Raw genomic sequence first — 62,339 nt, 5'->3', positions numbered from 1 at the left:
AAGCCGTTCTTAACATGGGGTGGTTGGGGTGGGGTGTTTATACTACGCTGGAGCAGGTCGTAAAATAATACCAAATAAATAAATAAACCGAGGGTAACTGCGAATTTTGGATGATGTCAATGAAAAAATACATAATTAAAAAACAAAAAAAAATGAAATAAAATTATTATAACCAAACTTTTTATGGCAGAAACAAATGTAAAATAACTGACTTGTTCGGATTTTTGCGACCAAGATTAATTTTTATGTACAGTGTGTGTGTGTGTGTTTATCTTTCTTTGTGTGTGTTTTTTTAATACAATTCAATATTTATTTAAAGTGCGATGTATGTAGGTGGTCAGTGGAGGAGAAATCCTTCTAGACCGAGGCAATTTTCATGCATAATAAAATCACAAGTATAAACAATCGAGATTTTAAAATATATTTTATTCACAAATCTTTTATAACTTTTATTTTTATAAAGATGAAGTATAGTATTACAGGATACAAATCTTTTTATAATTTTTATTTTTATTAAAAAAAAAAAAAAAACTTGCTATTTGCTTACTTCTCTATAAAGGCAAATTAAGGTGCAAGTAAGTTTAGCATCCGAAAATTTCAGTTTCTAATGTTTTACAATTAATATAGGTCATTCATTTTATTTCTTTTATTTTTTTTTTTTTATTTTTTTTTTTTTATTTTTATTTTTTTTTTTTTTATTATTATTATTATTATTATTATTATTATTATTTTTATTATTATTATTATTATTATAATTATTATTATTATTATTATTATCATCATCATCATCATTATCATTATCATTATTATTATTAGTTTTATTGAAAGTTCTGTAAATATATAAAAAGAACGTATTCAGAAAGACACCCATTTATTTAAATATATTTTGATTAAATACGTTCGTTTTATTACTTATATTAAAAAGTTTTGTGTAAATAGAAAAAAGTTGGGGTTTTTTAATCCTTACACGTTTTGTAAATATTTAATATTAAAGAAAATGTTTTGTAAATATTTATTTTTACTTTTAAATCTTTAAAAGTTTTGTAAATATATTTTTAAAAAATCTTGTTCGCGAACATTCGAATATGTCTGCTATTTGACGTGTTTACAAGTTTAGAAACAACTAGCGACAATGTCAAGGTCTAACAAACGGTGCACCTTGAATTGTTCGCTTATTTTTGTCGTCTGCTATGGGGTATCTAATCTTTACTTGATCCAAATATTTTGAATATTTGGATTCTTCAATTCAAATTAGTGATGAATTTGGAAAAGACATTTGAGAAAAAAAATAAAAATAAAAACGAAAATTTCTAAGGTGCGTCGATTTAATTAGTGAATTTAAGCAATAAAAAGTATATTTTTTTCAATTTATTTCACAATAAAAACTAAAATATGTTTCATATTTCTGAATTTTTTAGATGAGGATTGATTATTTGTATTTTTTCGGTTATTTGTACTAATGTTCTCATCTTGAGTTTTATCTGTACAACGTTTCGATCGATGTATCTCCGATCTTCTTCAGATGTGTCTTATAAAATGAGGAATCTGCATGGAATTTCAAACAGAACTGTAGAATAAGAAGACAAAAAGTCTTATTCTAACATGTAAAAACAATTTTATTAATTATCTTCGTAGGTAGTATAGAGAAAGGGTTCATCATGGACAGTGTTTTGTGTGGAGATGTCAATTAAAAATTAGACAGACCTGTTGAAAGAGAGAGGAGTATGTGCAATAACGTGCAGAGAAATTTCTTAAGCGGGCGCGCAAGTAAAAAAAAAAGCGGTATCTCCTTGGGGAACAGGCCTATAATACACTCCTCTGAAAAGAGCACTTTTATATACCAGGAGTAAAAAGGGCAGATGCTTGGGTACCTCTAGCACTCCTCCCTCTGCACGTCCCTGTTCATATGTGTGTGTGTGTGTTGAAATTATGGTTCATAGCCATGATGTATTATTTTTCTCCTTGAAGTTAGTTGTAGAAACGTGCATCAATGTGTATGGACGGGCACAAAAGATTTGTCAGAAGATAAAAGTTCGTTTATGTACTGAATTAAAGTTCGGTTGCCTTGCTGAATTCATTGTTTCTCAGTTTTAATCGAATCCCATGTCCAAAGGCCGGATGAATCCCAAGAGAGAAGTTGGCGACAGGTCCATTCCATGTGGAGTTGTTGTCAGTCCAATATCCGTAAAAAAAGAAAGAGTGTGTGTTGCTGATTTAACCTCGATCACGTGATTGATAACTGGCTTCTGATTGGACAAGCCAGGAAGGAAGTATATTCAAAATCTCGAGTTGCAAGAATTTGCTTCTGCAATCATGTCTGTTACGGAACACTTTATTTAATCCATGGATAGCAGGCTCTCTTTCCATCAGTCGTGACTGAGTAGAAATCCTAAGTAAGTCATAGTGTAGTCGATAAAGTATTTGGTAAAATTCAGTTGTAAGTTACACTCTTCTGGATGATTGACAGTTTAATCCTCAAGGCGGAGCAATGCTAAAAATACAATTGCAAATTACTTAGGACTTCTACCCAATCATGGCTGATGGAACGAGAACATGCTACTCCCATAAATTAAATAAAGGTTTCTGTTTGAAATTCCATGCAGATTCTTGAGTTCGATAAAGATTTTTGATTTTGACAAGACACACCTGAATAAAATCAGAGGTTACATCGACCCAAACGTTATGTGAATAACAGTCAGGATGAAAACAGTCGTTCAAATAATAATACAAAGAATTTATAAGTTGTTGTCGCATTTAGCGATAAAAATATTATTTTTCAATTCAATTTATTCAAAACAAAAAATAAAACATGGTAGAAATGTACACAGAAGAGGTTATAATAACACCTGTTCAAATTCACCTGGAATTGTTGTGGGTGCATTAATTGCACTGGCCTGCATTTATTTTTTTTTTTTCAAACGTCGAATGTTTTTCAAATGATTTATAGGTTTTTTTGGTGTGCTGAATCCAAAAATGCCATCAGGTCTAGTTTTTGAGATATGAGACGTGCAACTTTTGAGCCTTGTATAATGAAAACGAGGCTGCAGGTGTAACCTATTCTTATTTTTTGCATAAAAGTTATACTGTAGCACCCCGAAACTGATACTGAAACCTAATGATGTTTTTGTTTATTTTCAGGAAGTTGAAACCGAAACTGAAACTGCATTGACTACATTGAAACTGAAAATGGTTTAGAAAAGTGTGATCTCCAATCAATTTGACTGATTTTATAAAAATTTGTGCTTCTTGTGTTTCTATTTTGGGCACGTATCTTAGATTGACAAGAAATAGAACGCAAATGCACAAATCATCCTGATAGGTTCTGCTACATATGTGGTAATGTGATTCTTCCTCGTCAACAAGCAAATATAACTGATTTTGTGAAGAAGACATTTCATGCTTACTTTGGAGTTAAGTTTGAAGACTAGGACAAGCCATTTGCACTCCATGTTAGCTGAAAAACGTGTTGAGAACTTGCGTGATTGGAGAAATAAAAAAAGGAAAAGTATGCCGTTCGCTGTTCCAATGGTATGGAGAGAAGGTAAAGATCATGTGTCAGACTACAATTTCTACATGACTAATCTTAAAGGAGTCAACCGCAAGAACAAGCATTGTATTCAGTATCCTAATGTTTTGTCTGGCATACGACCAGTCCCTCATAGTCCAGACCAGATGTTGCAATGGAATCTAGCTCTGAATCGGAATCTGATAACGCACTAGACAGGGCAGAAGGTGGAGAATACATGGCAGAAGAGAATGACTGGCCAGTGCCTCTAACACAAGCAGATCACAATGACCTGACACAGGATTTAAATCTATCAAAGAAATCAGCATAGCTTCTGGGTTCTTGTCTTCCTGAAAAACATTTGCTAGCATCTGAGAAAACATTCTTTTAGTACCGAGAGCATGAAAGAGAATTTAGACAGTTCTTCACAACCCAGAAGGACTCGTCATTAGTTTACTGCAACAACATTACTGCTTTGATTCAATCAATGGGGCTGGACTATGTTGCTACTGAATCGAGACTGTTCAATTCTTCCAGCAGAAGTCTTAAGGCAGTTCTCCTTCACAACGGAAATAAATATTCTTCAATTCGAATCGGTCATTCGGTGTAAATGAAACTCATGACAGCATGGATCAACTACTGTCTGCTCTGAACTACAATGATCATGGTTGGTTGATCTGTGGAGATCTGAAGGATTTAAATAGTTGGATTGGTTTTGGGACTACAGGGTGGGTACACAAAGTATCCATGCTTTTTGTGGGATAGTCGGGCTGATGATCAACATTTTGTCATGGCCACCACGACAACATTTGAAACCTGGTTCACACAATATTCAGGCTCGTTCTCTTGTTGAACCAAACAAGGTCTTACTCCCACCTTTACATATCAAAATGGGACTGATGAAGAACTTTGCGAATGCAATGGACGAGGAAGGCATGGGATTTAATTTTCTTTGGCAGAAGTTTCCTTGGATCAGTCTGGAAAAGCTTAAGGCTGGTATCTTTGATGGGCCTCAGATAAACGAAATTATGAAGGACTCAATGTTTGACGATACACTGAATGCAGCTGAGCTGTCCATTTGGTAGTCGCTTAAGTCAGTGATAAGAAACTTTCTAGGAAATAACCGAAGTGCAGAATACAAAAAAGAAGTCGATGAGCTCTTGAACAGCTATCAAAAATTAGGGGCTCACATGTCAGTCTAAGTGCACTTTCTACGGTCCCACTTAGACTATTTCCCTGAAAACTGTGGTGACTTCAGTGAGAAATAGGGAGAATGTTTGCACAAGGATATTCGTGTCATGGAAGAATGCTACCAAGGCCAGTGGGATGTGAACTTTCTTGCAGACTACTGTTGGTGTTTGAAACGAGACGTGGTGGCTGCCCAACACAGAAGCAAATTACTGAAAAGGTTTTTCATCCATGATTAGATATCCTCTTTATCTTCTGAACTATGCAAGAAAAAATTATTTCTTTTGTCAAGAATTTTTTTCCAAAATTAAAGGGAATAAATAGCACTAAATGGCATTTTTAATTTTATTTACCGCCTCGTATCTCAAAAACGCGACTTGATTGAATAAAATGAGTTTGATTTTTAGATTTTGCATCGCAAATTACCCTAGAATCACTTATCAGATGCTTTACTTTTGAAACTTCGCAGACCAGTGTAATCTCTCTTGGAAGTCTATTCCAAAATCCAGAAATAATGATTAAGAAAGTGACTCTCCTTTGGTTCAACCAAAATCAAAAGTGAAATAGTTTATTATACCGGGTTGTCTAAAAAGTCACTGAAGGATTTTTACCTTAAATAGATTTTTTATTTTTCAATTATATTTTTCTGTAATTTTAACAAAATCTGACTAAGACATTGGGAAATATTTAAAAAAAACTGCAAAATTCAAACAATCTTTATTTATGAAAATTAATGTCTTTTTAAATGTTGCTCATTTTCAGCATCGCATATTTGTACTATTTCCAAAACATTATTCATGACAAATTGCAGAATCTCTGGATTGCGATTTAACTCCCTTATTTCGTTCTTGATGTTTTCTTTCAATTCTTGGAAGGTTTGAGGTTTGTTAACATAGACTCTTTCTTTAAGATATTCTCACAAGAAAAAGTCGGGGGCTAATCAAGTCTGGGGAACGTGGTGGCCATTTAACATTGCTATAGCAAGAGATAATGATGTCGCCAAGGCATTGCCTGATTTTGGTAAAACAATTTCACAACTTGCGTATGTTGTTCAATGCTATAATTATCCATAATTAATTTTCAAAATCTTATCTGTAAAATATCTTAAATAGAGGAAAAAATATTCATTAATGGTAAATGACAAATATTTTTAACGCTTTAGTAGTGACTTTTTGGACACACTGTCATGTTCGCATAGACCTCTTTTTGGCACAGTGAATAATAGGTCCTATGGTATATCATAATGCGTTCAAGGAAGAAAAGGTTAAACTTTTGAGTTGGCTTTCATACGGTACATTCAATAGACCCTACACCATTTTTTGAACTCTCTCCACATGATTTTAAACTGAAACATGACAGGTCAAGAAAATGCAGTGATTTACCAAAATAGTAAAACAGAAAAAAGGGGTGTGGGTAAAAAAACAAATAAATGTTACTAGAGGCAATTTTTGGGGGTTCTTGCTCATAATTTTATTTTTTTGCATGCAATCACTGGGCAATTTTTCTGCTGTAAAAAATATTTGTTATTTGTGTGGATACCATTCATCTTTAAAAAAGGTTTAATTTATTGCTAATCGTCTACAGCAGCCCATCCTCAGTCTTTTTCTTCTCTCCTTTTTGAGAAGGGGTTAATTTATTGCTAATCGCCTGAGGCAGCTCTACTGAAGAATGCCGATGGGCCTGCCTAAACATTTTTTTGCTGACCAGAGTGCTCTTCCTCTAGGACAGTGATTTTTTAAATCCCACTTTGCTGACATCTGTGTCACATCATCTCCGGTGTGGGAGAAAGATAAACAAAAGAAGAATGACAACAACTGGCATTTTGTTTTGTTTTTAACATAAAAAATTATCTTGTGAGATTTTAAGAATTTAACTTAAACTGACATATCCAACTTTAAGGGTGTATTCTGCACCGGTTTTGGGGTTTTACTTTGAGGTATTTTGTAATGAAAAATACTTTTGTGGTCCGTTTATGAAGAGATGTTCCTTTTGTTTTTATATTAGTCAGATTTTTGATTGGATAAGGTTTATACAGATTGACAGACGATAATGTGATGAATTTTGTGTCTGTGTATTCATTAATGTTTGTGTGCATGAATAAAAAGAAATGTTGCAGAGATGAGCAACCGCAGCGGAGCGTCCAGCAACACCGATCTGTAGACTCGGGTCAACTGGGTTCTGTGCCAATCATGTGCAGAAGCGCACAAACGTATGAATCGGGCCTATCTGCAGTGAAAAGCGAACCCGGGGCCTTTCGATTACAAGTCAAGCCTACTAATGAACTACACCCATCTTAGCCCAAAGTGACGATTTACTTTCGCCCAATGGCTATAAAAAAACTAGCTGATAAGTCATTCAACAGTTGAAATGTGTCTCGCGTTATTGCATTTTGTATCGTGGCATGTCGATTCGGCAAGATTGTTCAGTGTTGCTTGGGAACATGTGTGTTGATTCAACGATATTGTTCATGTCGATTCGGCGGTGGTGTTCAAAATTGCGTGGACGAATTTAGTAAGGACCGTGCCGTCATTTGTAAATATATATCTGTAATATAAAGCTGAACGTCTGTGTATGTGTGTCTGGTCATGAATAGGCTCCTATATGATTGACTATTATAGAAAACTAATCACATATAATGATAGAAGATGTATCGAGACACAGGAATGGGTATGTTTGATCTGGCATAATGATGATTCATTAAAATTGTAGGGATCTGTGTACGCGCCTGGTCCACGAAGTATGGAAATAAAAAATAAAAAAATTAAAAAAAACGTTTATAAGTGTTTTTGATATAGATGTACATAATAATACTTTGATAAGTATGTTTTAACTTAAATAGGGAAGGTATAATAAAATTGTGGGGGTCTGCGTTCGCGCATAGTCTCCATAGAATGGAAATAGGCACAAACTTTAATAAAGACTTTTCATATGTTGCAATATTTTGGATGTATAATGGAGTAGTTATTTAAATGCTGCCCACCTCAGCATTATGTGGCACAAGGCCGGAAAGTGGGAACCCCGCAGGCTCCCCTAAAGGAGGGGCACTCCTGCAATTTTAAAAATTGCCTGAGTAACCCCGTCGGCATTCCCCGGTCAGGGTGCTTCAGGCAGCAAGTAATAAACTTGTCCCACCGGAAAGCCCGGTGGCAAGGCCTGGGAGGGTGGACCTCCTAGGTATTACCCAGGCGGTGTATCTCAGTCCAACAGGTGCTGGGCCAGTTCCCGGCCCCTCACCTGTTGGGCTGAGTGTCAAGTGACGAACCCTTGACTTTTACTACCCTGTCTCCTTGCAACCGAAGCCGCTAGGAGACACATCCCATCACAACAGTGTTATAATGGGGTATGATCCCACACAGTCGGACGATTCTATTTATAAACGATACTGCTAGGAACTGACGAATTGAATTAATTCACGTTCTGCTACCAACCAATCAGAAACCAGAATTGCTCCATAAATATTAAACCTTTTCTGTACTAATTTCACATGTTTTTTCCCGTCTCGACACTGTAAGAATATTTTGCTCTGTGGAACTGTATACTGCAAACAAGTCACCTCTCAGGACTTGTGTGTAACAACGAACCATCGGAAACTGTTCTGTCTACTGCAAACCAGTCACCTCTAAGACTTGTTTAAAACAACGAACCATCTAAAACTAAACATGGCTTACACTTCTATCTGCGTAAGTATACTTTGATAATTATGTTTCAGTTTGAAGAAATATGGTATAATAAAATTATGGGGTTTTCGTTTGCGCCTGACCTCCATAGAATGGAAATATGTCACAAAGTTTAACAAGGTTTTTTAATATAGATCCACAGAATATTGTGATAAGTGTTTCAGTGTAAACAGGTATGGTATAATAAATTATGGGGTTTATCTATTTTATTTTTACTTTCATCATATTTTGCTTTGGTTTTGATACCCCCAAATTCGAAGCTATCTCTTTACAACCCTTCCTTTTCATAGCCTATCATACTTTCATAAATTAGAGTCCATTTTCTGTAGGCTGTTTTTGAACCCAGTCAACGACGGGTACTTTTGCTAGTATATATATATATATATATATATATATATATATATATATATATATATATATATATATATATACTAGCAAAAGTAGCTTGCTTGGATTTATTACAATACACGTTGGATCTTTTTACCTGCCAAGAACTTCCATTACAGGATTTAGCATACACGTTCGATTTGAAGTTCAATATCCTTTTTCGGCTGCATCAATATTCAATTTCCCTTATTCTATGTAGCTAAAATGATTTAAAAACTTTAAAAACATTTAATTTAATTTTCTATGTTTATTACATTTAGCAAATTAGGTGAAAACCTTTTATAATATTTGATAATATTTTTCCTCCGAGAAGTTGTATAAACATCAAAAACTCATGGGTTAAGCAAATATGCTTTAATATACTGTATTCTTTGTCTTGCATACAATAAAATTTCTATATTTGAAATTTAACTTTCAAATCACAAATTTTAAATTCCTAAATTATGATATATATATATATATTTTTTTTTTTCTGGCGCTCTCTCTCTCTCTCTCTCTCTCTCTCTCTCTCTCTCTCTCTCTCTCTTTCTCTGTCTCTCTCATGTAGCAATAGGTTCCACTGGTTTATTGAAGAAAATTTGTCCCCTTTAAAGGGTTTAGGTGGATCCTAAAAAGACCAATTTCAATAAATTCAAAAAGTTTTCTGATTGGTTAAAATATATTTATTTGGTTTCATTCAGGATACTGCATGCGCAGACGATATGTGCAGACGATATGCGTACAAACACATTCACGCATTTTGATTTTGTACATTGATGTGTAAGCATCGACTACTACATATCCAACTTAGGAGGACATTGTACAAGGGGCATCCCAAAAGTAATGCCTCCTAATTTTTATTCCAGCGAAATGAATCAGAGCATATTGCAAATTGCATTGTATAATGACTTTCATGATCTGAAAATTTCACCTCTCTGTTGCAGATATTGACGGTGTGAGATTCTAAGAAAGCAAACCCTGTCATTGATGTGGCTCAGAAGCAGATATAGGTCATTGAATTCCTGGCAAAAGTGCATTGAAAATGGTGGGTCCTATGTAGAAAAATAAATTCTGGTCACCCGTTTTAATGGTACCACTCCCATTTTTGTAGCTCTTCAATACTGAGTTAAAAAGTAGGAGGATTTATTTTTAGAACGACCCTATTATAAAAATATGACTATTTAAAATCTGAGGTCATTGTTAAAGATCCGGCACGATGACACTGTTTCTCCAAAAAGAGTTGCAGTAGAAACATGTATGCACATATGTAGCTAATAAAGTTTGTATAAATAAACATACAATAATCACATTTCTGTTTCCTAGATGTACAGGATATATATATATATATATATATATATATATATATATATATATATATATATATATATGTCAAAACCTCGTTAATTCATTACCCACACAGCATCAGCTGTATAGCGTAATGGTGAGAAGCCTTGATTGTCATTTGGGCGGTGAGGTTTCAATCCTGGCTTGAGGTAGTTGACTGTCTAGCCGCACTGATGAGCTGTGAAACAGCGGAACAGTACTCTATGTGGATGACTATATATTAAATAATACAAGAATATGATGTTTTTGCTTGATTTCTATTCATGATGCTGTGAGGAGTGCTGAAAAAGAGACTTTTTGGAATCATCTAAAGTGTTCTGTAGAGAAATCCATCTAATAAGTATCGAAAATCGAAGAAACCCAATCCTAAATACACTCTTTCTCTCTCATAGATAAAAAAGAATAATTTTTACAGGGGAATATTTTATGTTACACTGGCAAAGGAGCTAATAAAATCTTAGCAAATCATTTCTTTATAAATAAAAACAAAACAGGTTTATTATAATCTGGAAATATAGTTCAGTGGCAGAGCATTCGACTACAGATCGAATGATTCCTTGTTCAAGCCTGGGTGTACCTTACCATTTTATTTTAATTTTTTCTTTTTAATGAGTTCAATTTATGATAAAAGAAGAGGTACCATTTAAAATCACTGCAAATCATTTCTTCACTTGCATATATTAAAATTAAATATTAATCAGTAGTGACTTTTCCAGAGCATTCATCGTCAAACGCAAATATCAGCTGACGTGATATTGTAGACAAACACGGACGAAATTTGATGAACGACATTATCATTATTATTTTTTTTTAATTATTCCTCATAATATATAATATTCAATAGAAGATTGATTCTATAATAATACATATGTAATCTGCATAAATTAAAATATCATGTTTAAGCGTATTGTACGATTGGGCAATGCTGAGCAGCCAGCTAGTAAAATAATAATTTTATTCATGCGTTTTACTTTATATTCTTTCTACTGATGTATTAAGATGAACAGTAAATTATGCCGATAAATAATGAAATGATGACTGATGCTAACTGACGACCCAGAGGAGCTAAGTTCGAATCCAGTCTGTTCCATAAAATCACTTTCATTTATGGATGTTAGCAACCTTCATCAGGTTCTTCTTGTAGGTGCTCCATTCTAATAAATGAATCGGGCGAACCAATTCAAACATCAAAATCAAGGCGGTCAACAAACTCGGTGCTGATCCATGCAGATTTATTTGTAAAGAGATGTAAAACTATGCATCACTGCCCTCGACAATCGGCGACATCAACGTTTGTCTGCTGTAGTCTTCTTCTCCTGTTATGTTTTCATTACTAAATAAAAGTTTATTTATTTTACAAGAAAGTCGCCACTTATCAAAGCCTGAAGGCCACTCGAGGATAAGGATTAATGAATGTAAAGTGATCACTTAGACAACAGCATAGTAATTGTTAATCGTAGAAATTAGGTAAAATTTGATTATTTAAGTGCACTGCTCAACAAGAACTTGTTTATATTGGACTTGAAGACGACCATGTTGTAGTCAGCTGGAAACCAGCCCACGAAACAGGGTTCCACAGGGAGCAGTTCTAGGAAAGTAACTTTTTTTCATGGAATTTGCATTTAGATTTAGGCACAGATAGAGAGTGCAGGAAATTGTTGATAGTAGTTGTAGCTAGACGAGTGCTTGTTGTGAAAGTTTGGCGGGGGGGGGGTAATAGATTGGAGCTTAGACGAGCACTTGCCATGAAAATAGTTTTTTATATGTGGGTACTTTTATTCTCCTTGTCTTTTCTATCAGACCTCAATTGTTTATTATGTATATGCATGTTCATGTGACGTACCTTGATTTGCTGTGTTTCCTTTTCTCTTTCAACGTCCACTAACAATGCCGTTTCTCTTTGTTTTACCGTTTCATCTAGCGGTTGCTTCAGTTCATGCAGAAAAATATACGGAGACGTTCCTGAGAGTTTCTTAAAGATACTATTTTTGAAGATAATTGACAGATGCAGAAGAGAGAGAGACTAACCTTCTCTTAGCTAATTAATTATTTAACTTATATTTGCATGACATGCAGACAAAGATCTTTGAGGTAACATTTCTCACTTAGCGATTATCCAAGCTTTCTTACTGCATTACCAGTGATATGTCTTGTATTTGCTTTCACAGACTGATTTGAAAACCTTTGTTTTTACTCATCTTGAAAAAAATGATGTCATTCATCATCTCAACTCATACCTCTGTTTTGTCTAACTGATCTGACCTCTCCCTTTGTTTTGACATCATGATTAGGAATGATTCTGTTTTGCAGATTTGGGTCATCATGACATGTACTCAGTGTGCCTATGTCAAACTTTATACTAGCTGAATTAATTGCTAAATTGCAAAATCAAGAGAAATGAAACCCTTCCTGTAATGAGCTGTTCCCTGTTGATTGCGGTGTAATGCTGGTTCAGTGCAGTTCTAAGAGGTCTATCCTCCCAGGTTTTGCCTTCTCTCTTTAGGAAGGGATTAGTTGAGAATGGCTGCTATGCCACTTTTTTCAGGTCAGAGTGCCCCTCCTCAAGGACGCTGACTTCCCAATCCCACTTTCCGACCTTAGTATCACTGTTCTTGCAGTGGAAGAGAACTAAATACCTTCCTCCCTGTAAGATTGCCTGCATGAGTAATTGTGAAGCAAGGGCTGCGTACACCTCATTTGAGTTAACATTGCCTGATTCCAGTGGCAAGGAGGAGTCCAAGAAGAAGTTTCCAGACTGGAAACAAGGCTCAGATAAGCAGATAAGACATACGGCACCTGGTATCCCAAATGGTCACCCATTTTAGTACTGATCAAGCTCACCGATGCTTAACTTTGGAGCTCTAATAGGAACCGGTATGTTAGCATGATTATGCAACTATTGACTATATTAGTGCCGAATACTTTTTCATCTCCTTGTGTCATCCCAATGAGTCACAATAGAAAACACAAACTCTAATACATTGTGTATAAGCCAGTTGTTCTGGGTGTGTGTAACACTGTTGTGAAAAAAGACTCCCAAATGATAGTATCCAAATCCTAATTAACTTTCTGTATATCAATTAAGACCTATCTGTGATAATTTGTCTGTCAAGAGCACTTTTGTTGTTACTCAAAGTCGTCAGCTTAGCTCACAATCTACTAAATCTCCACCAAACTCTTTCGGGTCTTCCAAATAACAAATTGTCTCAAATGCATCAATTAAAATGAATGACTCTCGTCTTGGGGAGGCTTGATGTTTTGACAAGCTTCTGGGCTTGACCTTTACTCCTGACCTGAAATGGAACACATATATTAAATCCATTGCCAAGGTCGCTGGAAAAATGGTGAGATCCTTCTACCGCTCTAGTAGATATCTCACTCCTAATGCAATTCTCTACCTATATAAAAGCCAGGTATGGCCAACGACAGAGTACTGTTGCCACATCTGGGCATGAGCTGCTAGAAGCAACTTATCCTGCCTTGACAGAATTCAAAATAGACTTCGTAGCTTAGTGGGGGATATCCTTTTCTCTTCCCTGCAACCTCTTTCCCACAGAAGAGACATTGCGAGCCTGTCTCTGCTTTATCATTATTTTCATAGCAAGTGCTCAGCTCAATCTATGGTCCCCATCGCCAAACTTTCACGAAAAACACTTGTGTAGCCAACCACTATCAATAACTTCCCACACTCTTTATCTGTGCCTAAACCTAAATGCAGATTCCATGAACAAAGCTTCTTTCTTAGAACTGCACGCCTGTGGAACTCTTTTCTGATTGCCTGCTTTCCAGCTGACTACAATGTGATTGTCTTCAAGTCCAACGTAAACAAGTTCTTGATGAACCATCCCCCTAAGTAATCCAATTTACAAAATTCCCACTACTTATGTTTACTATGCTATAATCACATTGACTGATGTATACCCATTAACCCTTATCCTTGAGTGGCCTCTGGTCCTTGATAAGTGGTGATTCCTGTGTAAAAAAAAAATAAATAAATAAATGAAATAAAATAAACTCTGATATCCAAATATCTTAATTTACAACCGGAAATTCTAAACATCTCATCTTTGTCTAAGATGGATTGATAAGTAGAAATGATTCAGCCTCTCAGCCACTTTCAACTGACTACTCATCTTATTTCCATTCAAATTTCCTTTTTTTGTGAATTATTACCTCGGATTGGTTCTGAGGTGGGGATAGTCCGTAGTATCACATAGGTAGATAAAGAAAGCAACCATGGAATTTCTGCTACTACCAAATAATTCTTAATATTCGGAACAAAATGAGAATATGACATTTTATGTTTCTGAATTTTTGAGATGAGGATTGATTATTTGGATTATTTAGATTCTTCGAGTGTCATTTTCACGTATTCGCATATTTTTGAGTGTCACTCGCACTGAAGATTGAACCTTCAGAAGAATATAGCTTAACTGAATTTTAACAAATATTTTATCCACTAAACCATGGGGCATTGCATTGTATTAGTAGTAAAATTTCAAATTGTTTAGGACTTCTACCCAGTCTTGGCTGCTGGAACGAGAGCATGCTACCCTTATGGATTAAATAAAGGGTTCCATTCAAAATTTTTCCAGATTCCAAAGTTTGACAGAAAGATTCCAGAGTTTGCCAAAATACACCTAAAGAAGGTCGGAGGTTACATCGACCGAAGCATTGTGAAAATAACACTTAATATGAAAACAGTAGTCCAAAGAATCCAAATAAGAAGATAGCTGTGTGACACTGATAAAGGGCCTGCAGTTTTACCAAGTTCAACTTGAAGAATGCCTAAGGCTACATCAACCGAAACGTTGTGAAAATAACATTCAAGATGAGAACAGTAATCTAAAGAATCGAAATAATACGAATGACGTCATATAGTTGTGAAATGAGAATAATTTTGGTTGCAGAGAAACAGCTGTCACATCTTCTATCGATACAGATCAAGTCTTATTGATTATTGGTAATTTTTCAGCTAACATTTGTTTCATTCAAACCTTAGTTATCATCTCATTTCTTCTCAAATTTAATCTCTTTGAATTATCTGCTCAAATCCACACGTTTGGGTGGATAATCCCAGCTTTAGTGTTGCCGACTTAACAGCAGCCAACGATTTGATCCACCCATTAATAAGCACTTGCTGTTGACCTATCAGATTAACTGAAACCACCTTTAAGCGGATCAAGAAGAATGAAGACCGTGTCAATAAGAAAACAATGGCAGAGCTTGACAAATATTCCAGTATTCAAGTCAAATTCTTCTTGTGTATGTGTGTGTCCATGCTCCTTCCAAGGATCCGTGGCGTAGTGGATAGAATATTTGGTAAAATTCAGTTGTAAATGTTACATACCTGGAGGTTGAAGATTCAATCCTCAGTGTGGGCGACCCAAAAGTACAATTACAAATTACTTAAGATTTCTGTCCGATCATGGCTGATGGAACGTGGATTAAATAAAGGTTTAAGTTCGAAATTCCATGCAGATTCCCAAGTTTGACATAAAAATTCATGATTACCTGAACTCTTCAGACTATTGTTCTCATCTTGAGTGTCATTTTTACAATGTTTCGGTCGATATAACCTTCGACCTTCTTCAGGTATATTTTGTTGAGATGAGAACAGTAGTCCGAAGAATCCAAATAATAATCTCAATAATAATCTCAAAAATTCAGAATCGTAAAGATTCCCGAGTTTGACAGAAAGATTCTTGAGTTTGACAAGATACACCTGAAGAAGGTCGGAGATTACATCGATCGAAACGTTGTGCAAATAACACTCAAGATGAGAACAGTTGTCTGAAGGATCAAAATAATAATTAAAATTACTTTTGTATTCAACAGTTGAAATGTTTTCAAATTGTTGCAAATTTTCAAAAAGTAACAAAACATTTTTTCCAACTAATTACAAAATATTAAAACACGTTGATAGTTTACAACGAAACAGAAATGCATCAGTTTTAGTCATTTACGCGACTGTAGAACCCATGGCGAAATGGATAAAGTAAAATTCAGCTGTAAATGACACTCTTCTGGGGGTTGATGGTTCAATCCCTAGTGCAAGAGATACTCAGAATACAATTGAGAATTACTTAAGAGTTCTACCCGTCATGCATGATAGAGCGAGAGTGTGCTTCACTTGTGGATTAAATAAAAGATTCTGTTCGGAATTCTGTGCAGATTCCCGAGTTTGACAGAAATATTCTGAAGTTCAACAAGATACATCTGAAGAAGGTTGGTGGTTACATCGGCTGAAACGTTGGTTAAATAACATTCAAGATGAGAACCTTAAATAATCAATAATAAGTAATATAGTCAATAATAATATTCGTTGTGTCTGGTTTCTTTGCTTTCCTCATTTCAAAAATTCAGAACCATAAAGATTCCCGAGTTCAACAGAAAGATTCCCGAGTTCGACAGAAAGATTTCCAAGTTCAACAGAAAGATTCCCGAGTTCAGCAGAAAAATTCCCGAGTTCGACAGAAAGATACTTGAGTTTGACAAGATACTCCTGAAGAAGATATGAGATTACATCGATCGAGACATTGACCTTAGTTGACCATAGATGACCTTAGTTGACCTTAGATGACCTTAAAAAGTTCAGCGTTGACTAATTCTATCCTGGTTTTGATTATATTAGTCATCAGATGAGCGAGCATTTTGAAGTTTTCGAAAAGTTAAATTGATTTTCGTTTAGATATTAAAAATGATTGATTTTCGTTTAGATATGAAAAATGATTGATTTTCGTTTAGATATTAAAAATGATTGATTTTCATTTAGATATCAAAAATGATTGATTTTCGTTTAGATATCAAAAATGATTGATTTTCGTTTAAATATTTAAAATGATTGATTTTCGTTTAGATATTAAAAATGATTGAAAGTAAGCAATATTTTGGTAGATTTGGAATTTTCGGTTTTTGTCCAGAATTTCTTTCTTTATTAAAAAACATAGAATAAAATAAAGATATGTAAAATGTACGTACCTATGACTAAACGAAAATATCATATTCCAAAAGTTACATTAATTGATCAAGTACTTTTATTTTTTATACGAAAATCACATTTTATGAGTATCCGAACAGTGATTGTTTCACTTGCCATTTTGAAAAAGAAATGTCAAGAAACAAAGGGAGATAACTAAACAATAATTACTAGATTTATCTTGTAATGCCTACGAATTCCCATAAATCACTTAAAAATTATTTTCTTTATAAAAATAAAACTACTTGATCGATTTACGTGATATTTGAAATATGATATACATATACACAAGAACCAAATGTTTTTTATGGAAATGGTAAAAATGTTAATTTGAGGGGGGGGGTATGCATTTTTTTTCACCAAAGAAAAATCAAATTGATAGGCATAATATCTTAAAATATCCACCTCAAACATTGAAACGATTTGGGTCACAATTTTTGGCTATGAGAGAAAATATTTCTCCAAAAGACTTGAACTCGTCTGACGAGCAATGGCATAAAAATACTGAACACACTAACTGTTACATATATATTTGACATATATATATACGTGTGTTTGTGTGTGAAATATATGTCAAATATATATGTAACAGTTAGTGTGTTCAGTATTTTTATGCCATTGCTCGTCAGACGAGTTCAAGTCTTTTGGAGAAATATATGTGAAATAATGTAATATATATATATATATATATATATATATATATATATATATATATATATATATATATATATATATATATATATTACATTATTTCACATATATTTACATATATATTATATATATTACTAGCAAAAGTATCCGTCGTTGACTGGGTTCAAAAACAGCCTACAGAAAATGGACTCTGATTTATGAAAGTATGATAGGTTATGAAAAAGAAGGGTTGTAAATTTGGGTTTAATTTGGGGGTATCAAAACCAAAGCAAAATATGATGAAAGTAAAAATAAAATAGATAAACCTCATAATTTATTATACCATACCTGTTTACACTGAAACACTTATCACAATATTCTGTGAATCTATATTAAAAAACCTTATTAAACTTTGTGACATATTTCCATTTTATGGAGGTCAGGCGCAAACGAACACCCCATAATTTTATTATACTATATTTCTTCAAACTCAAACATAATTATCAAAGTATACTTACGCAGATAGATATGAAAAGTCTTTATTAAAGTTTGTGCCTATTTCCATTCTATGGCGACCAGGCGCGAATGCAGACCCAACAATTTTATTATACCATCCCTATTTAAGTTAAAACATACTTATCAAAGTATTCTTATGTACATCTATATCAAAAACACTTGTAAACGTTTTTTTTTTATTTCTTTTATTTTTTATTTTCATACTTTGTGGACCAGACGCGAACGCAGACCCCACAATTTTAATGAACCACCATTCTGCCAGATCAAACATACCCATTCCTGTGTCTTGATATATCTTCTATCATTATATGTAATCAGTTTTTCAAAATAGTCAACCATATAGGAGCCTATTGGTGACCACACACACACACACACACATTCAGCTTTATATTATAGATATATATATTTTATGTATATATTTTACATATATATTTTACGCATATATTTCACACATATATTATTATATTTTACATATATATTTCATATATATATATATATATTGTATATATTACATATGCATTTTACATTAATATTTTACATAGATATATTTTAAATATATATTTCACAAATATAATTTACATATTACAAAATAAATGATAAAAACAAAGATTTTATTTAAATAAAATTTGTATTGATTTTATTTAAAGTGCAGCATATCAAGTAATCGTTAATGAACAAGTTGTAATATACGACTGTAGTTCCAAAAGTAAAGCCTCCTATTTTATAATCTAAAAAGTTAAAGAGCTATGAAAACGGGAGTGGTATGATTAAAGCGAGTTTTTTTATCAAGATTTTTTTCTACATAGTCAACACCATTATCAATGCACTTTTGCCAGGAATTCAATGACGCATCTCTGCTTCTGAAGCACGTCCTTGACAGAGGTTGCTTTCTTAGAGTTTCACACCGTCAATCTCTGCAGCAGAGATATGAAAATTTTAGATCATGAATGTATAAGTTCAGCCATCATAACAACGCAATTTAAAATCTGCACTGAACTATTCGGCAGAAAAAATAGAAGGCATTACTTTTGGAAGGCCCCTCGTATATCCTCACTTTTAACATCATGTGCGGCAACTAGAATTTGTCTTGTGATCTCTTCTTCACACCAGCTCCGCAGAGAGTGCTTCGTTGAAACTCAAAGATGGTGTACCTGAGATAATTTCGGCTAAATTTTAAGAAGGTGCCTTTCTTCGGTTCTTCCAGTCCGTAGTGAAATGGAGATAAAAATGGATGGTAACATTCAATGCTGCCAAGACTAATCTTGTTTCCTTTAATAATTACAAGAAACCTTCTAAACCACCAATAGTTATGGCTAATGATACATCACCTGAAAGTACTTCGTTCAAACTTCTCGGCTTAACGTTTACATGAAACATGAGTTGGAACAGATACATCGAGAGCATTGCCAGTTTGTGTTTATTATAAATATTATGAAATATATAATTTCTTAATTTTGACATAGTAACAGCCAGCTGCTGAGAATAGGGCTGTTTTCAAACAATGTTTCCATCCTGCGAGATCAACAGCTGACATACTGACTGTAATTTCACACAGAATTAATGAATCGACAGGGGTTTCCTCTCTAGTGCAATAGCTCTTGATACATCAAAGGCATTTCATAGGGTTTGGCATAAAGGTTTACTTTATAATATTTCTAGCTACAGAATATCTGCAAATCTCCTCTCAATGAATGAATAATTTCTCTCTGATAGGTTTATACAAGTAGTTGTCGAGGGCGAGCAGAAATTCAGAGCGATAAGTGTTAATACTAGCATGCCACGAAGATCCATTCTGAGCCCAACTCTCTTCCTGATCTTCATCAATGATCTCCCAAACAAATTCTGAGTTCATTCGTTGACAAATATGCAAATAACACGACTATCTATGGTAACACTTCAAAGGCCATCAATGACCAAGGTCTCTCAGAGTCTCTCTTCTCCGACCTTGAGCTTGTGGTGTGAGGGGATAAAAGGTGGCTGGTTAATTTTTAACACATCAAAAACCAAGCTTCTATCTTTTCACCATCAATGCTTGACCCTAATTGAAATAAATGGCTCTTATCTCGAAGAAGCACCCTGCTTCAACCAGCTTCTGGGACTGACCTTCACTCTTGACCTGAAATTGAAGACTTACATCGAATCTTTAACTACATCACTGGAAAGATGGTTGCATCATCTACTACCACAGAAGGTATTTCACTCCTGATGCAGTAATACCATCTATAAGAACCAAATATGTCCTAAAATGGAGTTTTGTTGTAACGTCTGGCTAGAGGATGCTCGGAGCACACTTTCCTATTGTGACAAGAATAAAAAACCAGCTTTAAAACCTAGAAGGCAGTATTCTTTTCTCCTTCTTGTAACCTCTTTCTCACAGAAGAGACATTACAAGTCTATCTCTGCCCTGTCATTATTACCATGGCAAGTGCTCGACTGAGATTTAATCGATGGTCTCTTCCTGTAAATCATTCACAACAAACACTTGTCTATCTCCAACCACTGTCAAAAAATTCCCTGAATCTCTATCCATGCCTAAATCTAAATGCAAATTCCATGAACAAAGTTTGTTTCCTAGAACTGTCCACCTGTGGAACTCTGTATCGTGGGGCTGTTTTCCAACTGACCATAAAATGGTCATTTTCAAGTTCAATGTAAACAAGTTCTTGTTGAGCTGTCCCCTTAAATAATCAAATTCTATCCAATTCCCACCACTACCAATCACTATGCTGTTGTCTCAACGACCACCTGGTGACTAAAGAAGGCTTTTGACAATTGCCATTCATCCGTTATGACGTCACACTGCTTTATCATGAATCCTTTATGACGTCATCCATTTTCAAGTAAATATATATCTATATATTTCTTTCTTGATAATTGTACTCTTGCAACTAGTCTCTTAGGGAGCCTACTCCCGGGCTTCTTGGTCTGGGAGCAAAAGTGCAGTATCTGTTCTTCAGTAATTAGGTTTGGTCAATATGGGGGAAACCCTTCATATCAGACAATTGCTATTTATTTGGACCCTGCCAGAGTGTTTCCTTGGGGGAGCTGGTTTCCCTTCACGTTAAAACCAACCTTGTGTCACATTTTGCTTTTATGGGGAAGCAAATAAATACTAACTAGTCTCTTATGTAAAGGGCAATTGTCTGTCTCTATGCTTGTTTATATTTTCAGCTAAAAGTAAACAAACTACAAAACCAACACCTGCAAAGTTAGTATTTTCTTGATCAGCGTTGCTCTAGGTGAATGATGTCTAAAATTTAAAAAAAATGATTCGTTTTCTGGAGTTCAACTGGACTGGAAAGGGACTTTTTTAAAAATATTATTATATACTAATTTGAAAAGAAAACGCCGACTCATTACTCGAGGAATCTATAAATATAAAGTAGAGTGTCTGTGTGTATGTGTGTATGTCCAACTAAAGAGGAAGAGACTGGACAGAAAAGAAAGGGGGAGTGAGAAAAAGATAGAGAGACGATTAGAGAAAGGTAAAGAGATAGAAATTTTAATAGAATAGGTTATGCTTTTGCCTCAGGCAACACCGGGTTACTCTGCTATATATATTATATATAAAGTGTCTGCGTGTATGAGTGTATGGTCAGCTAACACTTTAAACCACCAAACACCCACCCACCAAGTTGCTATTTTCCTGATTGGCATTGCCCCGGATTATAATATCTAAAATTTAGAAAAGATCATTCATTCTTTGATCATAAACTGATGCAGATCTCATCAGGGGATGTATTTTCCAGCAATTTGAAGCACTAGCTAAAGGGAAGTAACTCTCTTTTTTTTAAGCAATTATTTCGTATTTGGGAAATGCTGTATAAGTCAGTATCTAGAAAAGAAAGCCTTTACTCTTATAGATTTTCCCCCCTCAGACTGCTAGACTTTGGAATTCCGTTCCTGTTTCCTGCTTCCTTGACCTAACTTGCAGAAATTTAAATGCAATGCGAACAGACATCTCACTGCTCAACTCCTCACAATACCATAACATGATCCCAAATAGTAGCCCCTTACGTTTAGGTGGCAATACGCCTTATTTATGGTGAAAAAGAGAAGAAAAAGCTCCTATATTAGTTTCAAACCAAATTTTTCTGTCAAGCATGTGAAAAAACACAGACACAGATTTATAGAAGATATAAGCGGAATGACTTTCTAATTATTTTAAATTGTATCAATTCTTGTTGTTTCTGCCCATTTATGGAAACAGATATAACTTATTTTTAAAAGAAACCACTTGATGTACTAAGTTAAAATTAAAGTTAGTCACTTACGCTCACATGCGCAGATCATGGTGTCATAATCATAAGATCACTCTAGCCGTCTAGACATTTATATAAATGTTAATTTCAACTGTATTTCTTACGGTTAACGTTGGTCATATGGTTTGTTCCTTGCTAATGGAGTCAGAGATGATTTTGTGGTCGGGTTCAACTCTCCAGACCAGCTGTAATCGTAACTCCCTGCACTGATGATTCCTGAAAGGATGAAACTCTGAAGTGTCTGTAGGTATCAAAAATAATTATAGTAATAATCATATCTATCTATCTATCTATCTATCTATCTATCTATCTATCTATCTATATATATATATATATATATATATATATATATATATATATATATATATATATATTCATTCTTTGACCATAAACTGATGGAGATCTCATCAGGGGATGTATGTTCTTGCAATCATATCTATATATATATATATATATATTATTCATTTTTTGACCAAAAACTGATGTTATATATTTGAAACTATAACTGATGCTATATATACTGAAACTTTTGGTTTGAAACTATATATATATATATTATTCATTCTTTGACCATAAACTGATGCAGATCTCATCAGGGGATGTATTTTACTGCAATTTGATGCACTAGCTAAAAAGAAGTAACTCTTTTATATATATATATATGTGTGTGTGTGTGTGTGTGTAGCTTAATTGCCATATATATTTTTATAACTTACTACCTACATTAGTGATAGTATGATTCCTCTATTTTTCCCAATTCTGATACAATTACTGATTCCATACTAAATTTCCAATTTCAGCACAATTACTGATTCTTAATCGAATTCTTTATAAACTCTAAATATTTAACTATAGAGTTGTTATTTTTTTCTGATTACCATAAAAATATATGTGCAGATATTTTTTTGGCAAGAGTACTCCATCTTTGGGCATACTTGGCTCTTATATAGGTAGAGAATTGCATCAGCAGTGAGATATCTACTGGAGTGGCAGAACGATCCCACCATTTTTCCAGCAGGCTTGGCAATGGATTTGATGTGCGTGTTTCATCTCATATCAGGAGTAAAGGTCAGACTTAGAAGCTTATCAAAACATGGAGCCTCCCCAAGACGAGAGCCATTCATTTCAATTGATGCCAGACGGGGATCAGAGCATTGATGATGATAAAAGCTTTCCCCATTGCACCACTTGATCAGAGAGAGAATTAGAGAGAACTTGGTCATTTACTGCCTTTGAAGTGTTGCCATAGATGGTAGTGTCGTCAGCATAAATGTTTACAAATGATCTTAGGATGTGATATGGAAGATCATTAATGTAGATCAGGAAGAGAGTTGGGCCCAGGATGGAATCTTGGGGGAACATTAATACTGTGAGCTTCTGATTTCTGCCCGTCAATCACTACTCTTATGAACCTATCAGAGAGAAATGATTTAATAAATGAAAAGACATTTCCAGCTATACTGTAGCTGGAGATTTTGTGGAGTAGACTTTTATGCCATACCCTATCAAAGGCCTTTGATACGTCAAGAGCAATTGCCCTAGAAAAGAAAGCCTTCATCAAGAGATTTGCTAATCCTATGAGATATACTTGTTAGCACATCTGCTGTAGATCTAGCAGAACAGAAACCATATTGCATTTCATTGAGGTGGTTATTTTTGCTGAGATGGTTGACTACTTTTTTACTTAACACAGATTCCTGTAACTTACTCATGAAGCACAAGTGACTGATTGGTCTGTATTGAGAGGGAGATGAGCAATCACCTGAATTTTTAAATATGGGACACACTGATGAGGTTTTCCAGAGTGTTGGGAAGCAATGCTTAAACAGCTTTTTAAGTATGGAAGTAGTTCTGGTTGAATCTTTTTGAGCACTTTAATAGGAATGTCATCAGGGCCAGTTGCTTTACTGGAATCGAGATTTTTGATTAGCTTCGCAACATCCATAGATATTTGTATGCCACATAGCACATTTTCAGATACAGGAAGAAATACAGGGGTTGGCATCCCTGATCGCATAGATTTGAATTAGCTGCAAAGTTTTTGGCAAAGAGTTTGGCTTTGTCTGATACTGACGAGATTACCTCAGGTCCATTGATAATGATGAGGATAGAGTACACACTTCTATTCAAGACCCTGTTAGTTACTTGCCATAATTGGTGGGAACCAAACCACTGCTCAGCTACTGTGGACTTGATGGACTGAACATACAACTCTCTCACGTTCTTTATTTCTCTTCTACAGTGGTTGCTGGCAATCCTGGAAGCGGTTTCAGTCTCAGTACATCTATTACGTTAGAAGCAATGGAAATAATGATTTCTGTGCACAATGGCAGCAGCACATTCTGGAGAGAACCACATTTTAAAAGTTTAGTTTAATATCAATATTTATTATTTTATTATTACTACCAGTAGTGGAAGACAATTAAATAAATCGTTTTTAGCATCAGAAAATAGATACAAATATTTCCAATTCCGATATCGATTTCGATACCCGTAAAAATTCCAATTTTTTCCGATTCCCAATTCCGATTCCAATTAATCATTCCAACACTAATATATGATTTTTGAAACGTGTGTACATAAGGCTAAACATTGTTAAGTGTTGATTTTTGGAACATGATTTTAAAATATTATCTTTTTAATGTTGTAATCTACATAGTTAAAATAACACACACACACACACACACACATATATATATATACACGAGGTACCTTCAATAAATCTTTGAACATTTTTCGTATGGGCACTTTTGATAGTACACACATGAAAATCTAGTCCACTTTGAAGTAATCTCCTCCGGCTGCAATGCACTTGTTGTACCGTTCCAACAACTTCTGGAAAGCCCCATGGAAGTTCACTTGTGTGAGCATGTCCGTGACCCTCGTCACAGCCTCTTTCATCTCCTCAATTGTCACATAATGACAGTCTCTAAGGTTTTCCTTAAACTTAGGGAATAACTAAAAGTCATAGGGAGCAAGGTTTGGACTATAAGGAAGGTGAGGAACTATCTTGATGCCCATCTTGGTCAAATAGTCTGTGACAAGGATCTAGTTGTGGACTGGTGCATATGTGCAAATTTTCCGCATCTTTAGTTCCTTATGAATAATTGTGTGTACAGTTTTCACACTGACATCAAACTGTGCACTTATTGTCTCTATAGACATACAACGGTCCTTATCCATGAAATTCTTTATTTGGTCAATCAACTATGATGTTTTGACTTCCTTACTCCTCCCACTCCTTTCATCATCCCTCACAGATTCCTTGCCTTCCTTGAATCTCTTATGCCACTCAACAATTGATGCTCGATTCATGCAAGATGGTCCAAAAGCAGTGTGTAGCATATTTTCCAAGTTTAAAACAGAATTTTATTGCATATCGCTCTTCTAAAATGTCTTCATATCCAGATTGTATTTTTTAAAATCACCAGCTGTGACAACCAGGCTTTAGTAGGGTGTAATCCAGTTCCTGCTGTAGCTGTTTATTTGACCCTGCAATCACAAAATTTGGTCAATCATCTCATAAGATATACAGCAATAAAATACTGAATTTTCACGAGTCTGCAACAATTTTAAATGCCTATTATATAAGGCTCCTTAGTGTGTGTGTGTATATATATATATATATATATATATATATATATATATATATATTAGTTTTTGCTGGTAAAATATCTTTTTTTACTATTATGTTTCATTCTTTGAGTATACAAATCCTTTTTGTTTAAAAGCTCAATATTAGTTAAATATAACAAGAATAAAAGTATTGCTCATTCCAAAATCCAAATGTTTATAAATGTATTTTATCTTTATAAGCAAAAATCTCTGTTTTTTATGATGAGTAAATGCATGAAAAGTTTCAGCATTGACATAATAATATTGATTGTTTCTGTATACCGAAATGGATCTAAAAAATAAACATTTGGATCTTGGAATGTAGCTATACTGTTATTCTTTTATATATATATATGTAGGAGATTTATAGATGACCTTGCATGTATAAACGATAATGATGAATTCGACAAAAAATAAACATCTTATATATCCAAACGAATTAAAATTAAATTGTGAACATAGAGGACAACAGGCTACATTTCTGGATTTAGATATAAAAATTGAGGATGGGATTTTTCTTTATAAAATATTTGATAAAAGAAACGCTTTCTCCTTTAAAATAGTACGTATGCCTCATAAAGATAGCACCTGCCCTGTTTTTATGTTTTATGGAACCATTATGTCAGAGTTTTTGAGAATAGCTCGTGTTACTTTAAAATTAACAGATTTTATACCACCAGTTTCTAACTTAGTAATAAGGATGATAAAACAAGGTGGGGATAAAAATAAAATATTTAAACAGTTAAATAAAGCATTTGTTCGTTATCCTGATGCTTTTGAATCGTTTAAGATAAACCAGACTATATTAATAAAGGAAATCCAAAACTATATTAGCAATGTATAAAATGTATTTATAATTACATATAATAAATTTATATTAAAAAAAAAAATGTATATATGTAAAAATATTTTTAACCTTTATATATCTAATTTTAAATAAATAACAATGTAAATATACTAAATACTAATCATAGTGGGGGTGATAAGTAGTTAAATGGATTAATCCTAATTTTATAAATATAAGACTGATAAATTAAAAAATGTATCCATTTTAAATGTGGAAATTGATGAAACACAGGTAAGAAATTCATTTTTATAGTATGAAAATGTTAGTAATTGCAATTAAGAATAGGAAATTGGATCAAATGTTTGTAACATGTCTTCTTCCTAAGATTGAGGGAGGTGGTGTTTGATCAACACTGCTGGGGAGCCATGATGTAATATACTGTTTTGTTTTTAAATCCCGAAACAGTGTTTCATGGTAAACAACTGATGATCCCTTGAAAAATAAATTATTAGTACTATAGTAAGTTCGAGAGCGAGTTGATGCAGTGATTGTAGGTGATTAAATGACTTACTGACTAGATGGTTTTCTAACGAATCTTAAAAAATATTTTTTTGTATAGTTCTAAAGGTTAAAAACTTCAAAGACTATATATATATATATATATATATATATATATATATATATATATATGTATATATATATATGATGATTGCAAAACGTCTTGTCAGACGAGCGCCCCCCCCCCAAGACACCCAATGTCCATGAGCCCAGAAATTACTTTTTTTTTTCTTAGTTCAACTGGTGAATTCACACGCTCACGCAGGCATGATACTGAAGACGGTCATTGAGATCAATTATTACATGTTTCCAGCACCTCAAGCCTCCATGCGTCATAACTTTTCCATCGCCACAGGACCATTTTTATAGACAAATGCCTGAGGGAGTATCTATACACAGGTGATGTTACAGAGTCTTAGCTTTGTACAACAGCTAAGTCTCTCTCTCGGTTCAAAATGTTGAGATCCAGCAACAAGCAAGAGCAAGATAGCGAGCAACAAGTTAAACTGCAGACCAGCTTAATGCGGGTACTGGTCTCCCGCTTTATGGTTTTTTAAATCAGAGATTTGCTTCTCCTAGAAAGGTTGCCTTCACCACGGCCTATGAGAGCCCTCTCCACCCCAACACACAAACACACATGGTGCTAGTTGGCCGTTGACCCGAAAACGAAAACCCTATATATATATATATATATATATATATATATATATATATATATTTCAGTAAATATATATATATTTCAGTAAATATATATATATTTCAGTAAATATATATATATATTTCAGTAATCTATTAATATAGATAAATTCCCTAAAATGGATCATATATTTATATTGAATGATTTGAATAACGAAAATGGGAATTTTCACAACAGATTCTCATTTATAACAGAAACATTGGCTAGGAACAAAGTGTAGAATCTTTTCCGATGTTTTACTTAGTCACTTCTTTCCTCTGTTAGTGAAGAAATCCTTCTAAACTGAGGCAATTTTTTTTTTTCTAATCCAAAGTGCCCACATTAAAAACCGATGATGTATATACCTCTCTCCTCGTGGGGAGGAAAATAAACAGGAATATGAACATTTAACACGAGAAGCTCAAACAGTAGAAGAGGACAAACAAATACATAGATATTATTTTATTTATATTAAATAAATTTGCATAAATATGAAAAAAAAAATCAAACAATTTAGAGACGCCTTAGCCATTAATAAAGTGACACCATTTTTTTAATCATCAAATTGACATTTACTTAAAAAAAATTTTTGGACTTATGTTTTGGGATACAATAATTAATTCATAGTAATGTAAAAAAATCTTTTTGTTTTATCTTGTATTTATTATTCCATTTCTATTTGATGTAGATTTCATTTTTTTGTCTCTTTTGTTTATAAAAAAAATGCTTAAAGAAAGACTGAAAAATTTAATGATTTTTTTGAAACGACAAAACATAATTTGCAAAAAAAAAAAAAAAAAAATGGCCGCTAAGAAAGAACTTTAGATAAAGAAAGAAAGGACAAGAAAAATTCTGATTACAGACTTTAAAGGATTATTTTCAAGGAAAACGTTATCATTCTTGCCCCTAAAAAGGGCAAGTATGTTTTTATTCCTTCTTTATAGAAGTTAACTTGAAGCCGCCAAATTACGCATAGTCCATACTAAAAGACGACACAGCCGCCACCTTTTTTGCTGCCGTCATCAACCCAACTGTTTGGCTTCTGTGGAGTTAGCATATGATCGGTTGGCATCTTCTCTTTGATCTTTTCTTCATGCCTACAAAAGAACAGGAAAAAAGTTATAAAATACATGCTAAGATATATATCACTTTCATTTAAATTATTATGCAATGATACTAACAGATCAGGCTGTCTGAAGGTACCGGTTTCCTGACCTAATACGGACCAAACATTGATATTGTTTTTTTTCTTTCCCTTTACAAAACTCATCCATGTCAAAAACAAAAACAACAATTTTCCCCCGATAAAACAACCAAACCAAACACCATAAATAAATATTTGAAGTTAGAAAAAGCTGGAAGCATAAAATCATCAAAATGATTGAAACCGAAAAAGGCTTACATAGTATTTTTTTTATTGGAATCCTTTGAGATGAGTAATTTGTGTATTTTTTTTATTTATTTGCAGACTATTTTTCTCATCTTCATAGTTGCTGTTTCACCACGTTTCGACCAACTTATCCTCTGGCCTTCTTCAGGTGATTAACCGCGACGGGATAGGAATGCTGAGTCTTGTTACTATATCCCCAGTAAATACTGTCTTCCATGTTTTTTTTTTTATTATTTATTTATTTTTTTATTACATTTTCACCCCAAACAAGGCACATTGCCACTTTGGTGTAGGGGGTTACTAACAGGGGCAACAACTACTGGGGTACTATGTAGGGATTTGGGCAGCAAGATGTTGGTTCACGTTGCACTTGAACTTCTGCACGTCAGTACAGTTGGGGAAGCAGGGACCTGGAATGGAATTCCAAAGTCTAGCGATTCTGGGGAAGAAACTACTGGAGTAGAAAGATCTTTTACATCTAGGGACTTCTACAGTGTGGGGGTGGGACTTTGCAGCCTGTCGGGTCTGTCGAGGGTGTTCACGTCGTGGGGGCACAAGTGCTTGCAGTTCGTCAGAGCATTCACCATTATAATACTTGTAGAACAGGCAGAGGGATGCAACGTTTCGTCGATGGGCTGAAGCTTAGATGCCAGTTCAGGGCCTATCAGATTAGCGACTCTCTTTTGAACCTTGTCAAGGAGCGAGAGACTAGTAGCCGATGCACCAGCCCAAATATGACAGCAATACTCCATACATGGGCGAATGGTTGTCTTATAGAAGTACAGGATACTTTCAGGTGTTAGTAGTTTTCTACCCCCGGAAGAGAGAGCCCACCTTCCTTGCAGCGGCCCTGGCAATGCCCTCGATGTAATTGCTCCAACTCATGTTTCCTGTGAACGTTAGGCCAAAGAGCTTGAAAGACATACTCTCAGATAAAGAGTCGTTGGCCATTGCTTTAGGTGGTAGAAAAGGTTTCTTGTAATTATTGAATGAAACTAGTTTAGTCTTGGCGGCATTGAACGTGACCATCCATTTTTGTCCCCATTCCACTACAGATTGGAGGTCATCTTCTAGTGTTTCTGCCATTTCTTTAGATATGTGTTCATTTGTTTTCCTGTCATGTCTGTTATAGAGTGTGGTGTCATCAGCATATATACCCATCTCAGAGGAAATTTTGTTAGGGAGGTCATTTATGAATATCAGGAACAATAGAGGTCCAAGGATAGACCCCTGGGGCACTCCCACATTTATATCATATTGTTTAGATGTACGACCGTCGAGGACAACCTGGATTTTTCTCTTATCTAAGAAGGATTTAATTATGTTAAGTTGTTGTTGACTCACCACGTTTTGGTCAACTAATCCTCTGGCCTGCTTTGGGTAGGATTGAAACCGCTATCTTTAGACAATGCTCATCTGGAAACCATAAAGACTCAACGTCTCTCTTCACTGCACCATGGATAGAGGTAGTGGATAGTGCGCAGTGGATAGAGGCGTTGAGTTTCTACAGTTATTATTCTCTCTTTGGTTATGATTATTTATTATACAGTTATTATACAATTATTATGAGTCTCTAGCATTATTATTTAGCATGATTATTTATAGTTTCAGGTGGCCAGGTGAGCATTAAATGATTTGGTTGAAATGTGAAACGACAATAACTATGAAGATAAGAATAATAGTCCACAAATAAATGAATAAGTATCAAAAAAGATTGATATGCCGTAAAACATACCAAATAACCAAATCTACACGTACTTAATATTTTATTCTTTTCATTGGAATATTTTGGGAATATTTCTTAAATTAGTGAATAAAAACGTATGTTTTATTTTGTGTTATCTCTATGAATATAAATATTTACAAATTTATTTAGATTTTTGACAACGTTACCTTTTTACAGAGAAATGTTACCTGGTATGCACAAATGGCCATCCATCTTGTACTCATCAGACTCTACATCATTTAAATTCAAGGATTTAACGAAAGCCGGTGTGTTAACATGATTATGTTATTAGAAAGAGGGAAAGAGTAATAACTGAACGTCCTAAGGCGCCCCTCCCAAGGAATGTCCGCAGGATTGATTAAGTCAATTTTTGTAGGTTGTCCTAACTTGATCTCAAGGATCCTTGTGGTCCTTACGGTGTGTCTCACATTAAAACTTGGCCTTGTGTCACAACCAGCCCTCATGGAAAGGTTGATAAATATAGACATAATCATACATGCTGTTGTTATTGATATTTGACATCGATATGATAAAGTATGACGTCATTCAACTTCCAGTGAGACGTGCCATCTTACATCTTGTGAAAGGATTTATTGGATGTAAATGTTATAATTTCATAAGACATCTTAAGATTCGTATTATTTGGATTATTCAGACCACAGTTCTCATCTTGAATGTTATTCGCACAACGTTTTGATCAGTATAATTCTTTAGGTGTATCTTGTTGAACTCGGGAATTTTTCTGCTGAACTCGGGAATCTTTCTATTGAACTCGGAAATCAGCACGGAATTTCCAACAGAACAGAATCTTTAAACAAAAATATGTTTACGTTTCCTAAAATTCATACTGGAATCGTCCACAAGGATAAAGCACTTGGTAAAATTCAGTTGTAAGTTACATTCTTCTGGAGATTGAAGGTTCAATCTTTAGTGTGGGTGACTTAGAACTTCTACTCAGTCATAGCTGACGGAACGAGAGCATGCTATCCCCGTAGATTAAATAAAGGCTTCCGTTTCAACTGATTTCTATACGCTTAAATGCCAAATAAAACTTGGGAATACAATAATTGAATGTGTCTAAACAATGATGAAACCTAATTGACAAATGGCTCTGATTGCTTACCCTTTTTTTATTTGCTTCATTTCGATTCATTTTCTTCTCGTCACTTCCAAAAGCAAGTAAGTTTTCACAGGAACATGTTAACTCAAAATATTTTAAACCAATGAAAATCGTTTCAGGTATCAAAAATAACAAGCCTAAGTCAAGGTAATAAGTCAACGTGACTAAGAAACTTCTATAAGAACCGTGACCAAATGAGATTTTCCCCAGATGACACCTGTCGACCATACTTCGAACAGAATTCTAAGAACGTATGCTAAACAACTCCCCCTCCATGTCAAGGTAGAAAGGAATCTTCAATGACTCACATACAAGCATTATTCATCTAGCTCTCACATTCTTACACACTAATGAGAGTCAGGCAAATAGGGATAAACTGCTACTCACAACTATACATGCACTAGGAAGAACAAGATAAACCAACACACATACATAACGTTCCTGTAGATATCTCACTGCTGATTTAATTCTCTACCTGTATAAAAGCCAAGTACGTCCAAGGATGGAGTATTCTTGCCATATCTGGGCAGGAGCTGCTAGAAGCAGCTTATCCTGCCTTGACAGAGTTCAAAATAGACTTCATAGCCTAGTAGGGGATGCACTTTTCTCTTCCCTGCAACCTCTTTCCCACAGAGACGTTGCAAGCATGTCTCTGCTTTATCGTTATTTTCATGGCAAGTTCTCGTCTGAGCTCCAATTTATGACCCCCCCCCCTGGCCTAACTTTTACAAAAAATACTCGTCTAGCCAAAACCACTATCAATAATTTCCCCCAATCTTTATCTGTGCCTAAACCTAAACGTAGATTCCATGAACAAAGTTTCTTTCTTAAAACTGTATGGCTATGGAACTCTGCTTTTCCTGCTTTTCAACTGACTACAATTTGGTTGTCTTCAAGTCCAACGTAAACAAACTCTTGATGATCCATTCATCTTAAGTAATCCAATTTACCATATTTACACTACTAACGATTACTATGACATTTTCCCATTGACTACTGTACACTTATTAACCTTTATTCTCGAGTGGCCTCTGGGCCTTGATAAGTCGTGACTCCTTTGTAAAGAAAAGAACATACACAATGCAATACTGCAAAATGCTTACATACGTATATTACTTATAGACGCACATTCACACTTTGCTTATTTTGATTTGTGCCTAAAATAACTTTTATATTCTTATAAAACTGTTCTGTTGGAAATTTTCGTTTTTATTTAATTTTAAAAATCTCTGTTCATGTTTTAATTAGCACTTACTACCTGGTGACCCTTCTATTCTCTAAATGTTTCATTTATTTCCATTTTTACATGCATGCATGTCTGTATATATATATATATATATATATATATATATATATATATATATATATATATATATATATATAGTTTCCTAGAAGTACATCCAATGTAACAACATGTGTCCAGCAAAGAGTGCTCAATGAGTGAACAGAGCAGGTATATGAAATTTATTTATACAAACATTGATGGCTACATATGTGCATACATGTTTCTGTAATATATATATATATATATATATATATATATATATATATATATATATATATTTAGCCAGTAGAGTTTAGTTTCCTAGAAGTACCTCCAATGAAACAACATGTGTCTACCAAAGAGTGCTCAATGAGTGAACAGAGCAGGTATATGAAATTTATTTATACAAACATATGTGCATACATGTTTCTGTAATCACCCGTGTTGGCGGATTACGTCTTAAGGCCAAGAATGTTTGTATAAATAAATTTTATATATATATATACACAAATGCTAGGTTTATTTTTGATGTCTTTAGAAAAAACCCTACCCAATATTTTTGCTGATGAGGAGATTTTGTTTCAAAAAACTATATGATAAAATTATTTTCCAAGACTCATTGTCTATCACAATAAAAACATCGTTTCCGAAACGATCGTACAATTTATTGATTTTGTTTGTTCTTCCTTATGAAACCGATTTTTAATTTTTAATTGTAATTATAAATTATCAATCACCTTACTCAATATATATATATATATATATATATATATATATCTTTCATTTCATTCCTTCACAAACTTTTACAGGAACAACTTATATTATTGTATTAATTGTTCCGTGGTTCTTGTCTATGCACAAAAAAAACTATCATCATCCCAAAATGACCCTTACCAAGGCACACCTCAAACAAGGCGTATTGCCAATTGGATGTAAAGGGTTACTAGCTGTGATCATGTCGAACAAGGAATTGTGGAGAGTTAAGCAGCGAGATGTTTGTTCACCTTACAATTAAACTTCTGCATGTCAATGAAGAGGTGTGATTTTGCTGCATGTCAGATTGATCGTGAATCTCTACAATTCCAGGTGAGCATTGTGTGAAGATAGCAGTTTCAATCCTATCCAAAGCCGGCCAGAGGATTAGTTGGCCAAAACGTGGTGAGACGACAACTATGGAAGGCAGTAATTACTGGGGATTCATTTAAGAGACTCGGCATTCCTATCCGGTCACAGTTAACCCTATCACGAAGATCAGAGGAATAGTTGGCCGAAACGTCGTGAAACAACAGCTTAGAAAGATGAGGATAACAGTTTGCAAATAAATAAATAAATAAATAAAAGAAAATATTTAACAAGAAAAGAAATACCATGGTTGTTATTTGAATTGGATTTAAGCTTTGACATCAAACAAACCAGAAACTGTACGGCATAATCACGTTGACACACCAATTCTCGTTAGACGACTGATTAAGCAACATTGCGCCTAGTCAGTACAAGATGGGTGACCAATTTGGGAATTTCAGCCGTTGTATGAAGGAGGATGTACACACCTCCCTGCAAAAGTTGCAAAATTCTAATGTCATCATTTCCCTTAACGGGGATACACATGCGACCGGGGACTGCTTGTCAATATCATACTCCCATGAAACTTCCTCTTTTGGAGGAAGCCAGTTAAACTCACATAGGGCTAGTGCCGTTTCCATACATACAAAACAATATATAATTGAATAATATAAATGCACAAGTAGCAATTTATGTACTATTGGCCGTTCCAAACCAGAAATTGATATGAAATAGAAAGATAAGTAGAAACTATTTGGGATCATGTCTAACAAGGGATTGTGGAGAGTTGAGTAGCGAGATGTTTGTTCACATTACATTTAACTTATGCAGGTTAGTACAGTCATGGTAAACAAGAAACAGGAACGGAATTCCAAAATCTAGCAGTCTAAAGGAGAAAGCTATTAGAGTAGAAGGTCTTCCGGCATTTAGGGACCTCAACAGTGAAGGGGTGGAATTTTGAAGAAATGCAACATTGTGTGATAGGTAAAGGCAGATAGTCTTTAGATTAGTGTTGGGACGATTAATCAGAATCGGAATCGGAAATATCAGAACTTTTCAGGGTATCGGAATCGAAAAAATGTGTGCCTATTTTCCGATGCCAAAACCAATTCCTTTAATTATCTTCTTTCTATTCGCTTTTCTTTAAAAAAAAAATCTTTTAAAAAAATATAGTTACATATTTAGAGATTTCTAAAGAATCGGAATTGGTAATTGTATCGGAATCGGGAATTAAGTACAGAATCAGTAATTGTATCGGAATCGGAAAAAATATTGGAATCGTCCCATTACTACTTTAGATACGTGCATTTAAACTGTACGTTTAATTATGAAAGGTTGTGTTCAATTGTAAAGGTAATAGAGTTTGTTCAACACAAAAGGCTTTTGAATTTGACATTTGAAAATTTTGGATTTTCCGAATGTGGAAGTTTGATGGAATTCAAATTCCGACAAGCTTCATCAAAAAGTAGCCAATGTCTTTACAATACAACAATTTGCTCATACATGGATTATTGCAGCATCTGGGCTGGTGCATCTACAACTAGTCTCTCACTCTTTTACAGGTTCAAAAAATAGTCCTAAACTATCAACCAAGCTTCAACCTCTGTCCCATCGCTGCAATGTTGCACCCTTGTTTTACAAGTACTTTAATGGAGTGTGCTCTGATGAACTCATAGCACTTGTGTCCCGTCGATGTACATACTTTCGACTAACCTAACAAGCAGCAAAATCCCACCCCTTCACTGTTACACTGAGTAATGTGTCAAAAATTGGACCAAGTGACCCCCTCCAAAACGCTGCTAAAACATCCCTGTTGTCCCATTTTGCCTCCTTTCAGCCGATTTTGACAAACTTTGTTCGGATGGAGAGTGAGAGTTAAGTAGTGCCGCCTCCTCTGTGCTTCAGAAAAGAAATTTCTTGAATCTAGTTTGCTATTCTATTCAATTTTAACCTTAGAGACTAAACCAAGAGCATACAGTAGAAAGATCAGCCGAAATGGATCAGTTCAAGATGCGTCCATTCAATTTGTGCGTTTAGTGGTGAAAATGCTAAAGCAGGACATACTGACTTACGAAGCCTCGTATAGAAATGCATGGACAGAAGGAAGTCGTGTCGGAAACGATGGCACAAACAATTTTATAGTCACTTAACTTCATGCAACATTTTGTAAAAAACTAATGCACCCATTTTGAGGAAAACAGAAGAGTAACGGAAAAAAGGAATAACAGAATAAAGGAATAACAGAATAAAGGAATAACAAATCATGACAAAAGTAAAGGTTCTTGTCCAGAATTTCTCTTGTATTTAAAAAACAAAAATAAAGAGAAATCTGTACGATGTACATACGCATGACGGAATGAAAATGCCTTATTTGAAAGCTCATGTAGTTTTTTAACTAAGAAAATCAAATTTTATGAGGAAGCGAGGATGCCATCTTGAATAAATGAAGAGAGATAATTCAATTCAAACTTCTGATATTTTTTGGTTATCTTCAGCTTGTAATGCCCACGATTTGTTATCAATTGCTTAAAATGATTTTTAAAAAAATGATTTTCTATATTATATGTGACTCCATATCTATACCAGTTATAGATGCCACAGGGCTTATAAAGAAGAACCTGAAGTCCTACCTAACTAATATTCCTGGTGAACCAAGTACAAAAGAGATCCAGACTATTGCACTTAAGGGGAAAAAATTGCATACTAAAAAGAGCTCTCGGCTGGTTTCAATAAAAAGCAGGGCAATGTTAGCAGCTGGTTTGGCTGCCCCATACCCAACGTTACAATCTTCAAAGAAAGAAAATTAAAAAAAATTATCTTCACACCTAAAGAAGTCAGTAACATGGATGGCATTATATATTTTCCGTTATATATATATATATATATATATATATATATATATATATATATATATATATATATATATATATATTAGGTTGGCAACTAAGTTCTTGCCGCTTTTTAAATCTACATTTTTTAAAAATAACAACTAACAACTATTTAGTCAATGATGTATTCTCCATTTGTATTTCAACAAGATTTCAATATTTTTTTGGTAGAAATCATTGGATTTTGAGTAGAGCAATTCATCCAAAAAAATGATTTTAAGCCAAGTACGCCCAAGGATGGAATACTGTTGCCATATCTGGACAGGAGCTGCTAAAAACAGCCTATCCTGCCTTGACAGAGTACAAAATAGACTTCGTGGCTTAGTGGGGGATGCTTTTTTCTCTTCCCTGCAACTTCTTTCCCACATAAGAGACGTTGCGAGCCTATCTTTGTTTTATCGTTATTTCCATGGCAGGTGCTCGTCTGAGCTCCAATCTTTTACGAAAAACACCCGTCTAGTTGAAACCACTGTCAAAAATTTTCCCCACTCTTTATCTGTTCCTAAATCAAAACGTAGATTCCATGAACAAAGCTTCTTTCTTAGAACTGCACGCCTGTGGAACACTGTTCTGTCTGCCTGCTTCCCACCTGACTACAACCTGGATGTCTTCAAGTCCAACGTAAACAAATTCCTGATGAACAGCCCCCTTAAGTAGACACTTTTATTAAATCCCCACACTAACGTACTGTACATGCAATAACCCTTATCCCTGAGTGGCTTCCGGGCCTTGATAAGTCGTGACCACCTTGTAAAAAAAAAAAAAGACTCCCTCTCTGCATCTTCACACCTAAAGAAGTCAGTAACGTGGATGGCTTTGTATAATGTTTCCAAAACATAAATGGATAATGAGCTATCAAAATGTTAAAGTCTATATACAGGGTGTCCCAATAAAATGTATACACTCTTTAAATTATCTCAACTTGCTACATGAATACGTTATGCCTCATTCCCAAGAGATATTTAGCATTAAAGAATGGCACTTCCAGCAGAATGGAGCACTTCCCCAATATCATCATGACGTAAGAGCGTATCTTGATACTCACATGCGAAACAGATAGTTAGGATGAAGAGGAAGTATCGAGTACTGTCCACATTTATCGGATCCCCCCCCCCCCCGATTTTTCTCTTTTTTGGGGGTGGGTAGGGGCATGTTAAACACAGGGTTCACACCACAGAATGAGCTACAATGAATGAGTTGAAAGCAACCATTGAAAGAAGATGTGTCAACATACCAAGTAAACTAATTAGGAACATTTTCGATTCAATCAGTGAACGTTGTCAGCTGTTCTCAATGGCCAATAATTTGAACACTTTCGATAATTAACTGGTTTCTATATTTGTTCACAGTATTTTGATATATGTATCTTTTCTTTCTTATAATAAATGTTGGTTTTATGGTCATTTAATGAGTTTATACATTTTATTGGGACATCCTATATATACGTTCGATTATAAAATATATACGAATAAAATACTTTAATTTGTTTTTACATAAGTAGTAATGTGTTGTTACACCGTCATGAGCATGTTTCGGTCTGATTAATTAAACTCAATGAAAATGCTTTAACACTTTCAGAGCATATATATCAGTACTTGACATTCCAAATCCCAATAAATATATATTTTTTCTTTCATAATACTTTATTTTGTCTTACACGTATTTCGTATGCCATTCAACAAAATATGTGTAAGACAAAATAAAATGTGAAAGAAATATATACAAAAAGAATTTTTTTTCATATTTTATTGTCTTACATGTGTTTCGTTGAATGGCGTACGAAACCCGTGTAAGAAAAAAATGAAATACTATATATATATATATATATATATATATACAATTAAGCTATCAAAGAGTAAATCTTTAATAAAGCAAAGCTTATCAAGATAAGAATAGCTCAACACTATTAAGTGGAGCAAACAATAATATTAAATGAAAGATGAAGATTAAAAGTTACATATAACTTTATTATATTATCAGAACAATAAGGAAAAGTTAAGGGGAAAAATTAAGAAAAAAACCCTCTTTAAGCCATGGCATTTCGAAGTTAAATGCTTCTCATCAGAAGAGGAGAATGACCAGAATTATCCAAAATGCAAATATAGAAAAAAAATCTGGCTTAATAACATTTAGATATGAAATGAGAATGAAGGAATAGGATATAAAATGGTAACTAATAATTGAAAGCACGTACAACATGTAAGGGTAAATCGGAAGGATAGAATATATGTAGATGATGATGATGATGATGATAGGCCAGTATGAAATAATGGGAATCACTTCAGAAGAGCCAATAATAACAGAAGAAAGAAAAAAAATAGGGAAGATTGAAGAGAAAGTAAAAAAGAAGGGATGAGATATAAACAGTAAATAAGGGATACGGAAATAAATAAATAAATATATAAATATATGAATAGACAAATACATGAAAATAAAACTATCCGAAAGTGAAGAAAATAGGACTAGAAAAATGTTTAAAAATGTTTTTAAAAAAAGTTAAATAATATAAAATAAAATAAATAAAAATAAAATGATACAAGTTCCAGTGACGTCTTTAGAAATCGAAGAATATGGCAACTGTTTACAAATCCAACAAGGTAAACATTTGTTGAACATCAAAGGGTAGTAAAATCCTCATAAATCCAGTAAGTATTTGTACAGTATAGCAAAATCATTAGAATACCGGGATAATCCTGTGAATTGATGTGAAAATGGAAAGATCCAGGTAGGGATTCTTAAATCATCATCACCATCATCATCAACAAATAATAATAATAATAATAATAATAATAATAATAATAATAATAATAATAATAGTAACAGTAATAATAAAGAACTAGTGGGACCTGTGGAAATTCCACAGCGGACTGATTCATATGTAATATATTGGTGTTGGCATTCTGTAGAAGTTCAGTGTAAATAGAGACGCTCTGATATTATTGTAGCTTTTTTGTTTAAACTGCAAAAGTATTTATCTAAGCTAGCAGGAACTCCTGGTGTAGCCCGGTCATAAAGTATGCTTAAATATGATATTTTAATTCTTGCAGATTTTAGATATATTATTATAGAGTTAATGTTCTATGTATTTTTATATATTATAAAGTTGCGATTTCAAAAATAAAATAAAAATATATCCATATGACTTGGGTGCATCAGCTTGAATCGAAACCGAAACCAATACTTATGGAAAAAATATGTATACATATAAATTGTTCCTTCAGCTATAATCGAAACTGAAACCGAAACTAAAATTTATGAAGAATTCTTAGTAAAAGTATTTATTACAAGAAATGGAAGTCCATAACAATTAAATGACTCAGATGTAAAGCGTGAGAAAGAAAATAAATAAATAACACACACGCTATCGTATTAATATATAGATGATGATAATAATAATAATAATAATAGTAGTATTAGTAGTAATAATAATAATAATAATAATGGCAATAATAATAGTATTATTATTATTATTAGTAGTAGTAGTAGTAATAATAATAATAATGATAATAATAGTAATAGTAGTAGTAGTAGTAGTAGTAATAATAATAATAATAGTAGTAGTAATAATAATAATAATAATAGTAGTAGTAGTAGTTATAATAATAATAATAATAGTAGTAGTAGTAGTAGTAATAATAATAGTAGTAGTAGTAATAATAATAATAATAATAGTAGTAGTAGTAATAATAATAATAATAATAGTAGTAGTAGTAGTAATAATAATAGCAATAGTAGTAGTAGCAGTAGTAATAATAATAATAATAGCAGTAGTAGTATTAGTAGTAGCAGTAATAATAATAATAATAATAATAATAGTATTATTAGTAATAATAATAATAATGATAATAATAATAGTAGTATTAGTAGTAGTAATAATAATAATAATGATAATAATAATAATAGTATTAGTAGTAGTAATAATAATGATAATAATAATAATAATAATAATAGTAGTATTAGTAGTAGTAGTAGTAGTAATAATAATAATAAAGAACAAGTAAAGTATGCATGGTCCCACGTGAGTGCACAGCGAATGAGGCATAAGAAAATGACTAAGTTCAGTATTTGCCCCCCACACCTTCCCATTTAGCCCCCAAAGTCCCCAGGGGATGTCAAATCCTGGTAAAAATGAGCAAATTGGGCAGTTTTAGGCCTTAAAATATGTAAATTTGAGTTCTGCACCATGCAAAAAAGCATTATCGCAAAGTATAGACAAACAAAATTATATAGAAATCAGTTAGTTTCAATTTCTCAGAAAGTTTTATAAAAATCGAAGGCATTAACTTTTTTTAATAAGCACAAAAGTGTCAATTTTAGCCATTTTAATCTGAAAGGCACCCCTATGGGAACAACTGGAATTTTCCCGGAAAATCCGTTCTGTTACTTTTTTTTACTCATATCATGTTTAATGTTTGTGCAAAATTTCAAAAACTTCCAAGGCGTAGTTATTGAGAAAAGCGCAGACAGACGAACGGATGAATGGACAAAGGTGAAATTTTGTTGGAGGACCAAAAATTGGAAAGGAATACATCAGAAGAACAAGAAAACTCCCCCAAACTAAACTATATAGTAGAAACCTAATTAAAGAAATAAACACAGGGGTAGTGTCATAGTATGATATGCTGGACCGTTCATAGGTTGGACCAAAGAAGAATTGAAAAGTCCCGACCAGAAAACCAGGGAACTCATGACAATGCTCTACGCCAAAAGGATGATACTGACCGACTCTATGTGAAAAGGAAAGACAGAGGTTTGTATAGAAGTCTGTGTAAATAACACACAAAAAAAGAATTTAAAAAATAAATAATGCAGAACACCAAAAGAATAATTTCTGCAACAAAAGACACTGAATAAACAAACAAGATAGAAAATAAGAGACGAGGAATAAGATGAGGAAAGAAAAATGAGAAGAGAAACAGCTTCATAAAGATTACAAAAGATGAGACTAATGAAAACACTTGGAAATGGCTACGAAAAGGAAACATAAACAGGGAAGCTGAATCCCTAATAACAGCCACACAGGATTACGCAATTAGAAACAACAATACCAAAGCAAGGATTGACAAAGACACAAGAAAACAGTAAATACAGACTCTGAAGACAAAGAGACGAAACAATAAACCACATAAGTGAATGCAGCAAATTAGCCATAAAAGGAATATAAAAATAGACACGATCAAGTAGGGAAGGCAGAAAATTGGCAATTATGCAGACAATTGCATTTTGAACACCCAGACATATGGTGCAAGCACAAACTGGCAGCAGTACTAAAAAATGAAAGTCACAAAATCCTATGGGACATGGATATAGAAAATGGATAAACCCATCAAATCAAGAAGACCGGATGTCATAATAGTTAACAAGAAGGAAGACTTCTGCCAGATTGTAGATTTTGCCGTCCTAGCAAATCACAGAGTGAAAATCAAGGAGATTGAGAAGTGGAACAAATGCACAGAACTGGTCAAAGGGATCTAGAAAATAAAGAACGCCAAAATAATACCACTAATAGTAGCAGCACTAGGAACAATACTGAAAAAATTGGAAAAACGAATGGGAGAGATTGGAATTAGAGGGATGGCTGAAAAGATACAATGGATAACAATAGTGAAAACTGCAGAAATATTAATGAAAACCTTAGAATGCAGAGACTAGCACCACACATGAACTACAGACACAAACTTGACATAGAGAAACTGCTACAGATGTACAACATAAAGGAACATTACATGGAATCATAAGATAACCCGATGCGCCCCTACGTTCTGACCATTCCCCCTTTTTTTTTAAACTGACACCACACCAAGTAAATGAGGGGGGGGTCAAGGAAGATGGAAAGAAAGATGAAAGAAAGCACTAGCCAGATCTCCACTAGGTGAGTGCAAAGAGGACTGGACCTTTGGGGAGGCTTATTACCACTCAAATTCTAACGAAGACCAATGGTCATTGCCAACGAGAAATCAATGATAAGCAGTTGTTGGGATAACGCAAATTGTTTTGCAAAGGTTATTGAAAAAGGTGGAGAGTACTGGAAATCTGGAGAGACTCCAGAGAATGCAATAGGTTGTTTTCAAAGACAAATCTTTGATGATGGCCTGTATGACTACTCTTAATGAGTAAATAATAATAATAATAATAATAGTTAACAAGAAGGAAAATGGCTGCCAGTTTGCAGATTTCGTTGTTTCAATAGACCATAGGGTTAATACCATGGAGAAGCGAAACAGATACACGGAATCGGCCAGAGATGTCACAGTGATATGGAAGATGAAGAAAACTTAACACCACTAATAGTAGGAGCACTAGGAACAATGATAGAAAACTTTGAAAAAAGAGTGGGAGAGATTGCAGTCACAAGGATGGCCAACAGATAAACATAATGAAAATAGCAGAAAAGGAAAACACTTAAATGCTCAGAGACTAATGCACATAAGCTAGAGGCACAAAGAAACTGCTACAAAAGTAAAACACAAACATCACATACTGAAAATATGATTTTAAATCCCCTCCCTAAAAAATGTCAGCATCAACTGGCACCACATCATATGGTCGAGGAAGGTCAAAGAAGATGGAAAGAGCGAAGAGAGACAGACTTCTAGTGGATGAGTGCGAATGAGAAATCGCTTCCAATGAAAAATCAATAGTAAACGGCTGTTGCGATAAGGCAAATCCATTTGCAACGGTTATCAAGAAGGCGGAGATACTGGAAATCTGATGAGACTTGTTGCCACTCAGACTCCAGGGAATACCACAGGTTGTTCTCAAAGAGAAATCTTTGATGATAGCCTGGATAAAAACTCCTAGTGAGTGAATGATAATAATATATTGAAAAGGATGTTATTGTTGAAGTTGAAATTGTACTTGTTGTGATGGGAACCCTGGGGAATGTGGCAAAAGGATTTGACAAGTGGATTGAGAAAATTGTGATCCATTGCAATGTTGGGGTGTTTCAAAAGACTGTCTTGTTGGGAACCGCCAGAATCTTTAGGGAAGTTCTGAAAGACTGAGAAAAGAAGATGCTTGATAACCTATGACAACAGACAGGCATAAAATGTGACAACAGAGAGAGAGAGAGAGAGAGAGAGAGAGGGGGGGGGAAGGGGTAAAAAAAGATGTTTGCCTTAATAGGACTTAAATATCTAGGTTTTCCTCGTGGGAACTGAATTTAATAGGTTGCTTGGTTTGTGAATTTTTCTATTTGAGGCGAAGTTTGATTTTCTGAGGAACCTAAATTGACATATAAATTTTTAGTTGTCCATATATATGCGAAACGGTCCATCAAAATGCACTGAAGAATATATATGTGAACTTAGCGATGCATCTGCCTAACCTCGCAATATAACCAAAACCATCTGCTTACTTTTTTAATTTTCTTTAAAAATTTTTAAATTTAAAATTTATTAATTTTATATTTTTTATTTCTTCATTATTTTATATTATCATTTTTATTTATATATTATTGTCTATTTGTCCTAACTTTACCTTATTTACTTAGTATAAATATGGATATGTCTGTATATATATGAATATGTATATATATATATATATTTTTTTTTTTTTTTACATAGGCATCACCACATTATCAAGGCCAAGAGGCCACTCAAGGATAAGGGTTAAAGAGTGTACAGTAGAAATTGGACATTATAGTAATCATTAGTAATGAAAATTTGGTAAAGTTGATAACTTATATGGAACGGCTCATCAAGAACTTATTTACGTTAGACTTGAAGACAACCATATTGTAGTCAGCCGGAAAGCAGGAAAACGGAAGACAATTCCACAGGCGTGCAGTTCTAAGAAAGAAGCTTTGTTCATGGAATCTACGTTTAGGTTTAGGCACAGATAAAGAGTGGGGGGAATTATTGATAGTGTTTACAGCTAGACGAGTGTTTCTTGCGAAAGTTTGGCGAGGGGGGACCATAGATTGAAGCTCATTCGAACACTTTCCATGAAAATAACGATACATCAGAGACAAACTCGCAACATCTCTTCTGTGAGATAAAGGTTGCAAGGAAGAGAAAAGGACATCTCCTACGAGGCTACAAAGTCTATTTTGAACTCTATCAAGGCAGGCCAAGTCCTTTCTAGCAGCTCCTGCTCAGATGTGGCAACAGTATTCCATCCTTGGACGTACCTGGCTCTTATATAGATAGAGAATAGCATCAGCAGTGAGATATCTACTGGATCGATAGAAAGATCCCACCATTTTTCCAGCGGCCTTGGCAACAGATTTGATGTACGTGTTCCATTTAAGATCAGGAGTAATGGTCAAGCCAAGAAGTTTGTCAAAACTTGAGGCCTCCTGAAGACGAGAGCCATTCATTTCAATTGATGTCAGATGTGGATCAGAATGTTGATGATGTAAAGAGAGAAGCTTGGTTTTAGATGCATTAAAAGTAACCAGCCATTCTTTACCCCATTGTACTACGTGCTCAAGATCAGAGGAGAGAGAATTGGAGAGAACTTGGTCGTTTACTGTCTTAGATGTGCTACCATAAATGGTAGTGTCGTCAGCATAGATGTCTACAAATGATGTAAGGATGTGATTTGGAAGATCATTAATGTAGATCAGGAAAAGAGTTGGGCCCAGGATGGACCCCTGAGGGACACCGGCATTAATACTGTGAGCTTCAGATTTTTGCCCCTCAACTACTACTCTTATGAACCTATCAGAAAGAAATGATTTAATAATTGAGAAGACATTTCCAGCAATACCATAGCTAGAGATCTTATGAAGTAAACCTTTATGCCATACCCTATCAAAGGCCTTAGATATGTCAAGAGCAATTGCCCTAGAAAGGTTGCCTCCGTCGAGAGATTTGCTAATCCTATGAGATATAACTGTAAGCACATCTGCTGTAGATCTAGCAGAATGGAAACCATATTGAGTGTCACTAAGAAGGTTATTTTTGTTGAGATGTTTGATTACTTCTGTATTTAACACAGATTCCAGCAACTTACTCATGACGCACAGGAGACTTATTGGCCTGTACTGAGAGGGGGATGAGCGATCACCTGAATTCTTAAATACAGGGTATACTGATGAAATTTTCCAGGGAGATGGGAAACTATTCTCCTTAAGACAGCGTTTAAACAGTTTTGTAAGTATGGGCGCTAGTTCAGGTTGAAGTTTTTTGAGTACTATAATTGGAATACCGTCAGGGCCAGTTGCTTTACTGGAATCAAGGTTTTTGATTAGCTTGGCAACATCACGTACAGATATACGTATATCACATAGCGTGTTTTCTGATACAGGAGGAAATATTGGGGGTTGGCAGCCTTGATCGCAAAGGGTAGAATTAGCTGCGAAGTTCTTGACAAATAGTTTGGCTTTGTCCAATATATATATATATAGTAATTTATAAAATATATATGGCGATTAAGCTACACTGAATATTCGGCGTTTCATCCACTATAGGATTCGTCAGGCTTATGCGCATAAGCCTGACGAGTCCTATAGTGGATGAAACGCTGAATATTCAGTGTAGCTTAATCGCCATATATATTTTATAAATTACTAACTAGCTCTACCTATGTATTGAGCACTTTTGAAGTAAATACTTAAAGTTTACGCATAAATCTATACTTTCATATATTAATTTTATGTGAGTAAATGAAGTAGTTATATATATATATATATATATATATATATATATATATATATATATATATATAATTGTGTGTGTGTGTCTATATATGTCTACGTGCTTATATTTCTATTAACATTTATTAATATCTTTAATTATGTAATTGTAAGACCTTATCTCCACATATATGTATATAAGTGAGCGTGTGTGTATATATATGTGTATATGTGCTTATATATTTTTGTGAGTATACATATATGTATAAGAGTTGTGTATATGTGTATGTATATCTACTTATGAACCCATGTTTGTCTGCATTTACTTTGTTTATATATATGTACGTGTACGTATGTGTCTGTATGTGGATGTCTAGAAGTGTACATATGTATGTATATGTATATATGCGAATGTGCGCGTGCGTTAACCTATGTAATAAAAAACCTATTAGAAACGGCAAGGAACAAACCGACGTATAACGACTACAAACATTTAAACGAACCCCGTACGTGTAAAAAAAAATGACATCTAAACTAACCCTCCCCCCCACTCTCTCTCTTTCTCTCTTTACCTCTCACTCTCCCTCTCTTTCCCTCTCGTTCTCCTTCTCTCTCCTTCTCCCATTTATTTAATATACCTTGCTGAAAAACCAAAAGTCAGTTAAAATTTAAAACCAAAATATTGAAACTCCCTTCCCCTCCTCACCTTACCCCCTCACTTTTCTCTTTATCATCCTCTCTCCAAACCCCCTCCCTATATCCATATATTTCCACCCACGCCTACCAGAATCTGCTACCCCCCACACACAATACAATCGAATGTACCTTTAACCTTCAAAATTGAAATATTGTCAACAACCGCCTCTCCCCTTTTCTTTCTTTCTCTTTTTCTTAACACTTTTTCCCAATAACTAACAACCACTTCTGCGAGGCCTGACGAGGCTGTTGGATCGTAAACATGGTCCAACATCTGAAACATATGTAGCCAAACAGATAAAACGGTAATAAAAAATAAAACACATAGTTGCTCTGCAATAGTATTGAGCACTCTTTTCAAGTTTTTCTAATTACCAGTTTTACCAAATATAAAGTACAGAGTAGTCTCATAAAAATTAATTAAATTTATCGTTATTTTATGTTTTAAATGTAATTCCCGTCCCCCACCACCAAAACAAAATAACAAATTGTATTTGTCATGTTTTGTCCCCCCGCCCTCGATCGCCAAACTACAAAAATATGCTAGTAGTGACATGGTGGCCAAAAAAGTGGGTGCTCATTTTACATTAAATTAATATGGAAAGTCATCCCCTACTCTAAAATGTTAAATTTTTTGAAAATTTATTTCTATTATTTATAAAGGCTATTTAAACGTATTAGGCCAAAAAAAGTAGATCATAAAAAAATTAACGATTTCTGTATAGCCGTTTATAGAATAATAAAAACAAACAAATGAAATCTTTTCTCCAGTTTTTCGTAAGTTTTTTTTTTTTTTTTTTTTTAATATTTTGAAAAACAATAAAAGCCAAACATTTTTCTATCTACCGGAAATTATTTTTTTAAGCTAGAAATTTATTGAGATTACCAAATTATTTTATTTGGTAATTATGTTCCGAAGGGGCAAATAACTCTAAAACAAAGACTTTTAAAAAATCGATGTTGGAATAATAATTCCAAATAAATTTAATTAAATATGTTATCAATATAATTATTGCTTAAAATTTATTAAATAACGATTTTAAATAGAACATTTATAACAATTCTCTCGCTAGAAATATTAACTCTTTATTATATCTAGTTTGCAAGAATAATGCTATCTCTAGAAATAAATGAGAGTAAAGTAAGGAAACCTTTGTATATATATTAATCAAATTGTGAACAAACAAACAAACAGACAGGAATACGAATTTATATATATATATATATATATATATATATATATATATATATATATATATATATTAAATGGAAGTTAAACAAAATCGATAAACTAATGCATGTAAATGAACTTGTATTAATTTATCGATTTCATTTACCTCCCATTTAATCTACTTTAACTCTAGAGGATTTAACTCTCCTCTATTCCAGACGACTGGTTTTAATTCTTATACTCCACCCTACCTTATAATCATTTCCCTACCTTATAATCATTTCCCTTATATATATATATATATATATATATATATATATATATATATATATATATTTACACAGTGATCACCACTTATCAAGGCCCGTAAGCCACTCAGGATAAGGGTTATTGCAAGTACATTACGTTAGTGTGGAGATTTGATGAAGTGTTTACTTAAGGGGGCGGTTCATTAGGAATTTGTTAACATTGGACTTGAATAAATCCAAGTTGTAGTCCGGTGGGAAGCAGGCAGACGGAACAGAGTTCCACAGGCGTGCAGTTCTAAGAAAGAAGCTTTGTTCATGGAATCCGCATTTTGATTTAGGCACAGATATAGAGTGGGGGAAATTTTTCACAGTGGATTCAGCTAGACGGGTGTTTTTCGTGAAAGATTGGCGAGGGGGGACCAGAGATTGGACCCCCTCGGCAATCTTTCACGAAAAACACCCGTCTAGCTGAATCCACTGTGAAAAATTTCCCCCACTCTATATCTGTGCCTAATATATATATTGGATGGATGACTAATGCGTACAGACATGTATTGGCAAGTTGAAATGCAATTTGACATGAGTTAAGGGCGAAATAAATTCATTGATTGATATAATTAAATGAATGATTTTGCGATACAAAACAGGTGCTGTCAAGAATTGTGCATTGATACTTACAGGAATAAATGGTAAGATGGTCAAAATCTTGAAATTTGGAATTAAGACTTTTGTCATTTATTTGTTATATGCTCTAATTATATTGAGCTTCATAAAGTAAAGGTTTGGTATAAATAAAAGGTGAAATATAATTGAAGAAACTTTTTTGCGCGCACACACACACACGCATATATATGTATGCACATACATATATATACATATACATATACATGTACATATATATGTATAATATAATTATGTTATCAACAAGTAAATCTTTAACAAAGCAAAACTTGTCAAGTTAAGAAACGCTCAACACTATTAAGAGAAGCAAACAATAATCTCTATATAAATAAAATGAACTCATTTTTTCCCGTCTGATTTTGACATTAATAGGATTAAAAATCAAGATATTTCATGCAAATATAATATGCACAAACGGCAGAACAATATCTGAGGTGTGTTATAGGCTTATTATTTCTCAAATTCCTCGATAATCTTAGATTTCTATACTTTTTCTGCTGAGAAGTCACGGCCAAAATCGGTTAAGATCAATGGAAGTGGTAAAATATTTTCTCTCTAATAAATTCCTCCTCCCCCTGCCACCACTTAACACCGTTTGGGGATCATTCACAAGGAACAGTTGAGAAGAGAACACCGGTTTGGCTTCGTAGTTCTTTTATGTGAAGTTATTTAAAATCACTAAACTAAGCTGCAGTGCTCTGTGGCGTAGTGGTTAGCATGCTGGACAATTCACATTATATTTTCACGTTCGTGCCGACCTACCGTACGCGTTTTTTTTTTTTTTTTTTTTTTTTTCCTAAACAACTGGAATGGACTTTTCTTGGTGGCCGAACTGTTAACGTTGCAGATGGTTTTTTTTTTTTTTTTTTTTCACACTTTATTTTCCTACTTTTACTCATGATACCGGGTTTGATCCTTCCTACTTACCTACCATAACATTTTTTAAAACTCCCCCCCCCCGTCCCGGAAACAAACACTCAGGCAACGCCGGGTACCCCCGCTAGTATTAAATAAAAGATGAGAAAAAAATTTATATAACTTTATTATATCATCAGAACAATAAGGAAAAGTTAAGAGGAAAATTAAGAAACACATCTTTAGGCCATGGCATTTTGAAGCTAAATGCTTCTCATCAGAGAAGGAGAAGGGCCAGAAATTTACAAAACGGAAATATAGAAAAAAAAAACTGACTTAATGACATTTAGATATTAAATGAGGATGAAGGAATGGGATAGTATGGTAAATAATAATTGAAGTATAAAACAGAAGGGTAATATATATATAAGTCATACTGAAAAATACATTATATATATATATATATATATATATATATATATATTTAAATAAGGGAGTAGTCACCAACAATGTGTATTTTTTAACATTATTTTATTATTCGGTGTCTTGGTTTTCTCAATGAAAAACCAAGACACTGAATAATAAAATAATGTTAAAAAATACACATTGTTGGTGACTACTCCCTTATTTAAATATACATACGTCTTTCTTTCGTTGGAATTTCTTAACCCATTTTATTTAAATATATATATATATATATATATATATATATATATATATATATATATATATATATATATTGTTTTTAAAATATAATTAGTGGATAATTATATAAAATAAGAATTACAGTTAAGTTTACCAAAATAATCCAAGATGGCAAAACTCAAGTAAATTATAAATATTAAAGAATTAATATTTATAAAGTAATCTCAACCAGATATAAAAGCTTGATAAAACCAAATAGGAAATAGAGCTTATAATAAGAACAAGTAGTTAATAAAACATGTTAAAAAACACTTTGAAAAAGAGTTAAAAACATATTTAATTTTAAAAAGGAAAAACTAAATAAGTGGATAGTCCTTAATCTGCAGAGTTTCGAAGAAATACTTTTCTCCTCATCAGAGGGTACGATTTAGCAAAATGCGGGATCGGATTTTGCTTGCAAAAGTATTTGATGAAACTACAAGTAAGTCATAGATCTTACTTGGTAACAAATAGTGAAACAGAAGGAATATGGTGAATAAAAAGGTGATTTCACGTGAATGGATAGTCTGGTGAAATATCCAATAATGGTAAAATCCAAAAATCCAAAATCCCAAAAAGTTGGTTAAATTTCCATTTCCACAAGTAAAATCCAAGGGAATATATATATATATATATATATATATATATATATATATATATATATATATATATATATAGTGGTTGTAGATAGTCGAGTGTTTTTTGTAAAAATTTGCCAAGGGGGACTATAGATTGAAGTTCAGTCGAGTATTTGCCATAAAAATAATGATAGAGTAGTGACAGGCCCACTATAGTAGGTTTTGAAGCCGGTTTTGAACTCTGTCATGGCAGGATAGGACGTACTAAACAGCTCCTGCCCAGATGTGGCAACAGTACTTCATTGAATGCTTACAAGTATCACACAAAATTGAGTTACACAAAATGAGCGGGGAGTGTTTTTTAGTGCCACTGCTGGTTTCAGATAATGTATTTTATTCAGTATTAACATATTTAAAAAGTGCCAAGAAGAGTGCTAACGCTTAATATACATGTAGTTAAAATGATGAATGAAAAAAATCTATAAAAACATGAATGTTATGAATGGGTTACCAGAATTGGTTGGCCAAATAAAAAATTTCATGAATAAGGACCGTAGTGTGTCTATAGAGACAATAAGTGCACAGTTTGATGTTAGTGTGGTAACTGTACACACAATTATTCGCGAGGAAATGAACATGCAGAAGATTTGCATGAATACACCAACCCACAACTCCATCTTTATCACAGACTATTTGACCAAGATGGGCATCGAGACAGTTCCTCACCCTCCCTATAGTTCAGACCTTGCACCCTGTGATTTTTAGTGATTTCCTAAGCTCAAGGAAAACTTTAGAGACTGTCATTATGAGACAATTAAAGAAATGAAAGATGCCATGACGAGGGTCATTGACATATTCACACAAGAGGAATTCCATGGTGCCTTCCAGAAGTTGTTGGAATGGTACAACAAGTGCATTGCAGCCGGAGGAGATTACTTTGAAGGGAACTAGAGTTTCATGTGTGCATTATTAATAAAAGTGTTCATACAGAAAAAGTCTGGAAACTTATTGAAGGAACCTCGTAAGAGGGTATGACCACAAAGATTTGGACGATTGCATTTATAATCTTAGATGATAGAATTGAACCAATCAGGAGTCTTGCTTTATAAAATACTAGATGTACCAGTGCCCCGTTGGGTCACAACTACTATTATTATTACAGGGTGACCCAAAAAAAACAAAAGCTAAATGGTGGCTATCTTGAACATATGCTGTAGAACGGAGAAAAAAAGGCCAAAACCCCTAGTGTTTTGAAGTGATGTTTTGAATATAATAAACTAGTTATGTTCAAAGTTTCATTTCATTCAGACAAAACACTAAGAAACGGGGCCTAATTAGAGTTGGGGGCCCGTTTTTTGGGTGTCACCCTGTATTCTTTGATTTTGTTTGAAAATTCATAAGCTGTGACATTTTTTAAAGATATTTGTTTTGCACAATTAAAAATATTGAGTTTATTTACTTCTCAATTATCATCATTTATTTATAATATAATCTCACCAGTATGCATGCATGTATGTATGTATGTATTATTTTTAATCCTTCAGGGAGACTAGCCGCCCTCCTCACCAAACAAGTCTGGTGGGGGAACCATTTTAGTCACCAGTTCCAAAGGGCGAATGAAACCTTTTTCAGGGTCAACAGCCAACTAGCACCATGTATATTATGGTAGAAAGGTCTCCTGTAAGCCATGGTGAAGGCAACCTTTCTAGAAGCAAATCTCTGATTAAAAAAAAACATAAAGTGGGAGACCAGTACCAGCATTAAGCTGGTCTGCAGTTTAACTTGTTGCTGGCTATCTTGCTCTTGCTTGTTGTTGGATCTCAACATTTTGAACCGAGAGAGAAACTTAGATGTCGTACAAAGCTAAAACTCTGTAACATCATCTTTGTATAGATACTCCTTCAGGCATTTGGGCTCATGGACTTTAAGTGTCTGAGGGAGTGGCACTCGTCTGACAAGACGTTGCAATCATCATGTATGTATATATGTCTTCCAAAAATTTTCGACAGAGGCGACGGATTTTCACGAGATCTGTATCGTTTTAAAGCTCAACCCTTCGGATGACAAATATTGAAAAATTGGCTAAAAACATTAATTCCTTCAGTGGGCAGTTTTCTACAAGGAGGGTCGGTTTTTTTATGTTGCTATTTTTGCAAGTCATCATATCGGTTGGAATGACTTTACTTAATTTCAACATTCCGAACATCCGGTCACGTCATGGATTAATGGTAAGACGTCAGATTTGTTTTCACTTTCTTTTCTGGCTTCGCGTCACAGGTTCGAGCCTGCGTGCCTGTTACCACTTTTTTTTTTTTTTGCTCAACACACACCTCCAAACACCCGAGCAACGCCGGGCACTCAGGCTAGTATATATATACATATATGCCTGTCTAGTCGCACTGATGAGCTATGATACAGCGAAACAGTACTGTATGTGGATGACTATATATATATATATATATATGTATATATATATATGCTAGCAGGCCGCCTGGTACTGCTTGGTCGTAAAATACGCATAAATATTCTATTTTAATTCATACAGAAACTGAGACATATGCATGCGAATATTATGTTTTTTCTAAACAGTTCACTTCTTGTAAGTAAAAAAAAAAAACTCGAGCTGAGATCGAAACCATAACCTAAAGACAGCGAGTCAAGTATGATAACCATTACACCAGCTTGACACGCTCTTTACAAAATGTTTTCAAACCTACTTATTCTTAACATAAAGAAGCTGTTATGTTTCATGATCATGCATGCACATTCGTGAAACAGTTGACAAACAGATAAAAATGTGATGACTCTCAAGTACAATTTTTTTTTATTTAGACCTCCTGCATTTTAATCCTTTTTCCGACTGAAAACAGATTAAAATGTTTTCCACATGTTTGAATACCCTATATACCAAATTTCAAGCCTGCAGATAAAAAATTTGTTGAGTATATAGGTTGAGAAGTGTCCTCACACACACATTGTTACGTTTATAGATATATAGAATATGTTAATGCAATTTCATGTTCGTGCATACGTTATCACCTTTCACACACCCCTGAAAATGAAATTACTCGATCAGCAAATTCACAAATACTCTGATGTCGCTAAGGTTAAAAAAAAAAATGCTGACTCTAACCATTTTAAAATTAATTGTTCCAAACTCAAGGTTCCTGTTAATTATTATTATATAGAAGTATTATCTACATATTAATACGATAGCGTGTGTGTTATTTTGTGTGTTATGCTTATACCCTTTTTTTACTTTCGAGTGACTGTTGTTTAATTGTTATGCCCCTCCCCCATTTCTTGTAATAAATAATTTTACCAAGAATTCGTCATAAGTTTTGATTTTGGTTTCGATTATAAGTTGATGGCACTCAAGTCATCTACTTTTCTTTATAAATAATCTTACCAAGAGTTCTTCATAAGTTTCGGTTTCGGTTTCAATTACAGCTGAAGGAACTCAGGTTATATATATATATATATATATATATATATATATATATATATATATATATATATATATATATATATATATATATATATATATATATATATATATATTTTTTTTTTTTTTTTTTCATAAATTTTGGTTTCGGTTTCGATTCAAGCTGATGCACCCAATTCATATAGATATTTTTTTTATTTTTGAAATCACAACTTTATAATATATAAGAATCGATAGAAAATTGACTCTGTAATAATATATATAAGAAATCTGCAAGAATTAAATTATCATATTTAAGTGTATTTTACGACCGGGCTATGCAGGGCGTTCATGCTAGCTTAGATAAATACTTTTGCAGTTTTAACAAAAGAGCTACAAGGTGTAGTATCTGTTCTTCAGATGCTGCACTTCTATTTCTTGTCCTCTTTCGATGGAGGAGAAATTCTTCACGACTGAGACAATTTTTATTTTTGTGCCTTTTTTCCACGTTAAAAAACGACCCTGGTGTCTAACTCTGTCCCGTGGGGAGTCATAGTAAATAGGTAGAATGATATCAGATCGTCTCCATTTACGCTGAACATCCACAGAATGCCAACATCAATATATTACATATGAAAGAGTCCACTGTGGAATTTCCACAGGTCTCGCTAGTTCTTTATTATAATTATTACATAGAAGCATTACTCTTTACAAAATGCAAGCAATCAAGAACGCCCGGACGGTCCACAAAGTTTTATAATTAATAAGATTTGGAATCTCTTTGAATTTTTCAGTGATAACTTTTTCTCTCGATATAAATAAAAAACACTACATTCTGCTGATCTTGGCTGGATTAATTCTTTACCCGGAAAAACTTTTCTGGCTGGATTTATGCCGCTATTGTTTTTCTTCTTTTTTTTTCGAGACAACTGTAGCAGACACAAATAGACCCCTTTTCTTCTCGCGCATTCGCTTCCTCTGAGTGAGTGATGCGGCATTAAACTGTCCAATCTGAGGACTTGCACACGAATACAAATTAACCCCTAGGAACCAGACAGCTTCCGGTCCCAAAAGAAAACTCTCTCTTACGCTACCAGCCTTCGCTAGACGCCTGTTCTCTTCGCTGCTCCTACTAAAGGTATTGACGACAGCCGCCGGCTGTAACTACCTCGTAAGGCAGTGGAGACCCGACTCTACTTTCTTCCTTCAGTGCGCTCTGCGAATAAACCTTTCCCTGGTTAAGTTGAAGAAGTTGTTTGTCATTGTTCATAGAATTGTGTTATTTTATTTTATTAGGGAAATTCCTTAAACAACTATGTTTTTCTATTACGAGAATGGCACTACATTCAAAAGGTTATAGGCCAAATAGTCGCTTTTAATTTGATAGATATGAATCGGAATTGTGGTACGTGGAAGTTTTGGGATATTTAAGAATACAGAAACTACAAAGTTATTAAGTCCTAACCAAAGAATGCTAACGACCAAGAATTTCTTGAAAAGAACTCGAGTGTTTTTACAGAATTGATACAATGCTTGACTCTATTAATATCATGAAATACAACAATGCTCGACTCTATTAATATCATGAAATACAACAATGCTCAGCAAATATATATATATATATATATATATATATAACAAGTTTGCTAGATTTTATTAATTTCACCATATATATATATATATATATATATATATATATATATATATATATATATATTGCATTTTAAAAGGGTATGAGCACAAAGATTTAGACGATTCTACTTATAACTAGGAGTGATAAGATCAAACCAGATGTCAGAATCGTTTTCTTTCTTTCTTTGTTTTTCTTTCTTTTTTTTTTTTTTTTTTAGATAAACTGAATCTCGTTAAATTCTTGAGACCTAACTTTACGTCTTGACACGAAAAGAATACTACGTTCTGTTGATCCTGACTGGATTAGTTCTTTACCTGGAAAATTTATGCTGCCGTTTTTTGTTTGTTTGTTTGTTTATTTATTTATTATTATTTTTTTTTTTTTTTGATAACTACATTTTTCTATTACGAGAATGGCTCTGCACACAATAATTGAACATTAATAAAAACATTTATTTTGTTGTTTACGGAAAAAAAAAGAATTATAATATAAATAACTATTGGTGATTACAAAATACCGAATTCCAATAAATTTGAAATTATTTTAATTGGTAAAATATGTTTTTTATTAGGAAGTCAACTTGATTTTAGCGCCTATTTTCAAGAAAATGTACGGCAGTCTTTAATTAATAAAATTAACATAAACCATAGCAAAACAAAAACAAAAAAAACTACTCTGCACACAATAATTGAACTCTAATAAAAACATTTATTTTGTTGTTTACGTAAAAAAAAAAAAGAAAAGAAGAAAAAAGAATTGTTAAATACTTTTTAAAGTTCAAAATGATTTAATACTTACAGTTTGACGGTTTCCGATACTTTCATGACATCGGTCTTTGCCAATTGTTTTGTGTATTGGTCGATAATTAGTTTCCATAACTCTGGGGGAATTTCCCTCTCTTCCTCCTCCTCATCCTTCTTCTTTCCCTGCATCTTATTCATGATGGACGCGTTTGTGTCGGTGAGAGATCCGAAAATGAGTTGTTTCTTCCTCGAAGTCTGCTCGAACGTGTAACGGCCGCAGATTCGGTTGATGTCTACCTACAAACTGAAATGCAAATGGCGAACTTAATCCGTTTTTTTTTTTTTTTGTTCTCTGCTGCTTTAGCTAATTATCAAAACCCAACAAATTCTAAAGGATTAAAAGATCAAGAGTGTTGGCAGATCCTTGGATAATCTCCATGATAACGAATTAAAAGATTAAGTCTGATGAATAATGATGAATAATTTATAATAAGTTATTCGTTTATTTTTATTTATTTTCACCTAAAAAGGTAAGCGTTCCCAGCATGTGGGTGTGCACACCCAGAAAAAGTAAAGTGGTATGGATCGGTAGAGTATGGCTTTTTTTTTTTTATTGGTTTGATTTTTTTTTATTGGGTTGATTTTATCGGGGTACTGGGTGAAATAAAACCAATAATTTTTTTTTTTTTTTTTAAGACGACCCAGATACCTCCAAATTCAAGTCTCGAATGCCCTTCTACAACTCAAAAATTAAGAGTTTCCACCCAATTGAGACATGGAAGGAGGGATGGAGAAACAACAATACTTCAAAAGGAGGGGACATCATTGAAGACGCAACCTTGCGTCTCCCAGATTTTGCTACAAATAGTAAGAAGCAGTGTGTAGCCGCAAACTGGATCAGAACAAAACACTGCAGGACTGCAGTAAACAAATGCAAGTTGAGACAAATGGACTCTATAATCTGGCCAAAGTGCAAGAAAACACCCCAGGACATAGACCACCTGATCCTGCACTGTCCAGTCACCTGACTGGAAGGAGGCTATGCAATCGCCCATCTATCTGAAGACAATTTCTCAAACTCGCTAAGAAATAGCAATATAGAGATCTAACCCATACAATACTACTACTCCTAGATTAGTTTGATTTTGTTGTGGCATTGCTTCCCTTGATTCTTTCAGATATTTATAGGGTTGAAGTTATGTGTTGCATGGCAAGAAATTATATGAGAATGACACCATGAATGAGTAATGGGTCTTAAAAGACATACTAAGATCAGATGACCTCAGAGGAAGATTTAATCTGGATAGTATAGAGAGATGTGTGCAGAACAGGAGACTTTGTTGGTTTGGTCACTTTTAAAGAATGGATGCAAATTTTTGGGTTAGTAGATGTAGAATAGTTGAGGTGGAAGTGACAGTTTGGAGAGAAAAATCAAGTAAAGCATGGGTTGAAGTGATAATAAGGATGGAGTTGTGAGAAAGGGGGATAAATAAAGACTGGGCCAGAAATAGGTTAGTTTGGAAGTAAATTTTTAAAAGTCATCCAACACATCCCAGCTTGTAAAAACAGATGTTAAACTGATAATGATGATGATGATGATGATGATGATGATGATGATGATGATTCCTGCTATATTCACCCTATCATCCAAATATTACTCAATCTGAATTTGGTCGATTCTGATCAATTCAACATTTTATTTTTCTATCAATTTTCAATTCAGGAATTTTCTACAAATTATTTGGATATTAACACCATTCTGAATTTTTGTGATGATGATCGATTATTCATATTTGGATTCCTTCAACTACTGTTCTCATCTTGATCGTTGATCGTTATTTGCACCACGTTTCAGTCGATCCTGCATAGAATTTCAAAAGAATCCTTTATTTGATCCATTGGAGTAGCATGCTCTCATTCCATCAGCCATAACTGGGTAGAAGTCCTAAGTAATTTGCAAATGTAATTTTAGGTCGTCCTTACTGAGGATTGAACCTTCAATCTCCAGGAATGGGAGTCATCACTTATCAAGACCCGAAGACCACTCGAGAGTAAGGGTCAATAAATATAAGGTATTAGTATATACTTGGACCTTTATTATTATTCCTGATATTCATAAATTACCTCCCTGATAACATTTTCTCTTAGATGGGGATATTTGCTGATGACACCATGCTCTATCGCAGACATGAGGGTAAAACGAATGCACCCATATCTAAGGAAATTGTTAAAACTCTAGAGGAAGACCTCTAGTCTGTAATGGAATGTTCAATGCTGCCAAGACTAAACATATTTCCTTTAATAATTACAAGAAACCTTTTCAACCACTGATTGCCATGGCTAATGATACACTGCCTGAAAGTACTTCCTTCAAGCTCCTAGAGTTAACATTCACGAACAACATGAATTGGAACAAATACATTGAGGCTATTGCAAGTCTGCTGCGAGGAAGGTAGGCTCTCTCTACCGTGCTAAAAGGCTACTCACACCTCAGAGTATCCTATATCTCTACAAGGCCACAGTTCACCTATGCATGGAGTATTGTTGCCATATCTGAGCTGGTGCATTTGCCATTAGTCTCTTGCTCCTAGACAGGGTTAAAAAAAGTTGCCAACCTAATAGGTCTTGAACTATCAATTACACTCCAAACTCTGTCCCATCGCCGAAATGTGGCATCTTGGTGCTTGTTTTACAAGTATTTCAATCGCAAGTGATCTGACAAAATCTGAGCACTAGTACCCCCCTGATGACAATACCCATAACAAATTCGACAAGCAGCAGAATCCCACCCCTACACTGTATATATTCCTAGATGCCATTAAAGCAATCTACTCGAATAGCTTTTTTCCTTGGACTGCTGCACTTTGGAATTCCTTCCTAAGTCGTTGCTTCTCTGACTGTACTGCCATGCAGAAATTCAAATGTAATGTGAACAAACATCTCACTGCCTAACTCCATAGATAGTATTTCTGCAAATCTGGTTCCAAATAGGAGCGCCTCATGACTAAGTGGCCTTGTGCTTTGCTTGGGATGAAGCATCAATAAAAAATGAATAATAAATTGGGACATGATGGAGGTCAGAGTGATTATTATAAAAGGAACGAAACTTAGTTTTCGACCAATCAAATCCGAGTAAAAGTCTTAAGCAATTCACAATTGTATTTTTGTTTGCCTGCACTGAGGATTTTACCTTCAACCTCCAGGAATGTAACTTTTACTACTGAATTTTACCAAGGTCTGCAAGATAGAGAATTATTTTGATAGATGCAAAGCCGGCGCTAAGGTGATTGCAGAATTAGAAGTGGAAATTCAGGGATCTTCTGTTATTACTAAGCAGCATAGCGTTACCACTGTCAACCAAGGGAAGAGTCTATCAGGTACGTGTATGCAGTGTAACGATGTATGGAAGTGAAACCTGGCCAGTGAGAGTTGAGGACATGTGTTGCATGAAGAGAAATGATATGAGGTTGATGTAATGGATGTGATGCGAATCAGAAAGAAAGCTTAGATTTTTGCCATTACTAACAAGCAGAGCATGACTACTGTCAGACAAAGGAAGAATCTATCAGGTATGTGTACACAATGCAATGATGTATGGTAGTGATATTTGGGCAATAAATGTTGCATGGAAATAAATGATATTAGAAAGATACGATGGATGTGTAATGTGAGTGTACAAGGTAGGTTTATAGGAATAATACTATGGATGTGTAATGTAAGAGTTAAATGGAGGTTTATAAGAATAATACTATGGATGTGTAATGTGAGTGTTTAATGGAGGTTTAGAGGAATAGTGCTATAGATGTGTAATGTGAGTGTTAAATAGAGGTTTAGAGGAATAATACTATGCATGTGTAATGTGAGTGTAAAAGGTAGGTTTATAGGAATAATACTATGGATGTGTAATGTGAGTGTTAAAAGAAGGTTTAGAAGAATAATACTATGCATGTGTAATGTGAGTGCTAAATGGAGGTTTAGAGGAATAATACTACGGATGTGTAATGTGAGTGTTTAATGGAGATTAAGAAGAATAATACAATGGATGTGTAATGTGAGTATTAAATGGAGATTAAGAACAATAATACTATAGATGTGTAATGTGAGTGTTAAATGGAGGTTAAGAAGAATAATACTATGGATGTGTAATGTGAGTGTTAAATGGAGGTTAAGAAGAATAATACTATGGATGTGTAATGTGAGTGTTAAATGGAGGTTAAGAAGAATAATACAATGGATGTGTAATGTGAGTGTTAAATGGAGGTTAAGAAGAATAATACTATGGATGTGTAATGTGAGTGTTAAATGGAGGTTAAGAAGAATAATACTATGGATGTGTAATGTGAGTGTTAAATGGAGGTTAAACAGAATAATACAATGGATGTGTAATGTGAGTGTTAAATGGAGGTTAAGAAGAATAATACAATGGATGTGTAATGTGAGTGTTAAATGGAGGTTAAGAAGAATAATACAATGGATGTGTAATGTGAGTGTTA

At 34.0% G+C, this 62,339-nt stretch overlaps 1 protein-coding gene across 1 annotated transcript; it reads right to left on the bottom strand.

Annotated features, from left to right (window-relative positions):
• Nucleotides 1-28,820: 28,820 nt before the first annotated feature.
• On the bottom strand, nt 28,821-58,163 carry LOC145273132 (guanine nucleotide-binding protein subunit gamma-like). Its single transcript, XM_080127062.1, has 2 exons — nt 57,902-58,163; nt 28,821-29,200 (listed from the first exon to the last, which is right to left on the bottom strand). The coding sequence occupies exons 1-2, from the start codon at nt 58,042-58,044 to the stop codon at nt 29,086-29,088; spliced, it is 258 nt and encodes an 85-aa protein (XP_079983188.1). The 5' UTR covers nt 58,045-58,163; the 3' UTR covers nt 28,821-29,085.
• Between the last annotated feature and the right edge of the window lie 4,176 nt (nt 58,164-62,339).

The sequence above is a fragment of the Euprymna scolopes genome, chromosome 4, assembly GCF_053919585.1.
Source record: "Euprymna scolopes isolate OS-2025 chromosome 4, ASM5391958v1, whole genome shotgun sequence".
In the NCBI taxonomy this organism is placed as follows: Eukaryota; Metazoa; Mollusca; class Cephalopoda; order Sepiida; family Sepiolidae; genus Euprymna; species Euprymna scolopes.
Note: the sequence above shows the minus strand (reverse complement) of the source record. Positions and strands in the feature narration are given on the sequence as shown.

Bases quoted from the DNA above. Each gene is read 5' to 3' on its own strand.
- LOC145273132 (XM_080127062.1), bottom strand. From the start codon at position 58,044: ATGAATAAGATGCAGGGAAAGAAGAAGGATGAGGAGGAGGAAGAGAGG. The intron at 29,201-57,901 runs GTAAGTATTAAA...GTTCTTTTGTAG, and splicing joins GTATCGGAAACCGTCAAACT to GCATGAAGAAAAGATCAAAG.